The 65,101-nt window shown below is 53.1% G+C and overlaps 1 protein-coding gene across 2 annotated transcripts; it reads right to left on the reverse strand.

Annotated features, from left to right (window-relative positions):
- Positions 1-2,966: 2,966 nt before the first annotated feature.
- Positions 2,967-54,396, reverse strand: RBM19 (RNA binding motif protein 19). 2 transcript variants are annotated; one of them, XM_064392235.1, is made up of 25 exons: positions 54,271-54,396; positions 53,453-53,635; positions 52,981-53,103; positions 52,722-52,760; positions 52,046-52,250; positions 50,847-51,106; positions 50,312-50,386; positions 50,005-50,083; positions 49,243-49,314; positions 48,094-48,294; positions 47,388-47,518; positions 46,912-47,033; positions 46,138-46,234; positions 45,595-45,705; positions 45,038-45,238; positions 44,273-44,390; positions 43,903-44,042; positions 42,885-42,945; positions 41,571-41,650; positions 41,110-41,165; positions 39,709-39,825; positions 21,186-21,291; positions 15,594-15,714; positions 10,273-10,386; positions 2,967-3,353 (listed from the first exon to the last, which is right to left on the reverse strand). In XM_064392235.1, the coding sequence occupies exons 1-24, from the start codon at positions 54,304-54,306 to the stop codon at positions 10,295-10,297; spliced, it is 2,826 nt and encodes a 941-aa protein (XP_064248305.1). In that variant the 5' UTR covers positions 54,307-54,396; the 3' UTR covers positions 2,967-3,353; positions 10,273-10,294. The 2 variants fall into 2 exon arrangements, with proteins under 2 accessions (XP_064248305.1, XP_064248306.1); XM_064392236.1 differs by having other exon boundaries at positions 54,218-54,347.
- Positions 54,397-65,101: the final 10,705 nt, after the last annotated feature.

Below are 65,101 nucleotides of genomic sequence, written 5' to 3' on the forward strand. Positions count from 1 at the left end.
GGAAACTGAGGCAGGCAGCAGCTGGGCAGCACAGCCAGGGGAAGGGACTTTTCCTGGTGCTTTGAGGCTGGATTCACCCCACAGGATTTCCTCACACACACACAGACAGACTCGGGGAGCAAACATGGAGTGAAACCAGGTCCTAATGACTCTGCTGTCCCTGACATTTGGGCACTGCCTGCTGGAGCAAGCGGCACTAATTACTTCTTCCTCAGCCAGGCACGACAGGAGCAGGGGGTTCAGGGAGTGCCAGGATCTTTCCAGCCTTGGGGACACCCTGGGGGGGTGCTGGCCCTGTCCAGGCCAGCAGTGTCACCCCCTGAGCAGCAGCACCCCATGATCCCAGGAGCAGCTCCAGGCCTGGCTCTGCAAGGAACAGGAGGGGGTGAAGTCATGGGGGGCTGAGGGGCAGGAATCCCTGGGAAAAGATGGGAAAAGGACCAGGGCCTGAGGGGCAGCAATCGTTGGGAAAAGATGGGAAAAGGACCAGGGCCTGAGGGGCAGGAATCCTTGGGAAAAGATGGGAAAAGGACCAGGGACTGAGGGGCAGGAATTCTTGGGAAAAGATGGGAAAAGGACCAGGGCCTGAGGGGCAGGAATGTTTGGGAAAAGATGGGAAAAGGACCAGGGCCTGAGGGGCAGGAATCCCTGGGAAAAAGATGGGAAAAGGACCAGGGCCTGAGGGGCAGGAATGTTTGGGAAAAGATGGGAAAAGGACCGGGGCCTAAGGGGCAGGAATCCCTGGGAAAAGATGGGAAAAGGACCAGGGACTGAGGGGCAGGAATCCTTGGGAAAAGATGGGAAAAGGACCATGGCCTGAGGGGCAGGAATCCTTGGGAAAAGATGGAAAAAGGACCATGGCCTGAGGGGCAGGAATCCTTGGGAAAAGATGGGAAAAGGACCAGCACTGCACCCACATGGGAAGGGGAGGATGCGGTGCCCATCCCTGGCTCTGGTGGGGCACAGAGAAGCTGTGAAAGGATGGCCCCAGACCCGAATGGCCCAGACTGAGTGACAGGTACAGACCAAGAGGAGAGGCAGCCCAGGGAGGGTTGCTCTCAGCTGGTTCCTCCTGTGTTTTCCAGCTGTGGTTGTCCCAGTCCATCCCCCACGGAAGGCACAGGCCCCAGGCTGCCATGGCAGGTTTCAGCTGAGAACACACAGTTAATTATCTCCACAAACAACTCGGGGCAAGCAAAGTGCTCCCTGGGCCCAGAGCTGCTGCTTCCATGGGATTTCATGAGTGAAGATAGGGGGAAAAATGGGAAAATTTGGGAAAGAGCAGGTAAGGATTCCCATCACTTCTGGGTATCCTTGGGTGTGGAAATGCCCAGCACACAGTGCCTGGAGCCAGACTGTGCTGGTGCTTGTCCCACAGAAATGCCAGTGGGATCCCCTCAGGTGGGTGGATCCAGGGCTGGAGGCACTCCCTGGGGAATGTGTCCAAACCCTGCCTGGGTCCCCAGAGGTCTTTGGGAGCAGGCAGGTGTCCCTCAGGGGTGGCACAGGGACAGCTGCTGGCACTGCTGGATACTTCCAGGCACCCTGGGGCGACTCCAGCTCCTAATCCTTCAAACTCATCACTGAAGTTTTTGTGTTTCCCCTTTAAAGCAGCCTGGATGAGTTGGTGATGAGCTGCTCCCTGCCAGAGCTCCTCTCCCCCAAACCCCCCCGTGGCACCCCCAGGTTTGGGTGCCCATTCCAAGGCACTGCAGTGTCCTCATTTTTCTCCCTCTGAAATCTGGGCACGTCTCAGCCCTGGTGTTCAGCTTCTGAGCAGCAAAACATCCCCAAATCCTGGTGTTCCCTTCATCCCACCTTCTCCCAGCCCTTCCCTCTGGGTGCCAGTGCTGCTGGGAGGACACGGGATGGTTTTTGGAAGGGGAGGCTCAGGAGGTGGAGCCAGGGGACAAACCTGGGCAGGGGTTTCTCAGCTCTGCTCATCCCCTGCTGCTGCCACCTGAGGGTTTTAAGGTTTCCAAAGCCTGAACAGATGATTTGAAAAGTAAATTGTGAACCTATCCCAGCTGGAGATGGGAGAATCCCTTGGCCCATGGGTTGGGAAGGGGTGTCCTGGATGTCCCTGAGCTGCTGAGAGATCAAATGTGGTCCCCAGTGTGACACTGGGAGCCTGGCCCTCAGCACCACTGAGTCCCCCTGACCTCCAGGGATGCTGTGGCTGCAGCATTTTTGGATGCTGAAGGCCCCTAAAATCTCCACCCCCCAAACCCTGAGCCAGCCCATCTGATGTGCTCAGCCCTGATGGAATCAGTGACATTTTCATGGATTCAGGCTCAAATTAACCTCAGTGAGAAAACCAATCTGGCCAGAGGCAGCACCCAGGGGATCTGATGCCACCAGCAGATCCCAACACCAGGCTGCTCCTGGGGGCTGGAGGCAAAAGGCAGAGCTCCTCCTGGCACTGCAGAGATAGAGATTTATTTTTTTTTAAAAGAAAAAAAAAATAGGGGGGGAGTGGGTTAAAAAAGGCCCCGTGTTTGCAGCCAACACGTGTAATCTGTTGCAGCCCTTGTCAGACAAAACAGTTTTGCCGTAAGACAGCGATTCCCAGAGGGGAAAGGGGCGAAGTGAAAATACTTTATCAGCTGCCTACATATGTAAAGCAGTACCCTGGTTGAAAAGCAAAGCCTCTTTCCCTTTGAAAGCTGGGAAGGGAGAGACGGGAGGCGACTGCGTGGGAGCGGGGACAGAAATGACACAGGCACAAAGCCCAGCTCAGCAAAGCCCAGGCCTCCCTCCTGAGCTGCTCTTATCTCCCTATCGGCCCCAAAAACTACCTGGCTGTGGAGGAGAAACAAAGCCAAACAAAACCCAGCTGCAGCTCGCTTTGGGAAACTAAAAATATGGTTTTTAATGTACAGGAATTACTGCTCTTATCTCCCTACAGGCCCCAAAACTATCTGGCTGTGGAGAAGAAACAAAGCCAAACAAAACTCAGACATGGCTCAGCTTGGGAAATTAAAAAATATGTTTTTTAATGTACAGAATGTGTTTTTTAATGTACAGGAGTTATTTAATTCAGACATTAAGAGCAGAGTCCCCAGGTCAGCAGGGAAGTGTCCATTGCTCCAGGTTCCTCTTCCCTCAGGTTGGGCTGAGATGAAGAGAATCACTGCCTGCCTGGATTTAAGAAGTGATGCTCAGGAGCTGCCAGCAGACAAGGGTTTTCCTTCCTCTCTGAATTTCAAGTCTGCTTCAAAGGCTGGGAATCCCAGGACCTGGACACATGGCATAAATCAGCCCTTGGGTTCACGGGATGAGTGGACTCTACTGGCAACAAGTGGGCTGGCTCCTCATGGAGGCTTCTCCTGCTCCATCCATCAGCCAGAGACCTGAGAAGGTGGGAAAAAAAATGAATTCCACGTAGCAGCTCCCTCAGGGGACAGAGAGGGGACAGGGGGGACACGGAGCTGGGCTGGAGAGCCCAGGAGGGGCTGAGATCCCAGGGCACTTCCATGGATGCACAGAGGCAGGAGGGAGATCAGGAATGGGATGGGGGGCAAGGGAGCAAAGGAAGGAGGGAAGCAGGAGAAGGGCAGCAGGGAAGCAGTGGGAAGGGGGAGAGGGAAGGAGCCTGCGTGCCCATCTGGGCCATGCATCACATTGAAATTGTCCCGCATTAAAAATTCACCAGCCAGTGAATTTTCAAGGGATTTGTAGTAATTAGATGACAAAATGCTGGCAAATCTCAGGCTTGCCAAAGATGTTACTCAGGGGTCAAAGACTCGACACTTTTGGCTGGGTAATTTGTAAGTGTCAATCACACTCAGGCATCAGAGGGAAAGCAGAGCTCCAAGGGCTGAATCCTAACAAGTCCAAGGCTCCTGCCTGCTGAGGCCCCCTCCTGCTGCCACCCAGGCCTGAGACCCCCAGCTGAAACCACACCGGGCTGATTTGGCTTCTCATTTTTTAAATTAAAACAAGAAACATCCCAGGTTTTGCTTTTCAGCAGGGAGAGCAGCTCTGCTCTGCCTGGGGTGATGTGCCTGTCCTGTTTATCTTGCTGGGGGCAGAACAGGCTGTGACCCCCCAGGCTGATCCTCTGCAGCCCTGCACCAGTTCTTCTGCCACCTGCTTGGAACTGCTCCTGGGACAGTCCACCCTGCTGCTTCCTGGGGCTGACACACTGGGCTGAGTTGGGCTGAAAATGGAATTAAGGCATCTCCTGCCTTGTTCCTGCCTCCCCACTGGGTGTCACGGAGACTTTGGGGCCACCAAAGCAACCCCAGGGGCTGTGTCTGCCTGTGCTGGCTCTGAAAACCCAGGTTCATGCAGAGCCACAGGACACTCCCAGCCCTGGGCTGGAGGGGGGGCCTGCCTTAGGCTGAGCCCATGGCAGCAGCTTATCCCACACACCCACCAGAGCCAGGGAGAGAAAAGAAATTAAAAAAGTTTCTACATCATCAGCTTAAAATCAAACAAAAAAATGCAAAAATTAATACTTTGTCCAAAACACCAGGGGAGATCCCTGTCCCAGCCAGGTGTGAAGCTCCAGTGTGAGCTCAGCCTTGCTGAGGCTGAGGTTAAGCCTAGGCTTTGCTGCTGGGTTTTGGGGCAGAGGATGGCTCAGAGGGGTGGCTGCCTAGCCCCAGATCTCTCCTGGAGAGATTTTTGCCTTTTGTGGTCTGGTTTCTAAGCTGATGAACTAGAAAAGTCCTGGATTTCTCAGCCCCACCAGCACCAGGGGCTACTCTTACCTCCAAAAAGATTAGGGTCACCACACGTGGGAGAGGCAGGAGCCTGCTTTACTCTCCTTCTCCCGTGGCTTATAAAGCTGTCCTTGTTACCCCTGCCAAACCCCACCTCCAGTTTTGGGTGTGAGGGATGACTGAAGCTGTAGCGGAGGGATGGGGAGGTCCTGGCCCTCAGCTGTGAGGTGCTGAGGGATCAAACAGAAGCCAGCACACCCCAAGGAGAAGCACTGCACACCCCAAACCCCTTCCACTGGAAGGAGCCAAGTCCCAGAGCAAAGGAAGCTACAGGAGATTTGTTTGCTCCATCCCTCCCCATGTGCTGGATTTGGGGAGTGTTCTTAATCCAGTGGCGTGGGGAGGGGAGAGATGGGAAAGGGAGGGAAAGGGCAGCAGGGAAATCACCTCTGGTCAGAGCTGCTGTGGTTTAGGTGAATGCAGAGCCATGCTTGCTGCAGGCCAGCAGCACTGGAGAGCTGGAAAAGGAGGCAGGCAGCAGTGTGATGCTCTGCAGCCACTGTGCTGCCCCAGACAGGGGAGCTGAGGGGACTGGGAACATGGCTGGAGGCTCCTCCTCAACTTCCAAAGTCATTCAGCAGCTGCAAAACACCTTGCAGGGGCAGCCTTCCTCCAGCTCCTCATCAGCTGCACTTCCAGCTCCTATTCCATGTATTTAAACAGCCCAAATCATGGGCTGGGGTCTGCAGGGGGGCTGGGCTGAGGGGTTTTTCCCTGGTTTTATCTTCACTTGATCTAACAGTGCTTTTAGGTGCTGCTAGAAGGATATTTGTTGGGAAGCAGCAGGGAAGGACCCTGCCTGTCATGGCTCTGTCCAGTGCTGGGCACTTGGAGCCATTCCCTGCTCACAGGGGGTGTCCTTGGGATGTTTCCTGCCTGTCAGAACCTGCTGCTGGCAGATGGAGACCCCAGCCCCACCCCACTGCACCCGAACACAGCTCCCATCACTGCCCCACTCACTCTTTCAGGAGAAAATGAACCAGAAAATGCCAAATTTTACTTGAGGGAACATGAAGAAAACCTTTTTCCCCCCAGATCACCTCTCCTGACACACACCACAGCCCTTACTGCCCTCCCACTCTGTCCCAGCAGCTTTGCTACACCCTGAGCTGGGATGATGTCAGATGTGGGGACATGGTGACACTGGCTCTGTACTCCCCATCCACACTCACTCCAGCAGCCCCCATGGTCGTGGGGCTGGAACAGAGAGACAAACCTAATTACATGGCACTAATTACAGCCTGTGGAACGCAGGGACTGTGCTCCTGCAGCTCCCAGGGGAGGTGAGACCCTCCCTTCTCCAGGAGCCTGCCCACCTCCCTGCTCCTGTGCTGGCATCACTTCCCGTTTGTCACCGATCCAGGTCACACCCTGCACACCCCCAGCTCTGCTCTGCTCTGCCTCCCTTCCCAGCTCCAGTTTGGGGTGAAAGCCTCCCTGATTAGCCAATTTGGATCCCTATTTACTGTGAATTACTGAGCCTGATTATTATTCATGGCTGTCGAGGCTGAGCTCTCAAGCCCGGCCATGCGGTTTCTCTTCCTCTCCAATGCATATATTTAGGGAAAACAGGAGGCAGAGTGCCTCAGTCAGGGAAGCTGCACGCTGCCTCCTCCTCCTCCTCCTCCTGCTTTATTTCCTGCTGAGGAAGGTGCTGGTGGAAGCTGGAATGTGGTGCCAAACACTGGTGGTGCTGTGACCCAGGGTAAAGTCCAGATGTGTTGGAATATTGGTCCCTTCCAACTCAGCTTCTCCTGGGATTCTGGGATTAAGAAGAAGCTCCCCAAATCTCCCAGCCAGCATCCAAGTCAACTCTCTCAATCTGCATTTGCAAATTCCTCCTGAAGTCCAACCTGAACCTCCCTCTGGAGATTCCAGAGCTCCAGGAGTCAGCAGCTGGGCTGGAAAGCAGCAGGCAGGACACAGGGGATGCAGCATCTTCCTGCAGCCCTGCAAGGGTGAGTGAATGGCATTTACTGTGCCTGCTTGGCCTTTAAGTGCTTCCCAGACCTCATTCCACGGGACACACTTGGGAGGAAGACCAGGCAAGATGGGCCTGAAGGGATGGGAAGAGCTAGAATTCCTGAATCACTGCAGGAGCAGAGCAGTGGTGATGAAAAGAAACCACAAGAACTCACAGATGCTGCCTGCCTGTCCCTGCCAGTTCTCCTGTGGCACTGGGAGGAAAACACAGATGGTGGTCAGGAGTTTTCCAAAGGGAATGGGTCACTTTGGGCACTCCCAGGGCACCGTGGCACAGCAGAGGGGCTGGCAGTGCCCAGCAGAGCCAGGCTCCCTGGAGATGCTCTGTGCCTCGCCTTGTAAGGAGATAAAAGCCCACACAGGCCTCTGGCAACAGGCAGCAATGAGGGAGAGCTGCTTCTACATTAAAACCCTTTAACCCTCTCATTCAGTAAAAAAGCTGCATTTGAACAATATCCTAATCCAATTGCAGAGCTGGCCCTGGGGAGCAGCTGCAGCCACCACAGCTCCTGCTGCTGTCCAGCTCGCCAGGGTCTCACCCTGCATGAGGCTGTCACAACCTGACAGACACCCACTGGCCAAGGCAGGGGGCTTCAACCCCCCAGGGACCCTGCAGTGTAAGCCAGCAGCCAGAGCTGAGTGTAAAGCACTGCTTTGGGCTCTCTGAGGGGAGAGCAGAGGCTGAGCACAGCCCAGAGAGCCCAGCTGGGGTGGCTGTACCCCTGCTCTCATCTGCACAGCCAGGGCTGATGGATGACTCTGCCTTGGAGCTGCTCATCTTCTCTGCCACCAGCACAGCCTGGCTGCAGCACTCACACCCCAAAAAGGACACCCAGATGAGCATCACACCCACCCTGTGCCCAGCTCTGCCCAGGGAGCACAGGGCAGCTGAGGGGTGACAGGCACACACGTGACACCAACCCTGGGCTGCCAAGAGCCAGCAGAACGAGGGGGACAGGGCTACAGCTCATCCCAGCCCACTTACAACCATCAGTGTGCAATCATTTGGTACAGACAAAACCTTCCTGAATAACAGAGCAGAAACTGTTCCTCCTCCCAAAGCAAACAAGAGCACTGCAGCAGCACTGCTGAGGTGAAGGACCAGGGGGAGGCTGTTCCCTGCTCTGGCTCCATGGACAGCTAGCAGAGTTTGCATTATTTTATCATTAGGATTGCTTCAGATCAGGGGGAAAAAAGAAAACAGCCAGTGGGGAGTGCTGAATTTCTGCAGAGCTACTTAAGTGATCATTTTAATTCAGGTGTAGGCTCGTTTTCAGAAAATTCCTGCTGTAATTTTAGGGGTGCAAGGTGTGGGATTCTCAATACGTAACAAAGAAGTGGAGCACGAATTAACTCCAACTGTTCTCCAGAGCTGTGATCAGCACTTCCATAATTAATGTCCAGGCACATATATATCTGTGTACACATACACAGCCCCCCCCCGCTCACATCAAACAGATTTCCTTGATACCAAATTGCCTGAAAAATTAACCAATGTCAAACTGCTCCACAAGATAAGTATCATTAAGGGAAAAAGAAAATCTTCATTATGTTTGAAGGTACAGGGAAAAAAAAAACCCTCATGAATGTTTTCCAGCCTGTTCCCAGCCTGGGAAATAACATGTTTTAAAACATATCAAAGGGTTAAATTAATTTTCATTAAAATTTAAATTTGAGAAGGCTCCCTCTCTTCTTTCCTCCCTCCTCCCCCTTTGAACGTTTGACTGGCAACCATTTCATATTTCAATCTCGGCAGAACAAATTGAATTAGATGTTGAAACCAAACTCTGCTCTGTTCTCTAAAGCCTACATGCTCTGCTTGTGCTAATCCTTTTCGTCGCCGCTGCAGACCTCAGAGACACTCAGCAAGAAACCTGCCCTGCCACAAAAGACAATGAAGGGAAAGAGGAAAAAAAAAAAAAAGAAAAAACAGGGAAAAAAAAAACCCACAGGAAAATCCAAGCCCAACCTGCAATGCTGCAGAGCTTTGCTGAAATCATGTGCTGGGTGATGCATGTGCCTGGAGGGGACCCTGCCCAGCTTCTCTGTCCTCTGTGCTGGATTTGGACTGGTCCTGCCCAGCCAGGGTGGTCAAACATCCCTGCTGAGCTGAAATGTAACTTAGCTAAGGCTCCGGTTTCCCTGCAGGGACCCCCTGGTGCAGAGCTGTGCCAGTGCTGGGGCAGGTGGTCAAGGCAGTGGGGAACAGGGACAGGAATGCCACTCATCAATGCCAGGCCAAAAAAGGGGAATCAAGCTTGTCACCACTTCAGGTGACACTGCCACCCCCTCTGACAGCACTGCTTCCGTGCCTCAGTTTCCCCACCTGCTGCACAGGATGAGGGTTTCACACCACAGCCCTGAGACACCCCAAAGGGCTATTCCTGAATTTTGGTCTGTCCCCTGAGCCAGCACTGCCAGGTCCTGGCAGGAGTGGCGGCTCTTGGGTTTGGGAGGCCTCTCAGTGGCAGCAGCAGGGCTCAGGAGCTGCTGCACAGTTTGGGGGAGCAGCAAGGGGTGTCACAGCTCTGGTCCCTGGGCAGGAGCTCAGCCTGGGACTGCAGCTGCGTGCTGAGCCCTGTTCTTGGGAATTCTGCAGAGCAGCTGGGGCAGGACATGTCTGTAAGCACAGGGCTGGGCTCTGGGCAGCACCGTGTGCCCTGGCCCTCGGACTGCCTGCTGGACATTTGTGCACAGCACAACCCCTGAGGCACCCCCAGATCAGAGCTGGGCAATGGCACCCCAAAGGCCTGGCACTCCTGCAGGGGCCCTGCATGGAGCAGGCAGTGTGGTTTAACCAGCTCAGGTGCTGTGAACAGGCTCCCAGCAGACACTCAGGGTTTCTACTGTGGCCACACACACACCAAGGACACCACGAGCCCATCTCACCTCTCCTGAGCCCACACAGGGTGAGCTTGGGGGCCTGGAAAGGATCAGAGGGGCTGGCAGGACTGCAGGGTTTGACCTCAGGGAGCCATTTCATCCTGCCTCCCTCCTGCTATCCCTTATTTTCCAGCCTTGAGATGCTGCCCCAAGACACACCAAGGAGGAGTGATGGCAGCCAGGACTCACTTGGGGTCTGGTGCTTTTGGAGGAAGAAAAGCCATGGAGTTTTTAGTGTTGGCAAGGAAAAGGCCTTTGCCAAACTATTTGTGACATGGTGGCAGCTGCAGGTTGGTGTCCAAACAGGGATTTTGATATTTTGGCAGCTCATCTGTTCTCCCCCAGCCACAGGGAGGGACAATTCACACCCTGACAGTGATGTCTGCTGCAGCAGAAATTCTGCTGCCCTCCCTGGGGGGATGCCAACAGCCAGGGGAGCACACAGAACACAGCCAGGGCTTGCACTCACTTCAACACTGGGCTCAAACCAAGCCAAATCTGGGCTGTAACCCCTGGGACCACAGCCAGGAGCCTCTGGGGTCACAGGGGGGAGAGGCAAAGGGTGGGATTCCTGCTTGGAGGCTGCTGAGCCTTTGGAATTCCACCTTCTCCTGCCCCTGGCACTACCGACCCTGCAGCAAGCCAGGACACTGTGACTTTTAGGGCCAGGACCCACCTCAGCAGACCCCAGGCAGCTGTTAGATGTCCTCATCCTTGTTATTCTCCTCTTCTTCCAGGTGCTCCATGATTTCATTCAAAAGCTCCGATCGTTTTTTCTTCTTAGGGGAGTCTGTCCAGGCCCAGGTGGGAGCAAAGGGAGAAGAGAAAAGCAAAAATTACAATTTGGACCCACCTTGGGAGGGGCTGAGGGGGCTGGAGGGAGCAGGATACCCTTCCAGGTGAAGGCCATCAATATCATCACCTTCTCCTCCCCAGGCAGGAGCTGGGATTCCAATACCTCCCACCCATGCTTTAGTTCACAGGCTGGGAGCAAACAGCACCCAAACAGGGGATGGTGATGCCAACCCTTCCTGCTAACCCCAATTCACCATGGAATTCACAATTCCCCAGTGGAAAAGTGGCTGCAAGTCTCAGCAGGAGCTCATCAGGGCTCTTGGCAGGACACAGCCCCACCAACCACCCCATCCCAGCAGCCCAATGCACATCCCTCACCTGGGTGGGACCACGTCCCTGCTCTGCCCCAAGCGCTGCCCTGGCACTGCCTGGGGCACACAGCACCATGCACACATCCCTCCTAATGCATGCAGCACAGGGGGGAACCCTGGGGGGCTGCCAGCACCTGAGGGAACATCCCAAGCCCAGCTCTGAGGTGACAAAGCCATTTGGTCCCTGATCTGAGGCTGACATCCTCCTTTATGCTGGGCAGGCAGTGCCCTCCCGGCAGGAGCCGTGGCACAGCCCCCTCTCCCCCCCTGGCTCCCCAGCTCGCTCACAGCACATGGAGAACAGCTGTTTAAATCCTGCTTTCAGACATCAAAAGCCTCGCTGGGTTTCTCAAACAAACAAACATACCATAGGACTAAAGAAAAGGTGTAAAATAAATAAATGGAACAAGCTGTGCATTTTCTTTTAGTATTACAGCTGCTGCGGGAGATAAACAACAAGTAAATGTCACAAAACATCAATACAGAAGAAATTAACCTGACAAAAGCTCACATCCCCCCCTTCTGCCTCCCCCCAACTCCCAACAATTTTGCATTTCTGGAGTTCCCATCTAATGATTTTATTTTTCAATTAATTCCTTGACAGAGAGCCAGAACCTGCCTCCCTTCTCCCTGGGGCTGTGGGGACAGGAGGGGGACGAGGGTGCTGATGGATCCCACTGCCCTCCCAGCACCCACCGCACCGAGCTCAGGGGAGCCATGGGGGCCACAAGGTGCCACCCCAAGACCCTCCAGCAGCTCTTCCCAGTTCAATCACCCAAAGGCACCTGGGATAACCCACCCTGGAGGAAGGTGCCAGCTCAGCAGTTCTTCCCCTCCTTTACTCTGCTCCCAAGTCTCCTGCTTTGGAATGGCATCAAATGTGGTCTGATCTCCCAAATCCACTGTAGCAGTGTGTCCTGTACCTGCCACCCCTTCCCAAGCAGAACCTCATGGAGATCCCACAAGGCTGCAGAGCAGAGGACAAGCTGGATATGGGACAGTGGGTGCACAGGGAACACCCCTCAGCAGGGATGCACAGGGTCTGGCAGGGAAATCCCCCCACTGCACCTCCCGGGGAGCACCAGCAGCATCCCCTCTAGTCTAACAAGGGGAAAATAAAAACCCAGGAGGGTGGGGAAGCGAATTGGTTGGACTTCCTTCCGTTCTGCTGCTCCAAGCTGGTTAAGGTTTGCCCGCTAACGATCCCATTTGCTTCCTTTAAACAATGGGCAAAGCCGGCGGGGGTGGGCCGGGAGGGGGATTACCACGGGATTAGAACGTGGCAGGGTTGTGGATGCCACGCTAATCCTGCAGGGTTTTACTCTCCGGCTCCGGCATGTGTTTGCATTAGTTACAGATGCTCTCGAGAAAAAAAAAAAATTAAAAAAAGAGAAAGAAATAGGAAAGGACAAAGGAGAAAAAAGGGAGCCCAGCGGTGGGGAGGTGAGGGAAAAGGAAACCTGGCGGTCTGTGGCCAAAGGAGGAGCGATCTGGCAGAGGGGATGGAGGCAGGAAGACTTTCCCAGCCCGTCAGGAGGATCAGCACCATGCCTTCCCCAAGCCCCTGCTTCCAGCACCGAGTGTAAATAACCGGGGATGAGGCACAGCGGGGCCCTCGCACACCCCACACACCACAACCCCTCCACAAGTCGTTGCTTCCCCTCCCGGCGTGGCGAAATTCCCCATCTGTCAATTTAATTCTTTGATCGATGGGAAGGAGCAGGGAAAGCGGCCCGGCACAGCTGGCTGCCCACGTTAGGCCTGGCGGGAGAGCGGGGAGCGGGCTGAGGAGAAGGAGGAATTGTCACTTAGTGCGATTGGGAGCCAGGGCCTTCCCCGCACGGCCCGGGCTCCCGGGAGAGAGCCGGGCGGCCGAGGGGTGGGCAGGGCTGGCCAAGCTCCCCTCAGGATGGAGCCGGGGGAGGAAAGGGGCTTGGAGCTGTTCCGGCCCTCTGGAGCGGTGGCTCTGTTATTTGGGGACACAGGGGTGAGTCTGGAGGGTTCCCCCTGCACAGGGCACAGCCCCTTGGCCCACAGGGATCCCTTGGTCCCAGAGCCAGGACAGCCACCCTGCTGGTTCCCAAAGCTTCAGTGATCCTTGTTTTCCAAAGGGAGGAAAACTGGTGCTCCCCCTGCCCAAGCCAGGCAGAGATGCTGCTGCTGGCAGTGTTTGTCACCTGTCCCTGCCCTGCTGTGGCATTTGTCACAGCCCTGCTCCAGGCTGTGGGCTGCACTAGAGGTTACAGGGATACCTGTTGGCCAAGCTTTCCCTGGCTGCTCCTTCCCACGTTAAGAGTCACTAATTTTACCACACAGACTGTCCCTGGCCAGGCCCTCGGGCCCTCCAGCCATCTTGCAGCCATGGATCCCCCAAATTTAAAGTGGGGGATCCCACTCAAAGTGTTTTTTTCCTAATGTAGGAGCCTCCTGCCCCAGGATGAAAAGCAGATACTCTCAAAAAGCCTTAAACCACTCCCAGACTGTGCTGGGAGCCAGCATGGAGAGCAGGGCTGAGGTGCCAGGCCTCAGGGCTGGGCTGTGGCTTCACTCCTGACAGAACTACTGAAACCACCCATGGCAGTCAGTGACCGCTCCTGGGCTCCTCACTTTCTCCTGGAACATTACAAAGCCTCAGAACAAGCCGTAAAGAATGACCTGAAAACTACACAAAATGGGAAGGAAGCCTATTCCATTTTATTGCGTCTATTAGACCTATTGAAAAGTCGGCTCAGAAGTGGTTTGATTGCCATGACAAATGCCTGCATGGAGAAAAGATTTGGGAGACCAGACCTCTCCTTCACAAATAACAGCAGAGACCTGGAACTGGAAGCCCAATCTCTCTAAATGGTTTCTAGAAATAAGGTGTGTAATTGTAGCAAAGAGCAGGCAGTGGTAGGACACGTCTGTCACAGCCCAGGTCAGGACCTTGAAATACTAAGACAAAGATGATGAGGCTGACATTAGAGCTGGGGACACCACAGACCTCAGTCTTGATTGTTTCCTGGGGCTTGATGATCTGAAAGGATCTTTTCTTTCCCATTCCCAGCTCGGGGTGGGGACCTGGCCACTGCAGCTGTGGGAAGACCCTCACAAGTTCACCCACACTGTGCTGGGAGAGAACTCATGGCACCTTGACAAACAGCACAGGGATGTCTGAGCTGCTCCTGTGCCCTGTGGGGAGAGGAGGAGGCTTGGGGAAATGGGGATCAGTAGGAAAAATCCTGCTTTCTGGGCTGTACCACCAGTGAAAAGAGATGCACAGTGTCAGCCTGGCTGTGGGGTGCTGTGTGTGCTCTGCATCCTCTCCATCCCTGCTCCACGTGGGAAAATCAGCCTCTAGGCATGCCAGGGAGGAAAGCTCCAGGAGCATCCCCCTTCCAGAGGACTGCAGGCAGAGTGGTGCCAGCCTTTTTATCCCTCTTTATCACTATCACCCTCTGCACACCCACAGAAGGGACAGTGGCTCCCTGCTCACCCCAGAGCCACTGGGCACCCCACAGTGCCTTGAAATCAGGGGCAGGCACTTCCCAAGGGAATAAAATCCCACCCCTGACGCTCCAGTGTGGCACAGAGAGGATGAGACCTGGTCCCAGGCACCAGCCAGACCCTGGTGCCTATGGGTGTGCCCCAGCCTGGCTTTGCTGGCACAGATCCCCTCCTGGCACACCCTGCTCTGCCACAGCATTAGCCACGGGCAGTTTGGCCAGGTCTGGAGTCACTGGATGTTCCTGAGACAGGCTGGAGCACAGCAGGGATTGTGCTGCCATCCTGTTTCCCATCCCTAAAGATGGGGAGTGCTAGCCTTGCTCCTGTTTCTCAGCTGAGACCCCAGAGCCACTTCAGCTCCAAGGCTGCATTCCTGCTGGGATGTGAAAATGCTCTTCCTGCTGCCCTCCCCAGGGCCCCAGCTCGGTGAGGAAGAGCCCAGACAAGGAGGCTGGAGCAAAGGCAGGCAAAAATCAGGAATAAGCAGAGCTTGGGGGAGGTGACAGAGCTCACAGCCACATATGCTGAGAGTCTGCAAGGATCCCAAAGCCAAGACTGCTTATTTCCCCTTACACTGGGCAGAGTGGAAAGGGGGGAAGGAGATCCTGAAGATAAAACTGTGTGCTTGAAACATCTCACCTGCTGTGTCCCCACTCCACTGCTGGGTTCTGGGTGGGCACATCCACCCTCAGCCCTGCCACCACCAAACTGCAGCTTCCCCAGGCTGGAATGAGCAGCCCTGCACTATTTCAGGAACATGGGGATCAGTCAGGATCACTGAATAACCGAGCTGTGCTGCTCTTCCCTCACCAGGGATGTGCAGCCCCAGAACTGCTGCCAAACCCACAGGCCACGGGCATGTGCTGATGGAGAGGGGAAGCAGGGAGGGGATGCAGGAGGAGGAGCATTGATCTCCAGCTTAGCCCTGCAGCCCAGGGGAGCCCTTCCTACATAAATATTTGCCAAGCAATGCATTTGTGCCTGTCGATGGCTGTCAATAGCAGCCCGCAGTGCTGTCATCTGCGGAGCTGTCACTCCCAGCAGCCTGAGCCAAGCAGCCCCTTCTGCATCCCAGCCCATCACCACACAGTTTTCCCTTTTAAATCCATGTGCTGTGTACACAGAGCCTGTCCCCACCTCGGGAGCAGCCGGGGGAGGGAGCAAAGGCGCTGTGGCTGGCAGGTGGCACCGTGGTGCCCGGGCACGGCTGGCACAGGCAGAGTAAACAGCTCCCAGGCAGAGCTGTCAGACAAAGGCCTGGCCTGGACGCCTCGTGGCTCCCCAGCAGGGAGCTGGCAGCCCCAGCAGTGACAGTGACAGTGGCAGTGGCAGCAGGAGGGGTTACCGTGGAAGTGCTGGGCGGTTTTGCGGCGCAGGGCCTCCAGCGTCTCCTCCGTGTCTGCCCACTCCAGCACCAGCCTGCGGCCGTACAGGTGAGTGCTGTGGCACAGGGCCTGGAAGGCTTTCTGCAGAATTCAAAGAGAAAAAAAAAGAGAAATTAAAGGAGAAAATAAGAACAGGCTCATAGGAGGGAAGGCAGAAATGTCGCTCCCTCTGCCCCGGAGCGGAAAGGCCACCGGAGAACATCGTACTGGGAGTGCTTTGCTCTGATGGGGCAGGATCCATCTCCATCAGAGGCTCTGACTCGGTCATTTATCTTCTCTGCACTTGCAGCAGAGCACATTCCCATCACCACTGCTGCTGGCTGCTGCTCGTGGGGGGCAGGCTGGAACCCAGCACAGAGTGGGACCACCCTGACCAGCCTCTGGAGCTCTGGGTGGGACCCTGTGACTCCCCAGCACCCTGTTCTGTGCTGGAACACAGGAAAGCACAGCTCAGCTCTGAGAGAGAAGTTCCTTTCTGCTCTGGAGGCAAGATGGAAAACTGCCTTTCTCCTGCCAACCATTTGGTGACTTGGCCATGGTAGCAGCAAATGTGGCAGAGCAGAAGCCAGCACAGAAGTCCCCTGCTCTTTCTGCTCTAATGCAGAAATCCAGAGATTTCCTGGAGTTAGGTCCTGTTTGGTAACACCCACACAGCTGGAATCTCTTGCTGATGTTGAATACAAATGTGCCAGCCAGCCCAGAGCTCAGATGGCTTTTTCTGCCCCTAGCCAACCAGCAGAGACACCCAGAAAACACTGACTCAGTCCAGGGAACTTTGATTTTGTCTTTATTTCCCACAGAATTTTAAGGAAATTCAGGACTGAGCAGGATTTGGCCCACAATGCAAATATACAAACACATTGGCTGAATATTTTTATCCCCAGGGGCCCACAAAGTGTTGCACAGTAAAGGCTGGGCACAGGGGGAGAGAAATGCCCCAAATGTTTTTTCAAAAACCCCAGCTGAGGCTGAGATTAGCTCAGGTTTTGAGCTCTGCAAACTCACATCCCTGGAACAAAAATGGCAACTGTAGGATCAGACACACATCCTGCTGTCCAGCAGGGCCCTGTGCTCCCATCTGGAGGCCCAAACCAGCTCCCAAGCTGTCCTGTAGAAGCCCATGTCCCTCCTGTGAGCCACCTGCTAAAAGCAGCTTTGAACCACTGCAGCTGTCCCCAAATGCCACATGTCTGGGCAGAGGGGCTTGTCCTGCTTTGCTGCCCACAGCTGCTCCTCAGGACTCTCCTTGAGCTGCTGGGTTATGAAACCCACTAAAAAAACCTCATTTTCAGTAACCAGCACCCAGTAACCTGAGCTTTCCTCTCTTTCCACAGTCCTGTCACTCATATTCCCTCATGTGCTACACAACAGTGACCCGGAGCACCAGCTCCACCATGGCATGGGTGAATCCCATTATCCCAGCACCCCCAGCCCCCCGGGGTGATCCTGGCAGGGCAGAGTGCCCCCTTTTCCAGGGGCACATTCCTTCTGGAAGAGCTGCAAGCTCCAGCTGTTTTTATTTGCTGCTGCTGTGTTTTCAAGGCCTATCTCCCAATTAGCAGAGCAATGTGTTGGCTTAAACAAACACTGGGGGGAGGTGGTGGGAGGGAGTTGTGAGGGCTGTTTACGTTGGCACCAGGAGCCTTTTCCAAAGCCTGGCACACAACCCACGGCTCTAAAGACTGCATTTCCTTTGTTAATTCCTATTTTTGGATTCCTCCTTCCCACAGCACAAGGAAGAGGAAAGTTGGGTGACAGCACACAGCCCATCTGTGCTCCACAGGTCATGGAGGAGGGCAGACCATGATGAACGTGGCACTTGGTGGGCTTTGCTCCTCTGAGCCACTTCTCTGCCTCCACCACCTCCTCCTCCTCATGGGATTGCCATCCTCTAGTTTTGCTGGCAGCCCTGGGAAAGGTCATGGAGCAACAGGGAAGGCAGATGCTGCCATCAAGTTGTGTTACGTGCAAGAAATCCACTGGGTGAGACACATCTGCCACCAGCCTGGTGACATTGGCCTTTCCTGGCCAAACACATCCCCAAAATGAGATGGTTTGCACCCATGATGAAGGAAAACTCCAGCCTGTACTGGATCTCTGCTCCCTGTCTTCCAGATGGGCTCCAGGAGCTGGGAATGCAGAAGGGAAGCTGCACATTTCAGGTGACAAACACACAGATGTCACTTCTTTTGAAACGAGCTAAAAGACAAAACTAGCTGTTCATTGCTCTGAGAGGAATTAAGACTTTTTCAGGGGAGGAAAAAAAAAAGAGAGAAAGCACTGATGATTTAAAAGACAAAGGGATGAAGGGGAGAAATGCTATCCCCATACATCCACACTGCTGGAAATCTTCCAGGGAGAGGAGGAAATCTGCCACTGCTGCTATTCCAAATGAAGAGATAGGTAGGGAAAAAAATATATTTTAATTAGGTGACAAGTATGAAATGAGGAGAAGCAGGCTGGCTTTCACAAAAAGCAGGAGCTATTTTTGGGGTGCAGCTCCTCTGTGTGAGCATCTGCCTTCCCAGGACACCTCTCTGGAGGAACAAAGAAGGGTCAGGTTTGTGGAGTTGTAACCAAATGAGGGAAAAAGGCAGGTGTGATGTGTGCTCATCCAAGAGAGAGACTCACCACAAAAGCCCTCTCATTCCCAGGGCTCCATATCTTCCTACACCTGAGAGGAGAGCCTTTGCAACAAAAAGCTCCTTTGGAAATGCCCAAACCTGACTCTGCTGCATTTGGTAACACACCCTCTGCCAGGCCACCCCAGATCCCTGGCAAACCTTCTCCTGGGCCTCATTTGCTTTCCAGATGCTTTAGGGGTTGCATGAAAACACTATGGGCTTCTCCTCCTTGAGGACAGGATGTGAGCATGATTAAAAATGCCATTTCTGAGCATTTTTTGCAAAGTTTGGTTCAAGCTTAACAGTACAGCTCAGCAAGGCAGGAAAGAGCAGGGAGAAGAAAGGGAATGGCTGGAACAGCAGCTTAAAAACGTCTGTGGGATTCACAAAGAGCATTTCCAAGCAAAGAGGTGGCTGATGAACCCCCAGGAAGGGCAGGCTGCTGGGATGAGGCAGGCAGAGCTCTGGAGCAGGGCTGTGCTGGGAGGGCGGGAGCAGGGACAGGACCGCAGCGTCTGTCACCCGCGGGTGTGACAGCGCCAGCCCTGACTGCCGCACTCATTTGGAGGACAGTGCTGCTCTGCCTCCACATTCCCCCTTGCCCTATTAAATACTCAAGCCAAAGAGCCTCCAGGCTGGAATCATTAGAGGGACAAAGGGTCAACAACATTAGGAGATTGATAAATATCCCTCCCTTGCAAGAGCTGGTCCCAACTGAGGATGCTCTCTGTGATGCCAGATGCACACAAGGATTTTTCCTTCCGTGTGTGTGCATTTTGAAATCACTGGCTGTCTCTCCCAAATGGGCAATTTCTATTTGGAGACCAGATGTATTTTTATATCAACAGGGGAGAAAAGTGGGAACTTGGCTTCCCAGTTAATAGTTCAAAAATAAAAACAATTCCGCAACAATTCTGCACAGGGAACGTCAGGAAACATTTAGTGCTTCCTTAACTGGAGTTAATTTGGTATTGCCAGTGCATCAGAGTTGCAGGGGAGGCTGAGGAGATCAAGCCAAGCCTGATGGGGCAGATCTGCAGGCACAGCATTGGGGAGTTGGGAGGAGGAGCCCTCATCTCTGTGCTGGCTGTGGAAAATCTCCATGTGCGCTCCCACAGCAGCCGTGCTTGTTCAGAGAAAAGACAAACACGGGAGGTCACAGGCTTTAAATGCCCAACAAAGGCAGCCTAACTATTCTATTACAAACCCATCATGTTTTATAAGATGCTTATAAGCAATTTCCAGATTACCACTCTGAGCAAAAGCGTCACTGACAGTCAGAGCTATTCAGCTCAGAGGTCTCCAGGCCCACTCCCCTCCTCTCTCATTTCACTCAGCAATAAACTCTAAGCCAATTATGAGCGTGTTTACAATATTCAGGATCCTATTCATCAATACACCGTGCATCCTCTTCCAGACGGCCAATGGAGTGTACTTGATGTGCCACTTGTGAGACAATTAAATCCCTCAAAGAGATGAGGGTGGAAAAAAAATATGAAGAAGGAAGAAGAGCTGCTTTGCTGGGAAAGAAGAAAACCCCGCTGAGAGCTGTTCTACAGGGCAGCTCTCTCCCTGCATGCTCCCTCCCATGAGCTTTGGGAGCTGTGCCCTGGGCCAGAGCCTGCCTGGCTCTCTCCCCTCACCATGGATGGGCTGCCTGTCACTGAGATTCCCATTTGTCCAGTGCAGCTGGAATCAGCCCCTGAGGGGATGGGAAGGGATGGGAAGCAAACACTGAGCCTGTGCCTGTTTCTCCCAGAGAGCAGCAGTGAAGAACCCTCTATGTACCTTTCCATCCAAAGCCCAAAGTTTCCTTGGGAAAAGATTAATTCAAACCCCAGGAACAAAGCCTGAGTGACTGCGGAGTGAAGCAGAGGTGAAAGCAAAGCTGCTTTGAGCAGAGCCACAGGCACAGCTCGAGGTGCAGGGAGAGGAACCAGGCTCCTGGGGGGATCCCTGCACCCCCAGCTGACCCCCAAGGGGAGGAGGAAAGCTGAGCAGAGGGAAGTTTGAGTTAGGATCAATACAGGACTAACAAAGAAACTCCATGTACTGTGTTATACAGGAGGTCAGGCTGGAAGGGATGATCTAATAGTCCCTTGTGATCCTGGATCAATGAATGCTGTCTAAAAACATAAACACAGGCTCTGGCTGGCTCCCCCCTCCTCCCTCCTTCATCTGCACTCACAGTCTGGAAAATCTGGAGTTTTGGGGGCTCATGTGGTCCCTTCCCTCCAGCAACAACATCCCATGGGTTGTGCTTACAGCCACTCCCTTCCAGACCCTGCCCAAACCACCAGGAACCAGCAGCAGGATGAAATCCACCCTGCTCCAGAACCTCTGGCAAAGGATGAGAGCAGGATACCATCAGCCAGGCTGCAATCCCCTTGTTTCTGCTAAAAGCATGGAACTTAAAGATATAGGAAGGCTTTCAAAAAATAAATCAACGAGGCCAATTCATAATTACTGATCCTCTGGCACGGTCATTGGGAAAGCAGCAGGGTAAGGCTGCTCACAGGGGGCTTTCAAAACACACAGAACTGGTGAACACAAGCCTTGCACAGGTTACAAATTAGGGAACAGCCACAATACCCAAAACTCCCCTAAAATCAAGGTGGTGGTGGAGGTGGGACACGTGCAGAGGTTTCCTGATGTGTTAATGTTGGGTCAAAACCACCCTCTTTCACCTTGCTGCTGGCAAACCTAAAAAATAAGCTCCTGTCCTTCTGTATTACAAGAATTTTGAGTTATTTTATCAGTAGCACCAAAATTACCCCCTTTGGGGTTTGGGCTGTGGGTTTTGTTGCTGCCCACATGGGGGTTTCAGCCTGAGTGCAGCTTTCCCAGGGAATGCTACCAGCCCAAACCTGGGCTGAGCCTCCAGGCTGCCCTCCCCACCTGGGGCAGTGCCAGAAGGGCACAGCTCACCTTGGCATCCTGCTTGGTGACGAAATCCACAAAGCCAAAGCCCCGGTGGGATCCTGTTCCTGCCATTTTCTTGGGCAGCCGGACAGTCTTGAGCTCTCCAAAGGTGCTGTGAATCCAAGGAAAAGCAGGGACAGCGTGAGATGAAGGCAAGAGTCACCCCTTCCCCACAAAGCCTGGCAGTGCCAGCTGCAGAGTGACACTGAGTGGTGTCCTGCAGCCACTCTGCTGCCCTGCAAGCCCCATTTCCAAAGCAAATACAACCAGCTAAAAACTCAGCTTGGATTTCAAGGATAATTCTGGATATAAAACTTAACAAACTTCTTTAATGTAACTGCTTTGCTCCTCCTTCCCTCAGGAGATCCAGCCAGAATGCCATGCCCTGCTCAGGGTGGGCAAAGCATCTCCAGGTTACCAGGGCTGCTCCAGATCCCAGAACAGATTTATTTGCACCTTTAAAGAGGGGGTGGAGTGCACAGGATACAGGCAGGACACAGAGCATGGCCCCACAGGGAATTACTCTGTTTCCAGAACAGCTCCTCCATCCCCAGAGGTGTCATCCCTCCAACTCCAGGGATCCTGGGCATTCTTTATGATTGGATTTCCTCGCTCTAACCCTTCAGCCTCTCCCATCCTGCAGCTTCTGTGCTGGAATAAACTGGTTTTATCTAAGCTTTCTGGATGTGGAAAGGGAAACAGGCAAATCCAGCAGACCACAACAACCTCCATATCCAACAGCATTTCAGACAAGTTTTGCAGTGTCAATGGAAAGCCAAGAATGGGGAGATAAGGGGGTTCCTGTCCCACAGAAGGAACTTGTGGCTTGAGCAGCAAAGCAAACAGCCATCCCACTTTGTCCAAAAACCCTGAAAAGGTTTTTTAGCCCCAAAGGCAGCACGTGCTGGACACCCCTCTCCAGTGCCATCCCCTGGAGAAATTCCAGGACAAAGCCGGCGCTTTCCCTGCTGCCAAGCTCCCTCTTCCCCTCCCCTCGCACCCATTTATCAAACACATATGCACAAACTGCAGGCAATAAATATTTAATGTGGCCCAGGTCTGAAGAGATGTGTTATTTTATTTGAAAATCTCCACACAGGCGTGCATACACAAAAGGAGCCTGGGATACAGCAGTGCCAAAGAGCACCTGGGAATAAACACAGTAAAGGCCATAAACGCTCTCGTGAAATGATATAAGCTAAATCCTGGGAGTTAACCTGCTGCACTGGCAGCATGACCAGGCATTCATCCACCCAATTTCCTTAGGCAACGTGGTGTGTAAATGCACCATTATGAAGCTTCAAAATGAATCCGCACGTCTCCCGCTCGGTGCTTTCCTTCCCTCTCCCTCCTGCCCCCTCCGAGCTGGAGCCACGCAAACAAACAAACAAACCCAGCACAGGAGAGGGAGCAGCCTCAGCTGCTGGGAGTGCTCGGATCCTGGGGTTGCCAGAGGTCCTCCTGCAACGGGGTGGGGGTGACAGGGACTCCCAGGATCCCTGGAGCACCTCAAATGCTGCAGTTGGGTGAAGGGAGAGGCAAGGGGACAGCTCCTGAGCCATGGAGATGCCCATCCAGCTAGGAAAAATGGGAGGTAGGAGCCATGGGCACGCTCCAGTCTCTCTCTCTCTCCATGAAAAATATCAAGGACATTGCCTGGGGGCAGCAGAATATTTGCTGAAGGAACAGGAGCAGAGTATTTGCTCAAAGGGAGGTCTCAGACAGCGCTCAGTCTGTGCACTCAAACACCAACGTGTCCTTTTGACACCAAGACCCAGCACTCAGGGTGGCCAGGGGGTACCCACAGGAGCAGGATGGCTCTGGATTCAGGGTGCCAGGGAAGCTGTGCTGGCCCACATCAGCCTGGGCAGAGCTGGGAGAAACTGGCTCTTCCCTCCTCCCCAGCTCAGAGCACTCCAAGCCCCCCACACGTGGAGAGGGGTGCAGGGAGGGCTCCAGATCCACAGCAGGGCTGGCCAGGAGCTTTCCCTGGGCAGTGGGAGCCAGCAGGGGCTTCCAGAGGGATGGATCCAGGGAACAGGCCAGGTGGAGGGGTGAGGGAAGCCGAGGGGACAGGGCTGACCCCAGAGGGGCCATGCAGGGGAACAGCATCCCCCCCACTGCGGCGCTAATTAGAAACCACAACACAGCAATTACCGGCGGGAGCTGCGAATGAAGGCACAGCTCCGGCCTTTAATGTTCTCCTCTCCGGTGCCAGGCACAGACTCACACCTCTCCTTTCCAATTATTTCTCCTGGATTTGGGGGGAGAGAGGCAGAGGCAGAAGGAAACCCAATTACCCCCTGCAGTGGCAGGCTCCCTGCCCAGGGAAGCCAGAGGGAAGCCAGGTGCTGACAGGTTTGCTCCCACTCCAGCTCATCCAGGCTCCAGGACAGCCAGGCATGGATCGTGCCATGGGCAAAGCCATGGGAATGGGGATGGGAGGAGGAAAAGCATGGAGCACATCACCCAGGTGACACCAGAGCATAATGGCAAGAGAGGGAAGAATGCAGCTTTTACATAAGATGTTGTGGAGCTGTTTGAAAATGTGCTCCAAGGGGCTGGGATGGCTGTGGAGTCACAGCAAGTCACACCTGGTGGCACTGCCAGCTCCTTTCCCTTCCAGAACAGAGCTCTGATGGGCACAGATGGAGTGAAAAAACCCCACAGGCAGCCCAGGGTGGGGGTATCTCTGGGTGCTGGGGCCTCTCTCCTCTCCAGGTGGGCAGAGATCAGCAATCCTGCTGCCAGCACAGCACCAGGCCAGGCTCCTTGCCTCGAGCAGGATGGTTTACAGGGAGGTTTCCAGCATCAGTGAGTGTGAAACCAGAGCTGTTTCTGGATTTTTAGTCACCCACCCCTCCATGCCCTCTCCAAGTGCTCCTTACCCCCTGCACCAGGGCTGGTGGTTGTGGGAACAAAGCCCTTTCAGGCTTGAGACATTGACTCGTTTGCAGTCAGCCTGGCCTAACTCTGCACAAGACCTGAACCTCAGTGCTGAAGAGCCCAGCAGCCCCCTGTGCCTGGCCTGGAGCTGCATTTCTGACAGGACACTGGCATGGGATTTCAGTGTGGCCAAGGTGTGCAGCAATCCCAAATCTCTTGTGAAACCCCCATGGAGCTGCTCACAACTAACACAGGAAGGTTTGGGCCAAAAGCAAAGAGTTTTGCTGCAGAGGCAGCGGGGTGGCAGAGCCCCTGGTGACCAGCCATGCTGCAGCTGCTCCAGGCTTCCTTCCCACAGATCCATGAAAAATGGTGTCCAACAGCTACTCTCTGAAATCCCCAGTGAAATCAGGACCAGGAGGGGAGGACAGAGGTGTGGAGGATTGGCTCTGCCTGGGCTCCCCTGTCCCTGCAGGCCCTGCCAGCCAGGCTGGCAGATCTGGCCTCACACCTCGCTCTCCCAGGCTTGGCACGTTTTCCTGCTCTTGGCTGGGAGGGATGACAGCCTCCACAAACACTGCAACTCCTATTTCCTAAATGAGAACCTTTGGTTTGTGCCCATCCAGATTTGCTGGGAGACCAGAAAAAGCCTGTGCTGGCCCTGGCTGAGCCACAATCCACGGAGCTGCAGAACAGAGACAGCCACGAGCTCTCCTTTGACAAGTCACCCCTTCCAAGCTCAGCAGAATCACAGGGTGCATCCCAGAGATGCCAGCAGGGACATCCCCTCCCTCCCACCACAAGAGATGCAGCATTTCTCCATGGCACTGCTGGCTATCAGCTGCTCTCCTGCTGCTTTGGCAGCTCTTCCAGCTGCCATCCTGCTTCCCTGGCTGAACACGGGGAGGAAAAGGAGATTTCTCCTCTTCACTGCAAGCTGGCTGCAGGTCAGAGGAACATCACTCCTTGGGATTGTAATTATATCCTTCTGGCACAGGCCAGCTGGGAGGCAAGTCCTTTGCCTGCTAATTATAGGACATTATATTGCTATTAACCAGCACATTCCAGCTCAGGAGACAACCCATGGCTCTCTTGGCTTTGCCTGGTCACCAGAAGGAACCTGCACATCCTTCACCAACACAGCCCAGAGGCCATGGGACAGAGGAGAATGGGCACACAGGTGGGCTCCAGAAAACCTCTTCCCTGCCCTTCCTGCCTCCCTGCTCTCCAGAAAACCCCACAGCTTCAGGCAGCTGTGAGGGCCGTTCATGGGACAGGTGCCTGCAGATCAGGCTGAATCTGGAATCAGAGTGCTTTGCTTGGAAGAAACCTTAAAGCCCATCCTGTTCTACCCCCTGCCATGGGCAGGGACACCTTCCACCATTCCAGGTGGCTCCAAGCCCTGTCCAGCCTGGCCTTGGATGCTGCCAGAGATCCAGGGGCAGCTCCAGCTTCTCCGGGCACCCTGTGCCAGGGTTCACCACCCGCACAGGGAACAGTTTCTTCCAAAGAAGAAACGTGTCTCCAGCTGGGAAGTGTTCCCTCCATTTCAACCCCTTCCCTGTCTCAAAGAGCAGCATTTAAACTCCAGAATCCTTGGGGCAGGCCAGACCTGTCCATCCCTGATGGGTATTTTCAAGTCCCAAACACAGAGGTGTGTTCATCTGACTTGATCTTGGTGCACCCCAAGCCACGAGCTGGTCAAGGACTCTTGGGTTGTCACGTTCTGAGGGGGAAAGCACAACTGACACCATCAATCTGTCCACTGCCAAAAACACAGAACATCTTGGAAAACAACCACAAAAATCACTCTGAGTCTTCAGCAGATGTGTACAGAGGTCCCACTGCACAGAGCAGTCCTAAATCCCCCTCTCTGGTTTATATTCCTTCAAGAAAAACAAAACAGCAAAACCATGCTGAAAAACTGATTACAAAAACCTCCATCAAGGCTGCCAACCTTCTCCTGGGTTGCCATCTACTGCCACCACCACCTCCTCCTCTCCTCTTGCTGCCTCCCAATGCCGAGCCCTGCCCAGCTCCCCCCTGGTGACTGCTGGCAGCCCCAGGCCAGGCTCAGGATGAGGCAGGCAGCGTGACCGCTCATCCCAAACGGCTCTGGGCAGGGAGGATGAGTCCAAAAGAGACACAAGTCCTTCCCTCCCCTCCCTGCACGGCCTCAGCCCCAGCAGCCACATGGAATTCACTCAATCCCTTTGCAATGCTCCTCTTCATTTAATTCTTTTCCCCCACTCGCCCCCAAACAGGACCTTCCCCCCTCAGCAGCCCTGCCACTCTCTGCCTCTGAATTTGCTGATTAAAAGGGAGAGGAAAAAAAAAAATACAGTAATGGTCCTTTTTTTCTTTCTTCCTCCTTGAGGAAGGCAGGACCCTGGCAAATGGTTTTGCCCCTGGGCTGAGCCATGGCCAGTTCCACCCCCTGCATGAGGGAGTTAATGGAATACGCAGCAGAAGGGCCCTCCCGCCTCCTGCTCCAGGACTTCAGCTGACTCCAGGATGGCTAATCCCATTACAAGAAAATAACGTGGATAATTCAAGCTAATGAAATCGTTACAAGAATGTGGACAGCCAGGGGTGGACATTCAGAGCCAATTTAACACTCCTTGGTGTTGTTATCCCCAGCACAGGAAATATCTGAAAAGGAGGAAGGGAAGGGGAAGGAGGGAAGAAAAAAGCCTTCCTCTCTTGTTAGCTTAAATCCTGTTAGAGAGTTCAGGAATTATCTGGCACCCATCTCCCCTATTACCATTATCAGCAGCAGCATCAATAATGTCTCCTTCACCTCTGAAAATCAGCAAATGAAGGCACAAGGAAGACAAGGTGGGAGGGAAACCTCTGGATCCTGGAGCCCAGTCAAACTGAGGCTCCCTCCAGCCCTGGTGGAGCTGTGGGTGGAGGGATTTGGCAGCAGAGCAGGGGAGCAGTGTCCCCCTGGCCCACACCAGGAAGCAGGTCCCCAGTGCAAAGCTGATCCTTCATGTCCTGCTGGATAATCAAAGCTCCTGCAAAATCCCTGTGAAAAGCCAGCGGGACACGGGACAGCCACGTCTGCACCTTGCTCTTCACCATGGATCATCAGTTTTTCCAGCTTCCTCTTTGCCCAGGAGCATCATCTTTGTTCGGAGGCCCTTGATCTGCTGCTGCAGCACAACTGGGTTTTGCTTTATGTGATTCCTCCTTTTCCTTGTGCTGCTGCCTGCCCAGGCTCAGCTGCTCCAAGCTGTGGATCCCTTCCCCAGCCTGGTTTTCTGGGCAGGGCTGTCCTTGCTGCCAGAGGCTCCTGGGGCAGGGCCAAAGCCAGGCTCCCCTCACTGCAGCATCTAACACACCCCCAGCAGTAACACTGCTGCTGGTCCCAGCTCTGGACTTCCCTCCTCATGGAAGAAGGCCATGAGATCCACTAGAAAACAGTGCTGGGAAAGCTGCTCCAGCTTTTGGATTGCCCTCATTCCCCTGGCACCTCTGGAGAACTCCAAGTTTAGTTCTTCCTGGATTTATCAAATTTTGGCACAAATCCTCAATAATTATTTAGATGCCCAACACCACAACTACTGCAAGTGCCAGGGACTATGTGGACATGGATGTGCTTCTTCCAAGGAGCTGGGAACTGACCCACAAATCCCATTTTTAGTGGAAAGTGGCAGCAGCCTCCCTTGGAGCTCATGGCAAAGCAGGATCAGGAACACAACAGCTTTGGCCCCAGAGTAGGAGGCAGCCAGGGATCTTCCCTCTCCTCAAGATGCTGGATCAGGAGGCACTGGCTGCTTCCTGTGGCTTAACTGGCTTGTTTAAAAACACAGCAAAACATTTTATCCCTTCTCGATTTATTTTCCTTAACAGTTGCTTATGAGGGACCTTATCAAAAGCGTTCTGAAATTCCAAGTAAATTAGTCATTAGGCAGGTTTTCAGAACAGTAATTAGGCCACTCCATGCCCCTGATGTATTATTTACCTGAGAAGATCTACATAATTAGGGCTCTTCTTTATAACTGGTATTACACACACTAAATTCTACTCCAGTCTATCGTGTAATTACGCAATTAGGCCGCACGCTAAACAGAAACCAATCCTGAAAACCAAGCAGAAAGAAAAAAAAAAAAACCACCCAACAGTAATTATTATTTTTTTTAAATCCTCCATCAGCAGCACAGCAGCAAGTCTTAAAATTTTAATATCCCTCCACTTAAGTCATTTCTAAGCAGGTGCTGCAACCAGGTTTGGTTTCTTAATTTTGCTGTGTTTAATCCGACTTCGGGAGGTTTTAACATCGGGAGATATCAGCTTTAGAGGCTGGTGGGAAAAGGGGCCTTTCCCTTGCCTGGATTTGCTGTGCTGGTGGCAGCAGCATCATGTCCCTGCAGCCTCCCTTTGCAGCTCCTCAGCCCCCTGCTCCTCCCAGTGCAGGCTGATTTCCAGCTGCTGGGGGCAGCCAGGTCCAGCTGCTCTGGTGACTGCCACACTCGTTCTGCCCTCCAGAGCCAGCTCCCATGCTGGAATTTTAGTGTGAAGAAAGAAATCAGAGCCCTGGAGCCCCTGCAGCAGGAGCTGTGATGTGCAGACCCTCACCCAGTAGCCTCACACACCTTTAGGATGGAGGGATGGACTTTGGCATCTCCTGATTTGTTCTTTGTTCTTTCTTCTGGTCCAACTGCAAAGGAATATCCCAGCATGTCCCTTCCCACCTGTGCCTGCCCATGGGTACTGCACATGCTCTGCTCTGTTTCCTGCTCCTTGCTGATGGACAAGCCTGCACCACTGGGGTGGGAAGGATTTCTTTAATCCACTTCTTGCCATGAATCTCTTTTAGATTTGGTGACATCAAGGAAAAGCAGCCAGGACTCACTGACACCTCCTGCAGAAGACACCTGCCTATTCTCCACATTTATTTCCGTGCTTTAAAGACAACGATGATTCACTGTCTGATGAAAGCAGGAACAGATTTCCTCCTGAAATTTCACACCTCAGTGCCTACAATTTCCAGTTCCTAAGGGCAGAGGAAGGTGCAGAGCTGGCACGGGGAGCACCACAAACTTTAGGAAGCCCTGGGTTCAAGCAGCACTGCTGGACTTGAACAATGACAAGAATTTGGGTGTTCAAAGCCACCCCAAAAGAGTTTGAGGATTTAAAGATAATTGGTGGATGTGTGATGGAAGAGGTCACCCAAAACCAGGATGGAGATGCAAAATCCCATTTTAATATTATTCTGGTTTTGTTGTTCCTTCTCTTCTCTTGGGCAATCTTACAGAGCTGTGAGCTGGTTCTGGTCACAGCAGGGCTCTTGTCCCCTCTGCTGTCATGGGCCAGCCACTCCCAAATCCCCTCATTTCACCCATCCAACATCTTCCTTCTTAATCCTACTAGTAATACCAGCTACTCCTAATAGTAATAACTATTTTGTTTTTTGCTGGGGGAGACAAAAGTTATTCAAGCTGGTGGAGGAAGGACCAGCTCTATCAGGACATCTTCCTCCACATCCCCTCCCTGGAGCACAGCAGGACCAAGCCACGCTCCCCTGGCAGCTGTCCCTGAGCTGTACAAATGCAGCAGTCACCTACAGACCCCTCTACTCCAACCCTCAGGAAATGTCAATCCTTGCACAGCCTTCAACAAGAGCCTCCAATGCCTGCAAAGCCTTTCTCAGAGCTCACACTCCTAAGCCACAATTCTCCCAGCACGCAGCACCTTGCAGGACCAGGGCTTAGGAGCCACCGAGTCACTGCCCTAATCACCACAGGGTCAGGATTTCAAAGGAACCTGCAGCTCCCACAGCGCTGAGATTTGGGGATTTATCTCTCCTGGGCTCTTTTGAAAATCCTGATCAGAGTGCAGCTTTGGTCAAAAAAATAAGTTATGCTAAAAATAGTGCTCACAGGAGGGTCTGGTGCAAATCTCTGCTCCTGGAGGATTCTTATGAGTCAGCTCCTTTCAAAGACAAGAGGAAATTTGTGCAACTAGGAAACACAGAAGGAACCCAAAGGTGTACCCAGGGCATGCTTTGGAGAAGGCAGCCTTGCTGTTAAGATACCAGCTGCATCAACAATCCAAAAAATAAAGAAATATCTTCTATTCAGCTGTAGAACCTCCAGCACTGAGCTGGAAAATAAATATAGAAGCAATGAGATATTTATAGGCACACAGCTATTTTAACACAGCTCTGCTTTAAAGAGAATCCTTATTTAAGTCTTGTCCCTGTAAAGCTGCAGGATGACTTAGAAAAATAACCTGATTAATTATTTTCATCAGGAGAACAGAGAAACAGAGGTAAGATCAAATGCACGCAAGCGCAGCGGGACCGTGGGAGCTGTGCTGGAGGCTCAAACACAGCCAGGCTGCCCAGCTCTCCTGAGCCCAGCACTGTCCCCAGAGCCCAGGCTGGCCACATGTGACACCTGCCAGGGGTCAGCACAAGGCAAGGCATTAAGAGCAGGCACAGAACAGCTCCTGGGTGGGGCAGGCTGGGAGCCACCACGCTCCAGAGACAGAACATCCCATTTTCTGCTTGTGCTGGAAAAGCCCTGGAGCAGAGGTGGCTCTTCACTGCTAACAGTCCCATTTGCCCATCCTCTGCCCCAAACTGGAGGTGTGGCTGCTGCCCAAGCTACAATGGTGGCTCTCCTCCTGCTCCAGGACTTCGGTCACCCCTTGCCAACCTGCCATGACCACAGCAAAGCTCAGAGACCACTTTGCACAGTGGGATTTGCCTTTACAGGCCACCAAAAGACAGGACAGGGAGTCTGGGATTCAGTGATGATGTTCCCACTCCATTTCACGGAAAGCTCACTGCTCTCCACCTGTCTCAGAAGTGCAGGATGAAGGACAGAGATTCCACAGGATCCCTGGATGGTTTGGGTTGGAGATCACCCAGCCCACCCCCCCTGCCAAGAGCTCCAAGAAGCGTGGCCATGATGACAGAAGAGGGGAAGAGATCATCCTTCCTGCCACAACATACCGAAAAAAATGCAAGCACACACCTGGAAAAAAGGTGAGATGGGCTCTAGGGGTGAGAACAATCCAAAAGGCAGGGACAGAGCAGAATGTCTGCCATGGAGAGTGAGCTCCAGCCAGGATGGGCTCAGCAAGGCTGAGCTTGTGTGGGAGCTGTCAGAGGCCCAGCTGATGGCAGTAAGTCCCTGCAGAGGTGACAGCTCTGGCAGGTGCACTGAGCAAACAGCAGAAAAGGGGGAGAAATCAGACAGGAGGCAAAGGCAGCTCAGTCTTTACAGGCAGAGCTGGGCTGTGCTCGCTGGCATTAAAAAAGGGAGGCAAGTGGTTAAAAAGCAACTTTGAAGCAGCATCCTTGCTGAGCACAGGTAGGGCAGGGCAGGCTGGCAGCTCCCCTCCCTCCCTCCTTCCCTCCTGCAGACCTCCCTGCTGCAGCAGACCCAATTTCATGGGGTTTTTGCACAAGCAGCGGGGTGGAAAATGATCATCGGGAGGCAGCGCACGGCGCTCCCCACAGCCCCCCGCAAGGTGAGCACCCCCAGCCCCACCTGGGTGGGCACCTGGGTGAGGAAAGAGGCACCAGTGAGCTCCCAAAAAGGCAGCCATGGTGGGGATGAGGGGCAGCCACGCTCCCCCCAGCCCCGTCACCCTCCTGGCTGCTGCCGGCAGAGACAGCGCAGTCCTGCGTGACAGCGTGAAATTAATATGATTTTGGGGGAAGCTGGCAGTGAGTAATGAGCAGCTGAAACACCTCAGCCCCACCCCCTCGCCCCCCAGACTCTTTTAACCCCTCAGCTGCTGGCATGGCATCACAGAGCGGGAAGAGCAAGAGCTGGGCTAAAGAGAAGCAGAGAAGGGCCATGGAGCACAGCTGAAATGGGATTTGCAGGGTGGGTTTTGGCACAAATCTCAGTGGTGCTGCTTGCGAGCAGCCCCAGCCTGCTGAGATGCTGAGACTGGCACTCCTGGGCTTGGAAAAGTCAACATTGCTGCTTCTCCAAGTGAGGTTTCACAAAGAGATGTCAAAAAAAGAGAGAAAAAAAAACAAAAAAGAGGGGCTGAAGGAAACCCAAGGCTGTCCAAAACACCCCTGGGCAAGGCCCAGAGCCAACCCCTGAGGGGAAGCCTGATGTGCACAGACCACTGATGGACAGCAGAACAAAAAGTGGTTTTCCAGCTTCCCTGGCACCTAATAAATGGGAATATGGGCAGAAAAACCATCCCATCTTCATGGGCTGCTGATTGAATCCCTGGATGCCTCGTAAGGGTCAGTCCCACAACAGCACCTTCATGAGGGGACAAGGCTCAGCAGCTTCCCCCTGGACTTAACTGCAGCAAATTTAAGATCTCCTGTCCTCTGCCAGATGCCTGGAAGTGCTCAGGATACTGCTGGGGAGGAGGAAAGAGAGGTGAGAAGACAGATGGTCATCCTGATCTGCCTCAACTTGATTTCTTCAGGAAAAACAACGGGCAGACAGAGATGCTGCTGGTGCCAGCAGCTGCAGAAGCCAGCACAGTTCAAAGGCCTTGGGCACAGGCACTGCCTCAGGGGAGCTGAGAGCCTCTGCTTTAATTGCAATCACATCCCAAGGCTGAAAATCTCCCAGATTGGGAGAGGGAGAAAAGCTGCAGCAGGCATGAGGTTAAAAAAATAATGATGCAAACAGAGATGCAAATAAAGGACACGATGTCATCGTGAGGAGAAAGCTGTGATTCATTAGAGGCTTGTTCAGGACCTTCTCGTGAAGTGAGACTGAAAAATACCCACACAAGTGAAAGGCAGGGGGGTGGATGGATCAACATCACCAGGAAAGAACTGGAGTTAACAAATCCAACAGACAGAGGAATTTTAAGAGCAAGGAGATAATCATCTTGACTGTACCTTGATGAAAGGCCGAGACACAAGCTCAAAAGTTAGTCCAGTGGAAATTCAACATTATAAATTGTGCAGTGCCCCAGCTGCCAGCCCCAAAGGGCCAACTCTGAGAATGAACAAGAACTGGTCACAATATAAGGCAAAAAAAAAAAAAAAAAGAAATGCCAGGTTTTTCCTTTCTTAGTTAGACACACATGTACTCTTGTTAATTCAGACAAAAAGACACCTTGTAACACTAAAACCCTGCGTGGGTTATTTCCAGGAGACAGCACAAGCAGGCTTTGGTTTTCTCTCTACGGAGAGCCACCTGCCCACATCTGAAATTTTTCTGCACTGAAAAAATGGCAAAAAGCCCAAAGCAGAACCCCAGAGTGGCATCTGAACAAGACATTCCAAAAGCAGCCCCTTCCCCAGCTCACTCCACCTCCCCGAGCCCCTCCACGCTGCTGAGCTGAGGAATTTGTGTGGAAAACTAATTAAAGTTCCCTGGGGAAGCTCGGCTGGATGCCCTGGAGAGAGGTGGCAGGAGTCAGGAGGAAGCAGCCCAGAAATTCCCTTCATTTGCACAGGACAAATCCAGGTTTTGGGTGGGCAGAAAAGGGACCTGGAGTATGTGGAGAGCAGGGGGGAAAATAAATAAATATAAAAATAAAATATGTAATGAATATTCAAAGCCAGGAAAGGGATGTGCTGAAAAAGAAAATCTTCCTTCTGCTCTTGGGAAGAGCCACCTTTTAAGGCAACTTTGCTAAGATAACACAGAGTTAAACATTTCCTTATCTATGTTAAACACCTTTATGATTCAAACTGAAAAACAGCACTGCAAACCCATTTCCCTCTCCCCCACCCCATGGCTCGCTTTGGAGAGTGGCCAAATTAAAGTGGCCACTTCCATTTCTGGGCTCTGAATATCAACCCAATTCTGCTGTGTTTGGGTTTCCAGCACACAAGGAGAAGGTAAAAACTAAAATGAGTTTAATTTATGCTGTTTGAAATAGAGAAATACAGCAGCCCAGCAGATCCCTGTATCCTACCTGCAGCTCATGAGGCTGGTGCACATTCCTGCAAGCTGCTTCCCAAAAATCTCCTGCACCCTGTATTTTCCTGTGCAGCATGCCCTGGCACTGCAGCCTGGGCATGGGAACATCAGGGCTGGTCAAGGGCTGCAAGGATGCCCCTGGCATCAGCTGTGCAGGAGAGCCAGGGCACAGCCCCACGGGGGGCAGGAGCAGAGGGCACGGGGTGCCTCAGGGGGCAGCCTGTGCCAGGGTACCCACCCTCACGGGGGAATTCTTTCCCAGTATCCCATCCATCCCTGCCTCTGGGAGTGGCAGCCATTCCCTGTGCTCTGTCACCCCATCCCTGATCCCAAATCCCTCTGCAGCTCTCCTGGAGACCCTTTAGGGGGCTCTGAGGTCTCACTGGAACCTTCTCTCCTGCATCTCCCAGCCTGGCTCCAGCCCCTCCATCAACTCTGGGGCCTCCTCTGGACCCACTCCAACAGCCCCACATGTCCTGTGTCCCCCTGGCAAAGCACGGACAGACTGACAGCCAACAGTGGGGCTGAGCCCCTCAGCCAGGACACAGGGAGCCAGCAACCAGACAATTTCCTTTTATCCAAAACCAAAAACCCAACTCAACACATGCAAAGGTGTAATCCTTGTGAGAACCTCGAAGCAGCGTGGGTGGGACCCCACAGCCAACAGGTGACAGGGACAGAGGAGGGAAAGCCTCAGCCCAGAGGAGCATCCTGCAGCCCCAGAGGCAGCCAGGCTGCTCTCAGCCACCGAGCAGCCCAGCACAGCCCCTGCACTGCAATGAGGAGCTGCAGGGTGAACACAGGCACCACAGCCTCTGTGCCAGCCCTGAGCCAGCTCCCTGAAGCTCCTGGCCCAGAGCTCCCAGCATGGGCTGCACCACGGGAAGGCAGCTCTAAAATGTTGTTATCCCAAAGGACAGGCCAAAACAAGGCTTGGCAATCCAGCCCTGTGCTGGAAACACAGAGCACAGCCACACGTGTCATCATCAAGCCCTGATGATGAGTCCTGGCACGTGCTGGCCTGGAGCAGGGGCCTGGGAGGGCTTTGGAGAGCTCATGGCCCCACATGAGAACATGATGTGGAGGCCCACTCACTACCACAAACTCAGAGGCACCTTCCAGCTGCCAGTACACATCTGAGACACCTTCTAGTCCCTGCTCCCAGCCTGTTTGGGGCAGGTTTCCAGCTGAGCCCCCAGGCAGGGTGCACATTCCACAGTCCTTCCAGCCCTCGGGGGAAGCAGCAAGGTGGGACCCAAGCCCCGGTCCTGGCTGCAGGTGCCCAACTGCCTCTCCAGGGCTTTCTGCTTCTCCAAGACTCATTTCTGAGCACTCCCTTCTTGCAAGCAGAGCACCCTGTGACAAGCAGAGGTGTCAGCACTGCAGGGGAGCTCAGGACTCATTCCCCTGCTCTGCCTGCTCCTTCTGCCACCCCACCACAGCACAGCTCTGTCCTGCCTCACATGTCTCCTCCTGGCTTCTCCCAAAGCACCTGCAGCCCCTGTGCTACCCCAGCAGCCCCTCACAGCCCAGGGAGATGCTCCCAGTGATTTCTGCAGCTGTCCCCAAGCCCTTGGGCCACCGCCTGCAGGGGGACAGCACGGGGACAAAATTCAAGCAGCTAAGAAGCAGCAGCTATCAGTTATGAGCCATTTCTAGCACAACATTTGAGGTTTTAGAAGTGAAAGCCAGCAGTCCTGGCAGCACTGGACATTCTGTTTGCATGGAATGCTCTAATTAACTCTGCCCAGCACTTGCTTAACAAACTCACATGTTTTTCCTCAATTTTTTTCTCCTCCTGTGTCTTTCACCAGCACAGATTTTCCACATCTTCAACAGGGGAAGGAGAAATTGTCTCCAGTCATGTAGACTCCATTACTGGGAGAAAGGTGTGAACAGCAAGCATGTCTGGCAGACGGATTCATTATCCCACCGTGTCCTTTATAATGGGAAATGAAAAGCCCATTCTGGTAACTACACTTTATTATAATAGGTCAGAAGAAGTGAAAGGCATCATCTTATAAAATTAACTTCATAAAGACTGCCTTAAAAAAAATATCTCTGCCAGTTTATCCACTGCATCTCCCTGCAGAGAATTTTTTTCTTCTCCCAGAAGGGGCTGACTCCCAAGTCTTGTCCCACTTCACTTTTCCCCCCTTATCAGAAGAAATAGTCCTTTTTCCTCCTCATCAGGCCCAGACATTTGCTTTGCCAGATGCAATAAATGCCAAGTCTTGTCAAGACAAAGAAAATAGTCAGCAAAGGAGTTAAAATTAAAAGAGACACCCACCCCAAAGGTCTCTGCAAGAAGCAGTGTTACTTTCTCTGCAGGAAAGCCAGGCTGTGGAGATAAGTGCACCTGATAACCTGTTCTTTGCCCTGCAATACCTTTCAATTGCTTTTCTGCTCACTGCTTCTTTAGTCAAACTCGAGTCCAGCCTCCCAACTGATGATAATTTTGTGATTTAACAGCTTTGTGCAACGTGTTTGACTGCAGTTCCTGCAGGTGCAGGCAAGGGATGGCCAGAGGGATGATAAACCACCTTCCACACTGAGTCCTGATCTCCCTCAGCTAACTGCCAGGGCAGGGCTGGAACTAACCACTGCTGCAAACTCCAGAGAAATCAAAGATAAAACCAAAATGGTAAGTTCTCAGATATACCCTGCAAAGAAAAGAAAAAACAACTTCATCCCCCAAACACACAGCTCCGAGAACTGCATCCTCTGGTGGGATGAGCAGCAGCTCTGCCACACTCCAAGCACACCCTGGACTGAGTCCATCCCCCAGCTTGCCTTGGATTGGGCAGGAATCCTTTAAGAAGTGGTTTTCTAAATTTTATCATTCCCTTTTTGAGGAAAATGAAATCCCCATCTCCTCAAAACGTTATAAACCACTTGTAAAACAGCCTGATTTTCAATCTTCGTGGAGTTGGCGCAGCCAGAGGGAAGGAGGATGGAAGGGGATGCTCTGAAACAAAGAGTTAATTGGAACTCCCAATGAAGGCTGCATGGATCTCATGTGATAGATTCTTAAAGGAGCCCAATTTTCAGAAATTGCCAGGGCTCCAATCTGTGAAAATGTGGCCTTTCACAGATCTCCAATTCAGCTTGCCACGTTTTGAGTTCCTTTTGAAAAAAAAGAAGTCTTGCCATAAAAGCCCCACAATTTGGTAGGAAAAATTAGCAGCCTTCATGGGATAGCAATCCCTTTGTCTCTCCTCCCCTAACTGTGGCTCTTTGCAAAGAACTAAGCACCATTTACCTTTTGTTATTTTTCCAGGTAGTAAAGAGAAGAGTAGGATCTAATCAAGAACAAAAATGGGTGAAAAACACACACCCACAAAAGCTAAATCTTCACACCTCGCCCAAGAGCGGCCCCTGTAATTGAACAGCAGTTCTCCCTCTGAAGAAGATAACACCTATCTTAAAAAAAAAGATAAATAAATCCCTTGAGGGTGCAAGAGAGAGCAGAACTTCCAGGAGAACGTGGCAGGACATGCTCTGAACCAGTGTCACACCCCAGAAAGCCATGGGGCTGGGTAGGAGCAGCACCTGAGCCTTGTGGAACTGCTGGAAGAGGATTATTGTGCAGGCAGAGAACCTGAGTGTTGATCAGAGCACTCCTGACTCCCCCAAACACCTTAATTAAGCAGCACCTTTCTCCAATGCAGGAAACAGAACTGCTGTCTCCAAATTCCAGAATGATGAAGCTCCTCCAGGCTGCTGTAGGAACACAGGGCAAGGCTGGAAATGTCAGTGATGGATCCATAAAAACAAGATCCAAAAGTGTAAAACCAGGCAGGGCAGGGATCCCTGAACTGCCAGAGCTGGGCAGGCACAGCAGCTTGAAAAATCCACTCTTCAGAACACCCAGCTCCCTGGGTTTGCTGTTCCAGTGCCATCAACACCTCCTGTGGGGCCATTTGAGAAGGGGCACCGAGTTCCTTCAAAGCTCAAAACAGAGAAATATTTGTTTTGGGGGAAAAATAAATATAGCTACACAAATATCATGTGTTATAGATATTTTTTAAACAATATTGGCATAATCTATGTATTTTTCTGGGGTAATGCATACATATATATAGATTCTGTGTGGATGTATATAATATGTGTGTGTACACAAAATAATACACACACATATAAATTAATATTTATTCCTAAATTAATATTTATTTATTTAAAATTTATTATTTATTTATTTAGGAATTATTTTTTTTCCCTGCTGCAGGGCTGGAAGGGGACTCTGGAGCAGGGGGAACAATAGGGAAGATGCTCATCCTGTAAAACCTGGGGCCTGGGGCTCTCACCCTGCCTGGTGATGCCTGGCTGAGTGGCCCGGTGGTCCCCAGGCTGGCTGTCCCTTGCTGTCCCCAGGCTGGCTTTCCTGGGCAGGCTAAGAGTGCCCCCTGCAGCCCTGCCAGCCCTTCCACTGCCAAAGGACTGGCTGCCATTCCCAATAAATCCCTAACAAAAGCCAAACCAAGGCAGGTTCCGACATGCAGAGCAAAGGCAGCTGATTGAAGGGCACAAACAAAGCAATCCAGGAGGGCGAGGTGCTGGGCACTGCTCTGGTTTGGGCTGCTCCAGAGGACAGCAGGGATGGCAGGAGTGAAAGGAATGTGTCCCCCCAAGCTGCAGGTTTTTGTTTTGAGGATAAAGCCCAGCTCTGAACAGCCCAGGTGAATGAAAGGGATGCTCTGAGAGCTGTCACCAGCTGCAAGCTGCAATATCAATCCGCTGCTCCCCTGCCCCTCCTCTCCACAGCTCTGAGGTGCTAGACGAGACAGGAGGGAAAAATCCCACACCAAAAACCCCCCACGGGCTCTGTGCTTGTGATGTACAAACCCTCCCAGCGCCTTGAACTTCACCTTAGTCCCAGCTTTGCTGGCTCCAGCTTTACGAGGGTCACGTCTGTAGCTCGGAGTGCTGGGATTTAAATTAGCAGAGCTCCACGTGCTGAGGAATCTCAGCATGGGCACTGGCAGCCCAGGGGCTCTGCCTGAATCCCTCAGGGCAGAACTGAAGTAAAAGCAGCTGAGCTGCACAAGAAAAACCTTGTCATCTTCTAGAGGCATCTTGTGACCATCACCACACCCCTGTCCAAAAGCCAAGGCATGCTTTGCCTTTAGTGAAATCCCTGGAATTTATCCCAAAGGAGTGCTGGAACACAGAGCTTTCCTCACAGCCTGCAAGGGAACAGCCTCCCAGCCCCAGAGGAAACACATCTTCACACAAATAAAGGAGGTGCAATTCCATCAACACAGGGAAGCACAAACAAATCACTGCCAGGGGTGTTGCACTGCGTGGCCTGAGCAGGTTTTAAAGGGTTAAGCAATACCTCAGACCTCCCCTTTGGAAAGACATGCCCCAGAAACGTGTCAGAATCACCCAGGTTCTGCTAGGACAGGCCCACAGAGGCCACCTCCCAACACAGCACCCTGTGGCAGAAAAATCAGCAATTCCTGAAAACCAAGAGCAGAGCAGGGACCACGGCCTGGAGCAGAGAGCAAAACATTCTTGTCCTGGGAGCAGCAAAGATGGTTCTCCTTTTACAAAATTCCACTTATTTTTCAAGATGGAACAAGGCTTAAATCACAGCACAAAAGGCTGAGGACACACAGAACAAAGAGGTGATCCCAAAATCTTTGTGTTCTTCCACAAAGACAAGAGAAAATTCACAATATTTCCAATGTGAGAAAGACCCTGTGTGAAAATCACAGGAGCTCCACCCCAGAGTGACCCACAGAGCCAACAAAGCACATTCCTACCTGAAGAGCTCCCTGATTTCCCTGACAGTGGCCTGGAAGGGGATGTTTCTGACCAGGATCTTGGAAGTTTTCTGCTTCTTGGCAGTCTGTTTCTTCCGGGCTGATTTCACAGCAGGCCTGCAAGGCAACAGGAAGGGCAGGTAAAGAGCAGGGAGCAGCAAAGCCCCTTTGAACTGTGGCTCCCTCAGGATCTGGAATGTGGAAAATTGAGGCACCAGCTCACATTGGCATCTTGGGCTGTGCCAGTGGCAGTGCCACACAGGACACCAAGAAGGATCAAATTCCAAAAACCCTAAAATCCTGCATCTGAAAGTGAAATAGCCCATCTTGCTCCAGTTGAGGTCCTCATCTCACATTTGTCACCAAATCTTACCTTTGATTGTCAGGAGAATGCATTAATGAATATATTTTTTAAAAATAGCTTAATGTAAGCTAGTTTTGATTTTTATTATTCCTGGCTTATAAAACAGTACATGAAATTTTGTAACAGAATTTTTTTTTTTAACCTCTGGAATTGTATTGCATTTGGGCAAGGTCAGAATTTACTTAACACAAAAGACAGCAGCTTATTCCATAAAGCAAAGCACTTCCCATTGTGGCCTGGATACCTGCTGAAGGGATTTTCAAAATCAAACTGGATAAAAATGGTTTATGAAAGAATTGAAATACAAAGTGCAGACACAGGGAGCTGTCAGAGTGCTTGTGGTCCCCAGGAACCAGATTTTCAAACAAATTTTGACATTTAACAGGTATCACTTCCAGTAGGGTTTCCAGAGTGTCTGAAGGACTGTTTAGGTGCCAACATTCGAGTAACTGGATTAATTTGCAACTTTACAGTTAGAATTTCTGTGCTGAGTAAGAACTAGGAAGGAATCCCTAAAAACTGAGGCTAATTCTAATTAAATTCACCCAAAAGTAACCATCTCCTCTGTGTCTGATTGCCCGCACCAAAGGAGCTAAATCCAAACTTTTATTTTGAGCAAGAAACCTGGTTTTGTCTTGATTTGATCAGAATATTATTCTTAAGCTCCTCTTCTCTCAGATGAACGGGTAAAAGACTTCATTACCCAAAAAAAGATTTCTCTCCAAGAACTTTTTAAACCCCTGGGAACTCACAGTGCTGCCTGAACTGCCACCAAAGCAGAGGATTTTTCCTTGAGCAGGGAAGAAAACTCTGGTTCTCACTTTGGGCTCATTTTTGGGGCCCCACTTCAGCTCATTCCTCTTTTTTGTTTTCTTTCAAGCAAAACTGAGTCAGTAAAGCAGAGCAAAGGCTGATGTTTTCAACAGCTGGAGCACTTCTGGCCACATCCCTCAGGATGCAGGTGCTGGGGCAGAAGGGAAGAAGCTCCCAAGGATTACTGCAGCTGAAATGTTACTGAGGGGAGAGGTGAGCCCTACCTGACAGCTCTCTCTGACAGCTTCACTTCCAGCTTATGGCCATCCACAGTGCAGCCCTGCAAGTGCACACAAAGAAACAGCAGGAAAAAAGGGATATAATTAAGAGAAATAAATATATAGAAGAATTAGAAGTCAAAGCAGCACTAAATTAACCTTAATCAGTATTTGTTCTGTGAGGGGATATCTGGGTCTGCCCCCTGCAAGGGGCACATGACAGGAACACTCATGAAAATTCAATCCTTGCAGATTTTCTGGGATTTCCACACTGGATCAGCACAAAGAAACACTTTTCCACCAGTCTGTCCTTTTGCAAACCCTCTTCCCTCCAAAGCCTGGCCCATTTTAGAGGCTCCTCCACCTGTCCAGTGCAGTCCACAGCCCTGACCTCCCCAGCTACGTCTGAAGTGCCAGGCTGAAGCAAGGCTCAGGACAGAGGTGCAGGGTGGCAGGCTCAGGCTCACCTGGAGCTGGCGCAGGGCCTTCTGGGCACTCTCTGGCTTCTTGTACTCCACAAAGCCAAAGCCCATGGAAAGCAAAGTGCCTGCCAGGAGAGAAAGGGGACTTGGTAAGAAAGCAGTGACAATGCAAGATATAAAAACAAACCAGGAGCAAGCATTGATTGCCAAAACTGGGGGGACAAAAGCTTACTATCCCATGAAAAGGGCCAGCCTGTCATGGCTGACCTCATGAGCACCTCTGACTGAGATTTTTGAGCAAGGCTTTGCTCTGGACCAGCTGGTTTTGGTGCTGATGCAAAGAGGGGATAACATGTTACACACAAAACCAACGTTTTGCTTTGCATCATCTCAGTGCAACTTCCTTAAACCAAACACTTCAAAGCAGCTGCTGGTCCCAATCAGGGGAAGAGATCCTGTTGTGGAGACACACATTCCACAAGCTGGAGTGGGCAGCTGCCACTTCCACAACAAAGGAACCCTGCACAGCAAAGGTCTGCAGTCCCACCACACCCCTGAGGAACATGCTGCCTAACACAGCAGCCATCATTAAGGGACAATTAATAATGAGGGGAGAAAACAACACCTCGTTTTTCATTTCAGAACCTCAGCAGTGGCACAGTGTAGAGATGACCCCCAGTGCCAGAAGGGATCAGATGCTACAAGATCAGCCCACACTTGGTGCTGAAGAATTCACTTTATTTCGTTATTTCCCAGCAGATTTGAGTTTTTAAATATCACATGACAAGGCAGCTCTGTGAAGGGGAAATGCCACAAAGCTGTGCAGCTCCCAGAGAGAAGCCCCAGCCCCTCCAGCCAGGGCTTGCCTTAGTCCAGCTCCTTGGGAAGGGAGAGCAGCCAACAACAGGCACAGCCACTCATCCCTGCAGCCTGGGGGGCTCAGGGCTGGCAGGGAGAAGGCAAACCCAGCCCACTCAGCACAGCTCTCAGCCAGGCATCCTTGAGGATCTGGCCATTTGCAGGATAATGCAGGGTTTAATCATCACGGGGCACTGGCTCCTGTCAGCCTGCATCCCACTCTCCTCTGTGATCCTGAAGGAGTTTGGCTTCTCCCATCTCAAGATCTCAAGAGAAGGCCACATCTCCACAAATCCCACAATGGAGTTTAACCTTCTAGACTGAACCCTGGGGGAAGGTTTGGCTGCTGCTCGCAGCCATTTCCACGGGAACACTTCTGGAAGCACTGAGGATTTTGCCAGCAGGAACACAAATGCTCAGCCAGATGAGTGCTGAAGCAATGCCACACCTGAGCCCTCAGCTCAGCTGAGGGAAGGAACTGAACAGCAACATCTAGAGTACCTGCTTTGTCTTTCTTCTTGGATATTGTGCAGCTCTTCAGGGCTCCCACTTTGGAAAACGTCTGCAAGGAATTTGGACACGTGACTCAGTTCCCTTTGTCACAGGCTTGCAACTCAACTGCCAACGTGGCCCTCTTCCACACAGGCCCACCTCCCCCAGCACACACCTGCCAGCAGTGCAGCTGAGCCCTTCCCCATCAAATTATTTCTGTACAAACACACAGAGTTTGAAAGGGACCAAGACAGAAACCCTCCAGTGCCCCTCAAAGGGCAGATCTGAGGTGGCTCTGGAGGAACACTCTGGATTACAAGATGCCCTCAGGCAGGTACAGGCCTTAAGGGTGGGTGCTGCCTGTGATGTCCCTGGAACACAGCTCTTCCCAAAAATGGGGGGCTAGAGGGTAGCAAACTAGTTATCTGACCCCCTTGTAAAGCCAGAAAAAGAAAAGGGGACAAGTCCCAGCCCTCCTCTGGGTATTTATTTGTCCACAGCTGGAGCAGAATTTCCACACAGTCTCACAGGTCCAGGGTGCTTGGGCCATGGAATGTGGCATTTTACACAGCTACAAGAAGTGCCAGAGATGGAAATCCCAGCTGCTTTTCCTTATTTTGGTATCAGCACCCCACATAACTTCAGGAATGCCATTCTCTCTCCCAAGTGCTTATTAAGGTGAAGCAGCACAAGGCAGCACACTGTCAGCAGAAGCTGAGAGGAAAAGCACACTCAGAAATCATCATTTATTTATTCAATCCCTGCCTCTCACACACCAAGCAGTGCCTGTCCCAAGGAGGAACACTACAGAAAACATGGCAAATCAGGAATGTTAGAAGATTTCCTACTGCCTCCACCTGTCTCTAGGTGGAATTAAACCCCACCAAAACAGCTCCAGATGCATTTGTCTTAACTGACACCTGGAGTGATGTTCCCAGTCCCAGTAGAACCCAGTGCTCTCTCATCTCCCACCAGATCACACTGGCTGCAGCTGAAATCCTTTAAGCACTGTGTCCTTATTGCTCACCTCCTTCAGTGTGTCTTCTGTGGTGGCAAAGTTCAGGTTTTTGATGAACAAGGTACACCCAGGAGTATTTTCTTCTTCTTCCTCTTCCTCCTCCTCTTCCTCCTGTGCTGCTGCTTCCTCTGAGTCTTTTATAGCTTCACCTGAACCAAGAAGAATAAACCTAACTTTGTAAGATGCAACAAAGCAAAATTTTGGGGGAGTTGCCCACTCAGACTGTGGGGGAGCCCCTGGGATGGGGAGAAAGGTGGTGTATTTAGGGAGGGAAGATCAGCCCTCACAGTGGGAGGTCACCCAGACAAAACACATCCTGTGGCTTGACACAACAGCAGAGGAAAACAGAGACCCCCAGCAAGCCAGCCAGAGTTCTTACCTGCTACCAGCCCTGCTCCATCCTCCTTTCCTGGAGCCCCAGCTTTTTTTTTCTGAGGGGTTGGGCTGAGGAAAACCCCCACTGGAGCCCACTCCAGATACAAGGGCACAGAATGAAACTGTGAAGGGAAGACAGGAGAGAAATGAGGAGTGAAGGGCAAGGCCTGAAGGAAAAACTCTGCTCTCAGCTTCATTTTCACCTTGTTCTGTAATGGGAAACAGCAGTGAAAAAGCTGAGTAACCTCTGCAAGTGGCTAAACTGTCACGAAAGGATCCAGCCTTACAGGACCAGAGCCTAAACTGTCACAAAAGGATCCAGCCTTACAGGACCAGAGCCTAAACTGTCACAAAAGGATCCAGCCTTACCAGACTTCAGTCTAAACTCTCTGTCACAAGAGGATCCAGCCTTACAGGACCAGAGCCTAAACTGTCACAAAAGGATCCAGCCTTACCAGACTTCAGTCTAAACTCTCTGTCACAAGAGGATCCAGCCTTACAGGATCAGAGCCTGCCATGGGTCACTCCTGGATTGTGAAATGGAAAAGAAACCCTCCAGCTGTGTCACAGCCCCCTTCTCCAGCATCCTCTGCAGGCTGAGCCCTGCTCTGCTGTACCAGGCACCTCCCTAAATCCAAAGGGCACAGCTTGGAGCATCAGTGCCTCAGGGATAACAGCCTTCCCACACCCCTGTGCCCCCCACGCTCAGAGAGCCCTCCTGCAGCTTCCCAACTCACCAAAACCCCCCCTCCCCAGGCAGTGCCCCCACCTTGGAGTAGGCCAGCCTGGTGAAGGCTAGCTTGGCCTCTGTGGGCTCCAGGAACTCCACGATGGCTGTGATGCCTCCCTCGGGCAGCAGCACCCGGCCCAGGCCCCCGTGCTGGCCAAAGAGCTCCTCCAGCTCCAGCGCGCTCGTGCCGGCCGGCAGGTTCTTCACCAGGATCACGGTCTTGCTCCTCTCACCAGCAGCCTGACACAGCCAGCAGGGAAAGAGAGACAATATGGGATGGGAGAGAGCAAATCCAGCAATTTTCTAACTGGAGACTTTGGATCTCCAAGGCTGTGCTCTCCCTCTCTCTGTGTCACTCCTGTGCCAGATCCAAAAGGACTGACAGGCATTTAGGAAACACTCCCTGGAAAATCCACATCTCATGGATTTCACACATCCCAAGCGCTGCTGATTTTGAAATGGATACATCTCCCAACTCATCAGGGAGGGTTCAATCCTGCAAAATTGAGGATTTAATTACCAATTTCCAAGAGAGCTGGGAACACCAGGACTAGAAGAGGTGGATCCCCACTGGTGCCTCCAGCTGAGCCTCTCACCTGGCTGAAGGAATCCAGGCTGACTCCGTTTTCCACGAGGAACCGGCGGATTTCCTGGACCAGCTCTGTTTCTCCCAGAGCCACTCTCACTGCCACGCTGTCTTTGCTCTCCTGTGGGCAAGAGTTCAGTCACCTGCTGCTCTCAGAAGCACATGCAAAGGGAATGTGGCAGGCAGCTGGAGGGTAAAATGCTCAAGCTCCTCTGGAGATGCTGGAAATTGTGCTGTTGGAATTCAAACGTGTCCCAAAATAAAATGAAATTTCCAGGAAGGATCTGAGCTTCACGTGTAAATTCCCACCAACTTCTAGTTATGCAGAAATGCAAAATTCAGCCACAGGAAAGCAGAGTGGGAAGGAAGGCTGGGGACCAAGGGATCAATAGGCTCAGACCCCACAGAGCTGCTACAGCACCACAGCCTCAGCCTGTGGTGCCCATGGATGTGTGAAAGCTTTTCCTGTGCAAGACCACGAAGGCCCAGGCCACAAAGAAACAGGCAGGAAAGTGATGTCCCACCCCAGCTGATCCACCACAACCCAACTCACAGCATCCAGCACTTGGCTTTTGGCAGCATTGTACTTGTGGGCCATGGCATCAGCCACAGCGTTTGTCCCCACGAACAGCGCGTTCCAGTTGTGGGAGCTGGCAAGAGAAAACACAGCCAGGGTCAGTCATGGGCCCCCCCCAGCCGATAATCCTGGGAAAAAGCAGCTCTGAGCACCACCACAAGCAGGCAGGGTGAAGGGAGAGGGAAAGAAGGGTGGAAGATCCCTAGAGAAGGGACAGGATGAGGAGATGTGACTGGAGAGCAAACGGGAAGCAGTGCAGGCAGCTGAGCTCTGCTCCCCAGACCTCACTGCCCACAGCTCTGCAGCTGAAGTTCAGGCACTGGCTCAGAGCAACACACCTTTCCAACTGCTTTCCCAAACCATGCAAACCCCTTGCTTGCAATTCCTTTTAACACAGAAAGCATCAATCACTTCTTTCATTTGTCACACAGCAAGAAAAAGCCTCTGCAAGCTTTAGAATTACAGGAGGCCAAGCAGAGGAGCAAGGCCCAACTGATCTGAAAGACTCCCCTGAACAATTACAGAATCAGATTAACTCTTATTAGAGAAATAACTCATGCCAAAGCCATTCAAACCTCCCAGCTTCTGCTGCCCACTGAGCTACTGCAGCTACTTGGGCAGAGGAGCTGGGGAGGTAAGAGAGAAAGGAAACAGAGCTGCACAGCAAATGCTTCATCAACCTTGGGAATCTCCACAGCCCCTGTGAAGATCCCACATGCATTCCTGGGAATCTGGCAGCTTGTGTTGTACCTGGCACTGTTGGCTTTGTCCTTGGCCTCTTTGCTCTTTTTGTAGGAGGAAGATTCTTCTCCATCTCCAGCTTCCACTTTTTCCTTTTTGATCGTGGAGGGTAAAAGATGCATCATTCTGCCCTGCAAGACAGGAAGGAGAGGTCCAGCAGCTCTGGAATAATCCACAGATGTCCACATGGAAGAAATTTCCTGGCACCTTTCCCAGTCAGACAGCCTTGGTGGAAGGAGGGAACTTTCTTTCCCAAAGGAGCCACAACTGCAAGTCAAAGCATGAGACAGACTCAGAGCTCCTTCCCCACCTCTACCAGGATTTTGGTGTCTGAAAGCTGCTCAAACCAAGCTGCTCTACCAAAAGAACCTGCAGGAAAGCCTCAACCTTTTTAACAAAGCCCAGAAGCAAACAGTCAGCCACATTCCCACCAAGCATTCCCACCAGCTGCAGTGCAAAGCAGAGGAGAAGCCCCAGAGCTGTACCTGGAACACCTGCCCATCCAGCTCTGCCAGGGCCTTCACAGCATGCTCAGGGATCATGTAGGTGATGAAAGCAAATCCCTTGGGTTTCTTGGTGAGTTTGTCAATGGGGAAGTGGATCTCTGAGAGGGGTCCTGCAGGAGGAAAGGCTTGGTGGTCACAGATGTCCCTGCTCAGCTCTGAACTGGCACCTCCCAGACACAGCCAGGGATGAGGGGAGCAGCTCTGGATGGGTGGTGAGCCACCAGCCTGGGCCAGGAGCTGCACAGGGCAAGGAGGGCCCAGCACAAGCAGCCCAAGTCCAGGTGTGGCAGCTCATGGGCTCTGACAGGTGGCACAAACCAGGCAAGCTCTGAGCAGCTGCCTTCACCTTCAGTCAGGGAAAAACACCTCCACAACCTCACCCTCTCTGGCCCAGGATGCCAAGAGAACCTTAAATGTGTTTAATTTGGAGGTAGATCAGGGAAACTTTACATTTACACCCCAAGTTTGGGATGTCAAGTGGATCTGAAGGGTTCAGCTCTAACCTGCAGGAAGCCCCCTGCCAAACAGGCTCACATAATCACACCAGAAAGTAAAGATGATGGGAGCTGGGCCATGTCCAAGAGATGTGGGACACAAAGCTTTGTCCATCCCCACCCAGCAGAAAAACCTCTGGACAAAGGAAAGACATTGCCCTGCAAGTTCCAGTCCCATGGCAAACACTCACCATACTTGGCAAAGATCTTCTCCAAGTCCTCCTCAGTGCTGGTGAAAGGCAGATTCCTGACAAAGAGTCTCCCTGATTCAGACAAGTCCTCTTCCTCCTCATCATCCCTCAGTGTCCTCTGCCAGGGCTGGTGCTCAGGTTTTGCTGGAACAGTTTCTTTTGGGGTGTTCCTGCACCGGGAAATCTCCACACAGCGTCCACCTGACCCCCAAAGAACAGAGGGACCTTGGATGCTTCCCAAGGCCACAAACAAACAACACCCACATGCAAATGATGCCTTGAGAGGCTGCCTGGAACAGAGGCTAGGCAGTGTTAAAGGAATACAGGAGATACTTATTTAAAAGGCCTTCAAAGGACACACCTTGGGCAGTACAAGAGCCCAAGGAGGCTCCAACCTCAGGTCATGAGGTTTCACACTTTTATGGGTTTTGGTCCATTTACATATTGGGGTTAATTGTCCAATTACACCTTCAGGTTATGAAGTCACATCCTCCCAGACTGCTCTCCTGAATTTGCTGCTGTTTATATTTTTTGGGCCTGAACTGGAGAATGATTGTTTTGGCTAACTAGGCTGTGAGGAGAACTTGCTAACACTTGACATGAAGTTTAGAGTTATATACTAATGTAGTACAGAATCTGGATAATGTGAAAGCTAAAACTTAAGGCATCCCAGAGAGCCCAGGGTTAGACACAATTGCAGCCCCATAGGCTCTGAGCAGGACTCAAAAATAAGGGAGAGGTGGGGACCATAAGAGTCAGTCTTCATGAAAATCAGGGTATCAACCCCAGCCCCCTTTCCCTTCAGAGAGCCCCAGCCTGTCTGTGCCAGCCCACACAGCATTTGCAAACAGAATTTCAGAAGTTATTCCAAGGGTTAGGCCAAGCCCAGGGCTCCAACCCAGCCCTGCAGCACTGTCTGTACAAAGCTGGACTCAAGGAGTGTTATTTTTACCCAGCAAGAACCACCTCAAGCACACGGCAAAACACGAGGGCCCCAAAACCCCACTCCTGTCACAGCACCTGGTTCATCCCAGGGAACAACCCCCCCATCTGCCTGGGAAAAACTGCAATCACAGGAGCTACTTGTGCAGGGAACACTCGAGCAGCTGAGCTCCAGGGCTGGAACAGGGAGGAACAAACAGCCCTTACCCAGGAATTCTTTTTTCCGCTTCAAGGCCCTTTGCATTTCTGCTTCACTCTTCAAGTCAACAAAGATGTAACCTTGGAGGAAGGGAAGGTTCAACTGAGCATCATGTGGAGAACACACACAGCCACTAATTGGGTAATTAAGGGTGAATTGCTTTAATATAGATTCCTATAGATAGAGCATTCAGCTCCCATGGAAAGTTTCAATCCAGCCTGGAGATGACGATGTCAGACTGGAAGGCTGCCCTTTTAAAGCTTATTCTTTATATACAAATCACAAAAACTTTACTCAGATCTGGAGGAGGTTTTCACAGGTGCCTCTGAGAGCAAATAAAAGGTGCATCTGCTGTGGGACTATTAAAGGAAAAGAGCACACAGCAAAGGAAAAGGAAAAGAGCACACAGCAAAGCTCCAAGGACCTGCTCACACAAATCAGCACAGTGCCCTGGGCTGCTGCAGCTATCCCAGAGGAACAGGCTTTTCCTTGGCATGGTTTGGGTGTTTAGAACAAAGTTCTGGATGCAGCTCAAGAAAAAAAAAAAAAAAAGCTCCTGCTGCTACTCCTAAGGGAGCACAGCCAACATTACTCTGCCCAGGGCATCCTGTGGACAGCAAGTAGGGCAGGAGAGCTGCAAAGTCACAGAAAGGTCTCCAAGAATCAGGCCACGAGCCAGGGATGTGGAACTGCAGGCTAAAAGAGCAGAGGGGTGACCAAGAGGTGCCCTAACTCACAGATCCCACCCCCCTTCCACACAGAACTCTCACCTGAATTCTTCCCCTGGGCCTTTTTTCCCATCCGGATTGCCACTGGCTTCAGAGGGAAGAAAAATTCCCGAATTTTTTGCTGTGGGAAGAATCAGAATTGTTTGAATAATTCTCAGATACAGGAACCAGCAAATTGCAGGCTTAGGTTTTTACATAAAAACACCCAGATCTCTGCACAAAGTTCAGAAGCTCCCCTGATCACCCACAAAGGAGTGAGAAGTGAAAAGTTTCTGCAAACATTTTACAGAGGTACACTCTGAGACACCCCTGAGCCTCCCTCCCTGCCCAGCTGGGAAACCAAACTTGCCTCAGTGATGTTAGAGGGGGCCCCACGAAGTTTCACTGTGAATGGAGTGCTGGCTTCCCCTGAGCTGGCCTGGCTCTGCACAGAGGAGGGGGAAAAAAGGGTCAAAAAGCTGAATGAAAGAACAAAAATCACAGCACAGCCAGCTGGGCTTGGCCAACAAACAGGAGGCTGAAGAGTGAGAGGGAATATCAGGAGATTCCCACAGCTGCAGCAGCCTGGGGCAGGAGGTGCCAGCTGAAGGGGCACTGCCATGGAAAACTGAGTTCTGCTGTTTCCAGGACAGCATTTCCTGGATAAAAACCTCTGAGAAGGGCACTAGCAGCACTTAGCTGGAAGCCCCATCTTTGGGAATTTAGTCAGCCCTGAGGGAATTCAGTGAAATTTGTAAATGGGTCACACCAAGAAAGCCAAGAAAGATGGAACCCAGTGGGGCCTGCAGCCTTCCCATGCTGTCAGCTCATTCTGCAGGGACTGACAGACACCTGCTAGCCACAAAGCTGCTGCTTCAAAGAAGACAAATCTAATCCAGCTCTACCTCTAGTGTGGATCCTTTTTTCTTCTTCCCCATGGGTGTTTTTTGCTCTGTTTGTTGGGCTTTTGGCTTCTCCCTTTTCTCTGGGTGGGTTTCTGCAATGCCTGAATCCTCCTCAGTCTCACTTTCCTCCTCCTCCTCCTCAGTCTCTGTTTCTTCCTCTGAACTGGATGAGGAGGAAGAATCCTCCACCACTTTAGATTTCAGGTAATCCATGTCTGAGAGGTCTTTGCTGGTAGCTGCTTTCTTCCCTTTTTTCTTTCCTGGCAGAGAGGAGAGAGCAGAGAGGTTTTTTCACACAGATGCTGCTGGTCTGCCCCCAGGCCAGAAAAAAGCTGAGAACTGACACAACCATGGCCATCACCTCCTCATCCTCCACCTTTTCCATAGGAAAGGTTTGAGAACAGCAGAGCAATTTCATCTTGGCACTCCCAGACTGACAGCCTGGATTTCAAGGCAACAGTTCATGTATAAAACACATCAGAAAGGGGTTTGAGGTGCTCCAGGATGAACTATTTTGTCACAATTTTAACTAAATAGCCCAAGCAAGCCTCAGAGAAGGGTTTGAAGTGTTCAGTTTTACAGGGAAAAGGACACAAGCACAGCTGAATTTGAGTGACCCAAGGAGAGATGAGCAGGAGGGAAAACACCATTGACTCCACCAGAACAGAGAAGGAAATCCCATGGAGGGAGGTAGGAAAGCTCCAAACCCACACCCACCCCTGCTGCAGGGACACTGGATCCTAAATGACACACACCAGGCTGTGAGGCTTCAGACAGAAGCCACTACTCCAGGTTTGCTCTCAGGCACTGAACCCTGGCCCTTCCCCCAGCCCAATTCCAGAAACGTCCATCAAAGGCACACCAGACAAGTTCCCAGCCACCCACAGGTTCCTAAAGCAACAGGAACCACATCCAGCCCTGGAAATCCTGGGGATGAAAGGGGCTGCAAGCAGCAAAGCTGCAGATGTTTGCCCTGTTACTCCTCCCCAATGGCACAGGGAAAGCACAAATGGCACCCCTCAAATATCAGACACTGCATTTGCCACAGTTCCCCAAATCTGGGGAAAGAACCAGGGGTTCCCAGCACACAGGAAGGTCAGAGCCCACCCTCCTGGTGACACTGAGTCCAGTGCTGTCACTCCCTGTGACAGCAGTCACTGGGACTGACACGAGCAAAGGGTGACAGCTCCCTCAGGTACCTTTAGCCTCCTCCTCATCCTCAGAGGGCTCATCCCCAGCCTCACTCAGCTCCTCAGACTCATCTGAGTCAAAGTTCAGGTAATCAGCTGCTGCTGCCTTCCCCTTCTTAGGCTCCTCTGCCAAAGTGTCATTGGCCCAGGTGGCCACCTGGGACCGCTTCTGGTGAACCACCAAGAACTCCTGGAATGTTTTATCTTCCTTCAGCTGTGGGAAAGAAAAAGACAAGACCTGAGGAGAAACTCATTGTGAATCTGAAATCCAAGATAGCACCTCATTTCCAGCAGTGTAAAACCAACAATCCCTTAAGGGGAGCTCAATTTACACTGACAAGGTGACGAAAGTCTTCTCAAGGTGTCTCATTCATGCTCTTTTTTATAACTGGTGTTTAGAAAGCACTTTAAAGAGGAAAACAAAACAATAAACAGATAAAAACCCAGCCAAGTTAAATGTGACACAACTCACCTATGGTTAAACCCCAGAACTGCAGAACAGAGCAGACCTGGGTGCAGTGTGTGCTCACAGGAGCTGACCACTAAAACCCCACACTGGGGTTGTTAAAATGATTTTTACACTAAAACTGGGCTGTCCCAGCCTGAATGAACAGCATGGGAAGTGGGAGAGACAGGAACTATTCAGCAGCAAGAGTGCAGGGACAGCAATCCAACCTCAACTCACCTCCTTTAAGTTATCCACTGGATCCTTCTTCTTTTTATCCTTGGGAAAAAAAAGAAAAAAAACCCAGAGAGGTTTATTGTAAACACAGGCAATTCCAGGTAACCCAACAGCACAGGGAACAGAGACCCTGAGGCAGAAACAGCAGCAGGACCCCAGGATCTGGTGTCCCAGCTGCTCTGTCCCCTCCCCACAGGCCAGGCCACCCCCCTGTGGCACTGGCACACTGCAGGGCCCCAGGAACCAGGCAGGGCTCACTCACTTTCTTTGTGCCTGCACTTGCCAAGAGCTCCTTGGTCTGCTTCTCTGGGGCAGGGGCCTTCTGAGAGTGCTTGCTCCAGGCTTTGGGCTTTGTGGGGTCACCAAAAGACTTGCACAACTCCACCTGGAAGGAGGCAGGGCTGCAGTTAAACACAGGGCTGTAACTGCTGGGTGACTCCACTCAGGGATTACTGTAACCCTGATGGGGTGGAGGGGGTGCAGGAACAGCTTGGAAAGCACAGAGCTGCACATTCAATCACCATGGGGGCCTTGAAGTGCCACCCCTGCCATGGCAGGGACACCCTGCACATCCCAGGCTGCTCCCACCCCCCTCCAGCCTGGCCTGGATCCAGGGGCAGCCCCAGCTGCTCTGGGCACCTGTGCCAGGGCTCACCACCCTCCCAGGGAAGAATCTCTCCCTGAGATCCCATTCCTTAGGAGCCTCAGGGAGCTGTTTCTGGAGAAGAGCTCACTGTGACTCTGGAAGTGTCTATGAAGCTTTTGTTGAAGTGGTTCAGGGCTGCCTGAGCCTCATCCTCAGACTTGTAGCCAATGAAGCCGAACTTCCGGAACCTTCCATCCTTGGTGTACTTGAGGCAGCAGTCAGTGAGGGTGCCAAAGGCAGCAAAGAGCTTCCTGAAGCGCTCCTCCTTCATCTGGGAAGGGAGGGAGGGAGCAGGAGGGGAAGTCAGCCCCACAGAGGCTCTGAGGACAAGTCCAACCCAACACATTCTGTCCCAAAGAGCTCCTGGAAGGCTGCAGGGAGCACAAAGTGAGCCAAACCCGCTTCAGCCACTCCACCCCATCCCTTCGTGCTCCCCCCGACCCACGCGGGGATGGGGGACGGGCGGGATCCTGCCGGGCACTGCAGCACCGAGGGCTCCGGCACCCAGCCCCGGCAGCGAGGGGGCACAGCGACCACAACGAGACCACCGCCCACCCTGAGGGGCTGCCGGCCGCCAGCCCATGCCCCTCACGCTGCTCCCTGCACGTTCCTTCCCCAGGAGCGCTCCCTCCATCCTCCCCCCCAGGTTCCCCGTGCTCCCAGCACTGACCGCGACTCCTCAACCCCGCACAGCCCCTTCCCCCGGGACATCCCGCCGCTCCCCCTCCAAAACCTCATCCTCCCACCGCTTCAAGCCTTCTCTCCCGGGGGAGGTCCCCCCGCTCTGCCCCGTCCCCACCACACGCTCCCCTCCCTGCCCGGCATCCCGCCTCCCCCCGCAGCGCCCCCACACCTTTCCTAGGCCCCGCACGCCCTCTGCGCCCCCGGCACCGCACAGAGCCTCACCCCATTGGGGAGATTCTTGACGATAAGCCGCGACATGGCAGCGACAGACACCGACGAGGGAGAACTCAGCGCCGCGCACGCCGCCCCATGGGCGCCGCCATAGTCTCCGGGTCACGTGGCCTGCGGGCGGCACCGCGCATGCGCGCGCAGAGACCCGGATGTTGGTCCTTAGCAACGGCCCCTTAGCAACGGGGCCTGCAGGGCTGGGGCCGCGGGAGCGCCCTCGGGGCACCGGGGACGGGGAGCGGCGGGGAGGGGAGCAGGGGCAGGATGAGGAGGGGCTGGTCACCCCCGGGTTTCCCCGCAGAGCGGGCTGCAGCCTCCCGGCCCGCCCGCGCTGCTCGGCGGGGCCGCAGGAGGGAGCTCCGCGCCCGCCGCTCCCGGCTCCGGGCGGCCGCTGAGCCAAAAACCCCTCCGGGGATGATGAATTTGGGCGGGGGGATGGCGCAGAGAGCCTCGATGTCACCCCTAAAAGTCATGCGGAAGGGGGACAGAGGGTCTAGTCCAGAGAAACTCTGGATTCCTGGATGTTTTCACGGTGCCAGGTTGGACGGGGCTGGGAGCAGCCTGAGGTAGCAGAAGGTGTCCCTGCCATGGCAGGGGATGGAATGAGATAAGCTTTAAGGTTCACTCAAATCCAAACCATTCTGTGGTTCTGTGAATGAATGCAGCTTCCCTCCAAGGAATGGCTAAATAACCCCACAGCCAGAGGATGTGCTGTGAGAGCACCAAAGGATCAAAGAGAGCAAAAGTGCTGGAATACAACAATCCCTGGAGGGTTACTGAACACTGCAGGGCCTTTCCTGCCTGAACACCACCCACAGCTCCCTCATGAGGGGCAGCTCCAATGTCTGCTGTGCCCGAGGGAACAGCTGCAGCTGTGCCAGGGGAAAATCAGGTTGGATGTTAGGAAAAGGTTCTTCCCCAGAGGACTCCGTGATCCCTGTAGGTCCATTCCAACTCAGGGTATTTTATGCTTCCATGATCCATTGCTGGAGGCTGAGCGTATCAGGGGGAGCAGAACTGTTGTACCTCAAGCATCTCCTCCTGCTCAGAGCCCTCAGCCCTGTCTGCCTGTCTTACACCAGCTGGAACTCTGAATTATGTTGTTATTCCCGGAGGAAGATGCTGGGAACAGCTCTGAGCTCCGGCACCAGCCCTCACCCACTCTCCCCACGGCTTGGAGCTACCCCAGGGATAACTGGAGCAGTTCCACCCCCTGACACCCTCTCCTGATGGCCCTCGGAGGCTGCTCCAGCAGCTGAGCCCATCCCAAAGGCTGAAGGCAGCAGGGAGACAGGGCAGGAGCAGCCTGGGGGAGGCACCCCCAGCCCAGGCACACCCCAGCGTCCTGGCAGGAGTGGGGTGCAGCCCCTGCTCTCCCGGGGTGAACAGCAAGGGAAATGCATTTTCCAGGAGGCAGAGCAGAGCCAAGGCCAGGCTCGGGGCAGGATATTCTGGGAACGCCATCAGTGCCCTGCTCAGAGTGCACAGCACAACCCCCCTCACCCACAGCCATGGCTGGGGCTCCCAGGGCAGCTGCTGCTCTGTCCCCTCACGGGGCTCTCCGTCAGGTGTCACAGCACAGGGACCAGCTCCCTCCCCCTCTGCCTCTGCTCGTCCTTGTCAGGGCTGTCACTTGGCAGGAAGGCTGGCACTGACAGGACCCTCACGCCATCACTAACGCATCCAGACCTTGCCCTTGTCACGCCTGTCCTCTCCGAGACACTTGTCCCCTGTCTCCCTGCCCGTGTCCTCCTCACCTGCTGCGTGCAGCTGGCAGCAGTGCCCACACTCAGCAGTGCCCACGCTGCCCAGACAGGGCTGCCCCTGCCTGTTCCTGCCCCCCGAGCAGCTGGGCAGGGATGGATCCCGCCCGTGTCCGACCCCTCTGCTCTGGGCAGGGATGGATCCCGCCCGTGTCCGACCCCTCTGCTCTGGGCAGGGATGGATCCCGCCCGTGTCCGACCCCTCTGCTCTGGGCAGGTCCCCACCACAGCTGCCCCTGCAGCCTCCTCGTTGCCTTTTCTGCAACCAGGGGTGATTTTGCCCACATGGGAGCTTGGCACCAGCGCTCAGTTGCCCCAGGTGTGACCCCTAAGCATGCCTGGGATCAGAAAGAGATCTGTCCCTTCTCTCAGGAAGTTTGGGGGAGCAGGGCTTAACTGAGACCGGGCTAGGTACCCAACTGACTCTTGATTCCAGTGGCCATGCAGGAACGTGGCCAATGCTGGTCTCACTTAATTAAAAAGAACTGATTTTATCCCTCCCCACATGCAAAGCTTCAGTACAGAAGCACAAGATTTACACATGCTGACTTCAGGTTTGATTTTGTTTGTGGGTTCTGCTCCTCAGGGTGGGTCAAGATTTTAAGTTTGCAAATGCAAGAGTGGGAACATCTTTTTTTCTGGAGAGCTTTTTAGCTTTTTAGAGAGGGATTTTAAGGGTATCAGAGAGCTAAGAGAGTTGTCCCCTCAGCAGGTGGTTGAGCTGCACCGTGGAAGGTCCTTCCCAAGGCAGGCTCAGTTCCAACCTGAGATCCCAGCCCTGTATATGTGGAAAACTGTCCTGAGAAAGCTCAAAGGACATTTTGGAAAGTTCTCATTACTTGAATGGCCGCTCTGAAGATCCTCCTTAACCCTTCTGCTGCTGGCACAGAGCATGGGCAGGGACAGACCAGGCACTGTGGATGGCTCAGTGGGGGCAGGTCACCCAGCACGTGCTCTAGAACAGAGGCAGGGGAAGAGTCAGAATCAATGATTTGGGATGATTTTCCCCATGGGAACCATTGTCTTTGATGGTGGCAGTGTGACACACTCTGTGTCCCAGCGTCACTGCGTGTCACCTGTCCCCACAGCAGTGGCAGGTGGGACTGGCTGTGGCAGGGAAGGAGCAGGCTGTGCCAGGCTTTGTTCCCTGGAGTGGCTGAGAGCAGCGAGAGGCAGAGGGTGACTGGGAGGTGACAGGCCCAGCAAAGGTGCTGTCCAGAGAGAGCCCCACGTTTGTCTGCTGTCCCCCCACTCCGTGCTGGGTGCCCACACACTGGTGGCAGGGTCCAGGTGACAAGTGTCCCTTGTCCCTCGCTCTGCAGAGCCAGGCTGGGCACAGAGGGGCACCCAGGGCTCCACCAGCCCCAGAGGAGGGACAGGAGGGGTCCCTCGGTGAGCTCCAGCCAGGGAAGTGTCAGACAGGGCCGTGACAGATTGCCCAGAGCAGGGGTCAGCTGGCTGTGATGGGTACCTGCAGCCAGGGAACTGAGCTTTGCAAAGCAGGGCACCACGGTGCCAGGGCCACCTCTCTGTGGGGAGAGGCAGGTGTGGCCAGAGGGACAAAGGGACGTTGTGCTCCAGGTTCGAGGGCACCAGGGCAGAAAGTGCTACTGAGGAGGAGAGGAAGAAAAGAAAGGAGCTGCTGCAGAGCCTGTCTGCCCCTGCGTGGGAGAAGGCAGAGGTCAGATGCAAAGGCTGCTGGGCTGTTTGGAGAGATGCTTCTCTTGCTCTGTGCCCAAAGGGGCTCTGGAGGTGTCCCCTGACTTCTCCAGGTGCCACTCATGCCTTGCAGAGAGCTGTGACCCCGAGCCAGAGCAGCTGCTGTGCTGTGGTGCCCTGCCCTGGCCAGCCTGGCACTGCCAGCCCTGTGAGAAGGACGAGCACAGCCCCGGGGTGCCCTTCATGCCTGTCGGATCGGGAGCGCCTCGGCCACGGCCGGACGCTTCCAGAGGTGAACAGGGAAGGTAAAAATCCCTCTGAGCCGGGGTCACCTTGGCTGTGACAGATTCCCCCACGCCAGGCAGCCTCTCTGGTGCTCACAGCATGCTGATGAGCAGCTCTGGGGGGTTCTGAGTGTACCCCCACCCCTCATGGCAGAAAGCACAGGAGGTGCTCAGCTTCCTTGGCGCCCAGACCTTGAATCCTTCTCTTTTCTTTTAGATGTGGGAAGTGAGCAGAGTTCAGCCTCAGGGGGTTATTGCAGAGGGCTGTCACCTGGCTAGGACCTTCTACTGCTTAAATTCACCCACAGATAGCAGCAAGGACAGGGATGGATGGGACCCAGCAACACTCACAGCCTGCTCTTGGCGTGCTGGCCCTGCTTCGGTGGGTAACATTATTTTAATAACAGCACCATGGGAAATGCTCCCTGAACCTCCTCAGTTCTGCTGCTGGAGACATTAAATTTTGAGAGGGGAGACAGCCAGAGCCTCCTTGTGTGAGCAAATTGCCCTGACAGTCCTGAAGGAGATAAAAAGCTGCTTTTAAAGACAGAGCTGGTGCTTGGAAAGGCAGTGCCTGGGACACTTGTCCCTGCTGTGAGCTGCACAACGGGATGGAGCCAGGGGAGGAGGAGGAGAAGGAGGAGGAATTGCCCTTCTGAAGGGCTTCATCCCTGGGACTCTGCCCAGCCTGCCCTGCCAGACCCTCTGCTAGAGGGACAGGCTGCTGCAAGGATCCTGTCCTTGCCTGGGGGTGTGACTGCTGCAGTGTCACTGTGGGCAGCACATTTTGGCTTCCAAGCACACCTGCCCTCACCTGAACCTGCAGCTAAGGGGACAGGCTGGAAGTGTGTCCATGCTCCTGCTCTCTGCCCTTTTTTTTGCCTGCAGGTTTTTTTGTGGAGATTGTGTCTTTTCAAAGCCTTCCAGCCAAACTGCAATGCTGAGTATCAGTGATGGGGGAGAGGATGAAGGGCAAGGGGGGATTTTCCCCCTCACACTGGGTACAAACAAGCTGCTGATGCCAGCTTGACTTGCCATGGAGGAGGATTCACAAAGGACTTGGAAATCCAGATAATCCAAGTGATTTGCATTACAGCAGCTGGGGAGCAGAGGTTAAACCCTGTCCACGAGCAATAATTAATTCATCTGCCAGAACAGCTAATGGGACCACACCTGCCCAGGAGAGGAGCCACCACCAGAGCAGGTCTCAGACCTTGCTCCTCTCCCTCTGGAGCAGTGGATGGTGGAGGCTGGCAGAGCTGCAGGAGGTGATCCACGAGGTCAAATCCCTCCTGGCACCCTCTACCCATCACAGCCCATGTGTCTCCCAGCAGAGCCTTCCATGGTTCTCCAGAGGGGATGGGCTGGATTTGGCACTGAGCACACACAAACTGCCAAGACTGGGGTGGGATTACAGCAAAGGTCGATCCAGGCTCTCTCCTGACCCCTGAAGCTGGGGGAGATGTTGGCTGTGCTCTGCCACAGCTGCAGCTGGCCCAGGCTGCTGCTGTCACCCACCCAGCACAGTTTTCTCCAGCTGGCAGATAAGATCCAGCTCATTTTCCAAGCTGTCCCAAGCAGCAGTTCCCTTCAGACCTTGACAGACTCCCCACCAGCCTTCCTGAGAGGTGTGGATGGGACCCTCCATGAGGAGCCCAGGGAGAGGGATCTTCCTGCTGCTGCCCTTGCCCCGTCTCTCCTTCATCCATCACCCCTCCCACCGCCCTGAGTTTCCTTTATTTCTGTATTTTCGGGTGTGTGTGTCTGCAAATGGGCTCAGGGGAGGGTCCAGGCAACAGCTGCCTTTGATCAGCACAACATGTGGGAGATGGAGCACTCCAGGAATGCCGACTCCTGATCAAAGGTGGGAACACAGTGACAGCCGGGACTTGGCAGAAACCCATCCAGCTAATCCTGCTGGGGAGCTGGGGGGTCGCTCGGGGACCCACACAGGCAGAGCCCCCAGCCCAGGAGAGGGTGAGGGGAGCAGGGCTGCTCCATCGGCCCCGGGCTCTGTCCTGAGCAGGGGGTTATCCTCTCTGCAACAAGAAATGGGATTCCTTGGGATTCCTTGGGATTCATCTCTTCCTTGGTTCTCCATTGTGGAAGAGGTTTTACGGCGACTTCTGTGAGCCAGAGAGAAGTTTGGTAAGAGGATCCATGTTTGCCCCTGAAAGAATTTTCTACCAAGTTTGTTGACATAGAAACCAAGAAAAAAAGGATAAAGAAGAGAAACCTGCAACTGTCTATTCCAATAAGCACTTTGCTTGTCTTTAGTGACCGAGTGAAGTGTAAACTTCTGAGTTTTATAAGAATGTATAAAAAGCATGCATATTATAATAAAAACAGTTTGAAACCTTCTGAAAATGGAGATTTGCTTTGTGTTGTGACACTCCATCATCCCTGCTCCCACATGCCGGCACCCTCCAAACCCTGCAGCTCCTCCCTGGAGAGGCAGCTGAAGGAGAAGAGGGGCAGTGATGCCCTGAGACTTTTATCACCTCCAAAAAGATGGATTGGCAAGGTCATTTGCTCTAAAAACAGCTGGGAGGAAAAGAGAAGACAAATCGGTCCCTCCTGACAGACAGCAGGGACACAGCGGGACACAGCGGGACACAGCGGGACACAGCTGCAGCCCCTGCTCCGTGCCAGGTGCGTGGGTGGCAGTGCGGGACAGCCCCGATGTGCGGGCTGGCCCCCGTGCCAAGGATGTCCCGTGTCACCTGCCGCTCTTATCTGCTCTGATAATCGCGGCGGGAAGCCTGTCTGGAGGAGCAGGTGGACTCAGGCACGGCGTTTGTCAAACTCAGCCCCCGCAGCTCCACCCAGCCCCTCTCCACTGCAGCGCTCGGCTCTTCCCAGCCTCAGGGACACCCTCCATTCCCAGCAGGAATAATCCCACCCCACGCGCCTGATGCTCCCTGCGCCCCTCACACCTTCCTCCTCCTCCCGTGGCTGCTCAGGCTGGGCCGAGGCTGCTCTGTCATGTTAAAAAGGGAAGCTTTTAAACAGGGCCGATAAGGGCGGCTCCCTCGGGTCACCCCGTGTCCCCGCGCGGGTCACAGGTCGCTTCCTCGCCGTGCCGTGCCTGATAATGAGTCCATCACGGCCGGGGCCACGGAGACAGCATTTATCAGCAAGCCCTGGGAAAATAAAGACATGGAAATGCTCGTGCTCCAGGCTGGGAGTCTGGCAGGGATGAGCCTTTTTTTTGGGGTGGATGGAGAGTTTGGAGTTTAGGAGCTGATTGGGGTGGCACAGAGGAAAGGGGAAGCAGGGAGCAGTGGAAAGTTGGGATCCCCCATGACTCCAGAGGTGCCTCCACCACCAGCTGAGGGCTCCTGGAGAGGCTGCCAGGGCGAGAGGGGATGGCTGAGCTCATGGGGTATTTAGATTGGAAAAACTCTGCGAGGTTATCAGGTCCAACCACATCCTTCAGTGCCACACTCATCCATCTCTTAAATTCCTCCAGCTTTGGGACTCCACCACTGCCCTGAGCCAGTGATTGGCAACTCTTCCCAGGAGGAAATTTCCCTTAATATCCAAACTAAATCTCCTCCAGCGCAACTTGAGGCTGTTTCCTCCATGTCAGTCTTTACCTGGGAGAAAAGACCACCCTCCACCTGGCTCCAGCCTCTGCTCAGGGAGTTGTGGAGAGCAGGAAGCTCCTCCTGAGGCTCCTTTTCCCCAGGCTGAGCCCTCCCAGCTGCAGGTGGCCCATTGCAGACCAGGACAGGCAGCAGGCAGGGAATGAATAGGGTGCCCCTGTGCCAGACCCACAGAACATGGGGCTGAGGAGGTACTGGGTCTTCCCAGGGAGAAAGAGAACCTGAAGACTCCTGGAAAGACTTGCCAGAAGAATGAAGTCCCAGAAAGTGTCAATAAGGCAGGAGGGATGGTGTGGTCAGCACTGCCATGTCATACATGTCCCAGCTCAAAGGGTTCACCTGCCAAAATATCCCCCACAAACCAAGACCCACAGCCCCCACTACAGCCACATCCTGCACCAAAGAGCAGAGGAAGAAACTGAGGCACAGGGAAAAGCCTGGTGACACCGCCAGGGTGCCACCACAGCCTTCCCTTGCTGACTGTTTGTGCCCCAGCAGTCAGGACAACCCAAGGACCCTCACTCTTGTGGGGGTTCTGGAAGTGGCCAGAGGCTTCCCAAGCTGTGAAATCAACCCTTAGCACAGGGATGCAGCTGCTCCATCCCATCCCATCCCATCCCATCCCATCCCATCCCATCCCATCCCATCCCATCCCATCCCATCCCATCCCATCCCATTCCATCCCATCCCATCCCATCCCATCCCAGGCACGGATGGAGGGGAGTTTTGGAGAGGCAGCAGCGAGGGACAGACAGCTGTGGCAGGGGAGGGGACAGCACTGGGCACTGCTCTGAGGCAGCACAGGGTGACAGGCCACCACTGACACCTCGGGAGAGCCACACTCAGTGACAGCAGCACGGGGAGGGCCCGATGTGACAGGGACAGCTGTGACACGAGGCCACGGGGCAGTCCCCACCAGGGACTTGTCACCTACCCTGGCTGAACTCCCTCCTCCTCCAGATGAACCTCACAAACACTTTTCCCTCTCGGAGAGGCTGAGCAGGGAATGTTGGAAGCACCTGCCTGCCTTGGCTGGGAATCAAGGGCCTGGTGCTGGATCCCTGCACAGAGCAATGATCCTGGGAACTGCCACGTGTGGGAATGTAGGGCACCCTCTCTCCTCAGTGACCCTCCCTGGGAGCAGCACGCAATTAAAACAAGCAAGGCCAGATGGTTTATTGGCAATCACAGAGCTGGGAGCTGCCACTTTTCTGGTTCCAGCTCCAAGGCATCAGGAATGGGTCCATCTCAGAATGTTTCACACACAGTCCCTGGCAGTGGGGTGGGAAAAGTTGGATTTATTTGGGAATGCAGCACTGATACCACAGCAGTGAGTTTGGTGAGTGGAGAGATGGGACTGGAGCAGATTGTGGCATTTAGGAGGCAGATAAGGGAGAAATAAAAATTGTCACCTGGCTTAACAGTCATTTATTTGGAATTTTGGAATCATTAAGGTGGGAAAAGGCCTCCAAGATCATAAAATCCAGCCTTCAATCAAGTCAATTCTGGAATTTCAGCATTTTGGGAGCTCTGTTCTTTTTGTCCAGACCAGCATGGTCAGGCACGACATTGCATCTCCCTTAGCACGGTTTGTGAGAGCAAACAGGACTTAGCAGCAGGTGCCCCAGGGGAGGAGAAACCTTCATTGGTGCCTGAAAACGTGCAAACCTAAGGCTGCTGTGTCACCTGGAGCATGATGGTGAAGTCCAGTTCAGCAGAGGGATCTGCCAGGCTCCCACATTTGCAAACAGGGCTGAATTCTCTGCATTTTTTTTTTTTTGCCTGTTCCTCTCAGATTTTTGCAGCAGCACTGGGAGGTGACCTTGGACTTGACCAGGACCCACACAGGGACACCCTCCAAGCTGGAGAGCCCAGCAGGGCCCACAGGGGACTCCCAATCTTCAGCTCATCTCCTGTCAGCACCAGCTGAGGCTCCAGTCCCTCCTGGGAAGGGTGCAGGGTCCAGGGGAAGCAGCCATCCATCACCTCCCTCTGCACAGTCCCCTCCTCTGCCGTACCAAACACACCTGCAGGGACATGTTGCTTGGAAGGGGAGCTGTCATTACCCTCTGGGCAGGTGGAACATCACTTTTCTCCCCCTCTTTCCCTTTGTCTTCATGCTCCCATACCAGAGCACCCACCTGAGCTGGTGGGGCTTTCCCCACAGTGCTCCATCCTCCCCAGGGTTTTTAGCCTCTCCATGAGCCTCTCCCTGGACACCTCTGGCAGGTTATATCCCACCTCTGGCAGTTTATATCCCATGCTGGGAGTTTATATCCCACCTCTGTCAGTTTATATCCCATGCTGGGCTTCCTCACTGCTGGCAGGGGGAATTTGAGTGTCCTTTTGTGGTGGGTGAAGCATTGCAGCAGGATAAGCTGTTCCAGCAGGGGGGAGAGCTCCAGCTCTTCCTCCTCCTCCTCCTCCAGGGCTTGGCAGGCTCCCTGCACAGCCCTGCTCCATCCCCAGATGCTCACAAGTGGCACCAAGCTCCCTGCCAAGCCCAGCACCCAGGTGGGGCTGCAGAGGAGGCTCCCACCCTGCCCTGGGCAGAACAAAGGTGTGGATTTGCTGAGGTTTGCTGCGGGTGGTTTGCTCCCAGGATGCTCCACACAGGTGGATCAGCCCACAGGGAGAAGCTCCTGTGATCCCTTGAGCTCCTGCCTAGAAAGGGTTTGGAATTCCTGGAAGCAAATGCTGGCTGTGGGAGAGCACAGTGTGTTCTGTGCCCTCCTGCTGCTCTCCCTAAACAAATCCCTTCGTTCCAGCAGGCACCACCTTGCACCTCACTTCCATGTGTTTGGCAGGAGCAAAGAGCCTTCCCCAAGCCCAGATTCCCCACTGCAGGAGGAGCCTCTGTGCCTGCAGCAAAGCCTGGCCAGGAAATGAGCAGAGCCACCAAACCTCACTTTTAAAGTTTGTTTTTTTTTTTTAAATTTTATTTTAGTTAAGGGTGGTTGCTGCAACTGCAACTTTGCCTCCTGCAAAGTTTATTTTTCTGCTGGCAAAGCTGGATGCTGGAAGCTGCCAGGCAAGGGGCTCTCCAAGCAAGGAACTACAAAGCAGGCTGACACCTCTAATGAATTACAGTAATACCAGCTCGGGGTGAACTCTAAAGTGCCTGTTTACACAATCACTGACCTCTCCTCACCCCCTCTCTGGGGCCAGGCCCCCCCTCCTTGATGGATCACAGCTGAATGGAGGCAGCCCCGGTGTTTATCATCTCCCAGCTCTGGGAAGGGAAGGAATAGCAGCATTTCCTGGCCACCACTGACAGTTCAATACCCAACCAGCACTTGTTCAGAGAAATAACCCCTGCATCTTCCTCCGAAAATCCCAGTTTTGGTGGGAGGACTCTGCACACAGGGATGAGGCTTTTGCAGCATCAGGCACTGGGACAAGGCAAGGACACTCATGGAGCAGGGTCCAGGGAGCAGGGACAGCCCCTGTGCCCTGCAGGGATGCTGCTCTTGGCCAGGAGATCCTCTTTGGGCTGTTATTCTGATTTTTT

This window comes from Passer domesticus, chromosome 17, assembly GCF_036417665.1.
Source record: "Passer domesticus isolate bPasDom1 chromosome 17, bPasDom1.hap1, whole genome shotgun sequence".
NCBI lineage: Eukaryota > Metazoa > Chordata > Aves > Passeriformes > Passeridae > Passer > Passer domesticus.

What these genes read in the sequence shown, in the direction of transcription:
- RBM19 (XM_064392235.1), bottom strand. Translation starts at nt 54,306, where the DNA reads ATGTCGCGGCTTATCGTCAAGAATCTCCCCAATGGG. An exon ending in TAGACACTTCCAGAGTCACA is followed by an intron (nt 53,104 to 53,452) that starts GTGAGCTCTTCT and finishes GCCTCCTTCCAG; the next exon opens with GTGGAGTTGTGCAAGTCTTT. An exon ending in CAAGTGCAGGCACAAAGAAA is followed by an intron (nt 52,761 to 52,980) that starts GTGAGTGAGCCC and finishes TTTTTTCCCAAG; the next exon opens with GATAAAAAGAAGAAGGATCC.